Below are 71,840 nucleotides of genomic sequence, written 5' to 3'. Positions count from 1 at the left end.
TGAACTTGACGTGTAAGATTGAATATATGCTTAATTAATTGGTAAAGGTTTATATGCGTGTTGAACTGCAGACTTTCCTCTTGAAATTCGAAGGAATTATCTGGATCGAAGAGAGCCACGTGGTAGTTGATGTTGCATAGGATAGGAGATTAATTAGTTCTAAGTTAATTCCAGCAATCTTCTATTCATTAATCCTTTTCCTAATTCTTATAACTAGCTAGTTTCTTATCATTTGTTATTTCTCGTTTCTAGCTTTTTCAGTGAAAGCGATTGATTGTAACTTTATAAATCATCAATTATGAAATAAATTTATGAATTCTTTTTTAGGAAAATTCACTTACATTATGTTTCGGTATTTTTACATAAAAAGTTGCAATGTCAGATTCTCGGGTTTAAGAATTTTCCATTTTCACCCCACCTCTTTAATCCTAACGGAGGACGACATCAAAATACTCATAATAATAATAATAATAATAATAATTGTTAGAACAGTTTTCAACACGGTGGATGCGCTTTCTTTGGGATCTTCAATACGTCGTCGTGCATTCAAAATCACTACAAAAAAGGCAATATTGTCAAGGGGGTCCCCGGGGAACCGGGGACACTCCGATGCCAAAGTCAGAAAGTTTCTCAGAGAAATATTATGCTTCGGCGCACAATAATTCAATATGCTCAATAATATGTGTGAGGATATTTCAGAATTCAAGATCTTTTAGTACCTTGTGTAGGGGCCTATTTATAGGCTTGGAGAGTTGAAGTAGATTTGAACTGGATCTTCTTATTTGAATTGGTTTGAGAGTCCAAAGTTGAGATAGAGCTCAACAGTTATTATGCAGAGATAAACATTCAACCGATATTATGTAGAGATAGTATTGAATAGTCATCTTGTAGAGATAAGTAGGACGTCTTTATTCCAATATTATCCTGATTGGAATATAAGACTATTAATTAATTAAATAGCCTTTACTATTTAATTAATATCTTCATGGACCTATCATTGGCCATTGGGCCCAGAATTTGGTGGGCTTGTAGGGTGAATTTATTCCGAACAGTTACCCCCCAATTCCCTTAGCCAAGGTACTTGGGTAATGGGAATTTAGTCAAAGTCCTCTGGCGGCTTGTTGTTTGACCTTGTCCGAGACTCGTGTCTCCCTAGTGAGTGTGCTTTGAGCTCGTCAATTGGAGTTCTTCAGCTCTGTTTTTGGCATCGCCTGAGTTCCCGGGAGCACCCCCCAACTCTATCCTTTGCCCGGGGTTAAACCCGTCCTAGTTCCGAGATACCTTTGTTCCCCGTTCGCCTTGGGGTGATTTCTTGTTTTTGTCCAAGGTTTTCTCCTTGTCTCCTTGTTGCCGCGAGTACCCCCAACTCTTTCCTTTGCCTGGGGGTTAAGCCTATTATATCCTTGAGACACCCGGGGATCATGCCCGATTCTCTCACAAATGCCTTTATTCCTTGTTCGCCTTGGGGTGATTCATTGTTTTTGTCTAAGGTTTTATCATTGTCTACGAGAATGAACCTGTACAATACTCTGTTAATAATGATTTATAAGTCTTTCAATAGACTAACCTTTTGCTCCCCGTTCATCTTGGCGTAGCTCCTTGTTTTTTACCGGGTTGTCTCCCGTTAATTGTTTTTACCCAAGGTTGTCTCCTGGTCCTTGTTTTAGAGAGTTGTCTCCCTATTCTTGTTTTTGCCTAAGGTTTTCTCCTTGTCCTCATTTTTGCCCAAAGTTTTCTCCTTGTCCTTGTTTTTAGAGAGTTGTCTCCCTATTCTTGTTTTTGCCTAAGGTTTTCTCCTTGTCCTTGTTTTTAGAGGGTTGTCTCCCTATTCTCGTTTTTGCCCAAGGTTTTCTCCTTGTCCTTGTTTTACAGGGTTGTCTCCCTATTCTTGTTTTTATCCAAGGTTTTCTCCTTGTCTCCGGGGTGAATCTTCTTGTTTTTTACCGGGTTGTCTCCCGTTGATTGTTTTTACCCAAGGTTTTCTCATTGTCCTTGTTTATTGCCGGGTTGTCTCCCGTTTTTGTTTTTGCCCAAGGTTTTCTCCTTGTCTCCGATGGTGACATATCCGGGGGTGTGGCTCTTCCTTTGCAATATACGGGAGTGATATACCCGATTCTTCTTTGAAATATCCAGGGGTGATATACCCGGTTCTTTTTTGAAATATCCGGGGGTGATATACCCGGTTCTTCTTTGAAATATCCGGGAGTGATATACCCGGTTCTTCCTTTTCCATATCCGGGAGTGATATACCCGGTTCTTCTTATTCGGGATAGAGTATCCCCGGAATGTAAAAATTTGGAATAAGAATTACCTTATTCTCACAACCAATCGAAACCAAATTTGGAATTTAAACCAAAATAGCCTATTCCTAAGCAAAAATAGGAATATAAACTTGAACCAGGATAGCCTATTCTTCAACTAGAATAGAAATATAAACTTAAACCAGAATAGCTTATTCTTAAACCAGAATAAGAATATAAACTTAAATCAGGATAGCCTATTCCTAAACCAAAATAGGAATATAAATTTAAACCAGAATAAGGAATAAACCTGTTGCCAAACAGCTCAACCTTCTAATCACCAAACCAGGATAAGGAATCCTTAAACTGGAATGAGGTTATTCTGCCCCGGAATAAAGAAGTCCTCCAAGTGCTGTAACAAAACAGCTATTTTCTTCCTTAACGCCTTTCACGTTTCTCTTTTTTCTTTTTTCTTTCTTCTTTCTTCTTTCTTTTCTTCTTTCTCGAAGCAGAGAACTGTGCGCCGAATTTCTGAAGGAAAAAAGATAGGCGCGGGTTTGGAGGCTCCGGCAATCGGCGGGCGAGGAGATCGGTGGCTACTGAGTGCTAACCGGCGACGTCGTAACGGGGGCTCTGGCAGCAATGGGTCGGCGACGTGGTGTTGCGGCCTTGGAGTTCGGATCTCCGGCAGTTGCAGGTCGGTAACGCTGCAGGCGTGGAAATCGGCGAACGGCGATGCTGCAGGTTCGGCGAACGGCTGTCACGCTGGGGGAGGTCGCGGATCTCCGGCAGTGGCAAATCGGCGATGCCGCAGGGGCCTGGAGATCACGGTGTTGCACTCTGGTTTGGAGGTTCGTCGCGTGCTTGGCGGCCCAGGACAGTCACGGGTGCGGGCCTGGAGATTTGGCGATGCTGCGGGTCTCCGGCAGTGTGGGTTGCGCCGGCGTTGGGTCTCCGGCAGTCTGGTTGGTTGTCACTGGAATGCGTGCTCACCGTGATGAAATTTTTTTTTTTATGAGAAACGAAATAGTCGTTCCCACTGACGGCGCCAAACTGTTAGAACAGTTTTCAACACGGTGGATGCGCTTTCTTTGGGATCTTCAATACGTCGTCGTGCATTCAAAATCACTACAAAAAAGGCAATATTGTCAAGGGGGTCCCCGGGGAACCGGGGACACTCCGATGCCAAAGTCAGAAAGTTTCTCAGAGAAATATTATGCTTCGGCGCACAATAATTCAATATGCTCAATAATATGTGTGAGGATATTTCAGAATTCAAGATCTTTTAGTACCTTGTGTAGGGGCCTATTTATAGGCTTGGAGAGTTGAAGTAGATTTGAACTGGATCTTCTTATTTGAATTGGTTTGAGAGTCCAAAGTTGAGATAGAGCTCAACAGTTATTATGCAGAGATAAACATTCAACCGATATTATGTAGAGATAGTATTGAATAGTCATCTTGTAGAGATAAGTAGGACGTCTTTATTCCAATATTATCCTGATTGGAATATAAGACTATTAATTAATTAAATAGCCTTTACTATTTAATTAATATCTTCATGGACCTATCATTGGCCATTGGGCCCAGAATTTGGTGGGCTTGTAGGGTGAATTTATTCCGAACAATAATAATAAATTTTTTAAAAAGAAAAAAAAATTGCTCCACGGCTAACCCATTAGGCTATTCTTTTTTTTAATTATTTAATCAGGGTAATTTTGTATTTTTTTTATAAGTTTTACAAGGATATAAATGACATTTTTCCTATTAACCATTTGATATAATCCTAAATCCGAATTTATTTGAAATTGAAGATTTTAAATTACAGAATTCAAGCCGTTCATGAGGTTTCATGTTACAAAATTTAGCTTGAAAAATGCCACATATTAAAAATGTGACATGTTATTGATGCAAGCAAAAACAGTTTCTTCCCAAAATGCTTCTTTTTCATTTTGCATAGATGCTTAGTTTTAAGAAAATTAAAAGATAGTTTTTGGTTTAATGCTTTTCTACAACATATATAGAGAGAGCAAAAACCTAATGAAAAGATACTTAAATTTTCATTGATAACATACCATCTTTTTGACTGGTGACATTTTTTAAGCCATTCAATTTAAGCTAGAAAATGCCTAAATTACATAATTTTAAAATCTGCAACTTCTTTAAAATTTTAGGAAATCTTAATCTTTAAAACCTAACGGTAAAAGGGAAATTACAAACGGTTAAATTATAAAAACCCGACGTTGCAATTTGTTAACATTAAGAGTATAAGGATCATAAAAGTGGCTTAACATAATTGGTAGGTGGATTTTCTCTTTTCTTTCTTTGACCAGGTACTTTTGAAACCATCAACATGTATTATTGCCTTGGATATATAAATGACAATCTATTGTGGTTTCCATCTTTTCTAGACTTACCTTTCTTGCATGGCAAATTATAGCAATTTCTTTACCACAAAAGCAACCCTATAATATAAGCAAAGTAGAAAAACCACAAATCTCAGACAAAAGTTGTCTTCAGGCGGGCCAAATGGACATATCACATACACAATAACAACATTCCAAATTCCCATTTCTTTTTTTCCTTTTTTTTTTTTTTTCACGCTATATTCATACAAAGTCATTGTCATGATTCTCATTTTTGCCCTTCCCACTCCCAAAAACAAAGTCAAGATTGTAAAGCACTGGCACCATTGTTACAGAACACAAGAACACCAACACAGGACCAAAAATCCACAGCAGAAGAGGAAGCCCAATATGGAAGAGCCTGTTTCCCACTGTATTCAGCAGGAAACCCTTCTCCAAGAGCTCGTAAACGTACTCCGGCGTCACTATCGACGAGGCGTCCTGTGGAGTGTTGATGAGGATATTCACCTGGTTGATGAATCTAATGGACAGAGAGTGGCAGAAAAATGCGAAGAGGAAGATGGTGAGCAGCGTCACGTATTTCAATGCCACCATGAATTCCCCATGGGCCCCATAAACGGTGTCGTTTAGCGGCTTCTTCACGCTGTAGGTGCTGCTTATGACGGCTGCCAGCCCCGAGCAAAGGAGGATCGACGTCGTGGCCATCAAGGTTGATCCCATGATTGTGTTCCTAAGCGACTGGACCGCAAGGATGTTCTTCTTGTCGTTGTCCTGTCAAAATAGTGAAATTATTTTATTTTATATATACCTACCGGCTACCACAATGTTGAATCAAAGAATTTTTAACCTTAGTAAAAAACAAAGAAAAGAAATTCTCGATGTGACAGCGTCGTTTAGAAAATGTGTTGACTGTTGTTGACTGTGACGAGGAAGATTGCAATCGCCATCGTGATTACACCACTAAAGTGAAGAAGATAAGTGGGTGGCCAGTGGCCACCTTTGATTAAACGACAGGCCGTGTTCCAACACACACGTACTATATATTATTGCTCCATGATTAGACAATCCCATAAACTTTTCACACCACTTCACAGTATCAATCATGGTGGATTACTGACATGACACGTGATCAATTCTCGGACAACACAGCCGAAACTTGGGTAAATTTGTAACACCAAAGTTATATTATTCTATTTTTCATATATTTTAATATAAATTGTTTTATTTTTCTAATGTAATAACCATTCCTCGTACTAAAAGTAATCTAAATATATCATTTTAAGTCCAGAATCAATCATATGACTTCAAAATATAACACCACTTAGGCTTCCATATTCTTATACTGCATTTTTCTTTTCATAACCAAACACTCCTAAATAAACTATTTAAAGAGGACAGAGATTCGGATCGCAGAGCCTGCAATATGTAGTTTCACACGTTACACACGTATGTTTTCTGCAGTACTATAACTGTTTAAAGATCACAACAAAAAGCATGCTTTCTTGTGAACTACGTATGAGCTAACTAGGTTTTCACTCAATTTCCAATGTGAAACTAAAAGTTCATATGTATTAATACAAGAGTTACAACAACTTAAAAAACGAAGAACTCAAAGTTAAGAATCATATATATATATATATATATATATAGAATGATGGGTACCTTCATCATGGCGGAGACCCAGAAACGGCGGCCTCTAGCATTTGTGCCGATGATGGTGGTGAGAGGTTGAGTGCGAACCTTGTGCCATAGCCAGACATGATAAGCAATGGTTATGAAGAAGCCTAGTGGAACAAGGATGACATCCAGATAACATTTTCTCCATTCCATCTCTCTATATATCGCCCTTCTAATTATACTTTTATGAGTTTATTTCATTGGTGTCTCTGCATCTATATATACATTTTCAGAAATAATGTATGTGGTCGTCTTTAAATGCGTGATTCATTTGGACAAGCAATGTAATCAAAACTTAGCCCCTACTTTATCACTAATTTACACACATGACCTTACCTCAAAAAAACAAAAAATAGAAAGTTACATGACCTAATTAGGTGGGACTTTTGTCCCAGCTACCACGACCTTTTTCTATTTTTTTACCATCTTTTTGTTTTGTTTTTTTCTTTTTTTTAGTTATAAGAAATAAACATTTTTAATAGACTATATATAATATCTTTATGTTTTTAGTAAAATTCTTAGTAAATATAATTGGATATTTAAGATAGGAAGTAATTATAAGTTACATCTAACTTATGATTGCTAAGCTTTTTAAAATGTCTTTAATTTCTCTTCTCAATTACAAAAACACACTTTTGATCATAAAAATAGTTACCAGCTAGACAAAACTATTCAATTAACAAAATTTAAAACATTTATTAAATTAAACACAAAATACATTTTAGAAAACTTCTCACACTTTATTATACAAATATTTTGAATATATATATATAAGTGCGCCCACACGGCCACCCATGGGAGGAGAAGAGCTAGTGGTCACAAGGCCGCCCTGACTAGATAGAGTTGCTATGCAGCCGACCACCCTTCTACTCCGTTGGGGTGGCTGCACAGTTATCTCTATATTTTTTTAAGAAAATAATTTAATAAATAAGAAGTCAGCCTCCGCACTTAAAAAAAAAGTATGTATTTTTTTAAGTATGTATTTTTTAAAAATAAAAATGTTTATTGTTTCTTTAATTGAAAACACTAATCATTAAAAAGTTTAACAAATGAATTTTTTCATGTGAACCCACAAAGATAACTCCTATCATTTGCCACCAAAACAACTTTTCAATTTTCAATCATATATATATATATATATATATCAAATCAAAATACAAAAAAAAAACACGTTCCAAAACAATCACCCAGCATAAACTAGATTTTTCAAATCAGGTATAACGGTACTTTAATGTACTAGCTAGTATGCAGGACTCCTATTATTTTCCATCAATCATTGAGATTGCTACTATTGGCGATATATATATATATATATATATATATATATGTGTGTGTGAAATGTGAAATGAATTGACAGCTAATATATATTATTATTTATTATTTAAAAGCCTCATCAGTCAATTATATAAGCTTAAGACAAAATTCTCTCTTTTCTCCTTTCTATTTCTTATTTTGTTGGTCAAATTATTAATATTTTATGCCACGAAAGAAATATTAATTTGCAGAAGAAAGAATGTTGTTGTCATGAGATAAGTAACGGATGAAGAGGTGGCCAGATATTTTTACAAAACAAAACTGAAGAGTGAAGGGTATTCTCGTTATTAAAATGCAGTGGAGTGGTATATTCATAGCGTAGAAGGTGATATAGGAGAGTGAGAGTCTGACAAGGCGCAGCGAAAAGAAAATAAGAAGAAAAAAAAAAAAAAAAAAGATGAAGGAGATAAGAGGTGGCCACTAGCCAAACAAGACCCACGCCTCCCTCATGACTCATCCGATTCTTCCACTAATTCTACAGTTAGATTCAACCCTTCCAGCCGTTTCGTTTCCAACTTTGTCCCCTATAAATTTTTTTTTTTTTTTTTTTTTTATAAGGATGTTTGCTTTAATGCTTGCTTTCGAAAAGCCAAAAAAAAGGAAACTAATAAAGCAAACAAAAGACAAAAAATTAAAAAATAAATAAAATTATGACATGGGTGTACGTCGTTTTCGGTGATGGTGAGCAGCAGTAGTAGTACTGGGGGAATGGTAGTGGGATTTGCAAAGGCGTTTGAGATAATGAAAACAAATTCAAAGGCATGCAATAAGAGGTAGAGAAAAAAAAAAAGCTTCATCTTATCATGCATTTACAGTATGAAACTTTAAATTTCCTTTCAGATTTTTAATTATCCAAAGAAGATAAAAACAAAATCAAATAAAAGAAAAGAATTGTCCAATCAATTGGGAATGTAATGGGGTGCCGCACGAAGTGGGTGGCCAACATCCCAGTGGTTATGATTTCCACATAAGACCATTTCGTTTCCAGCGAACCAAAAAACACATTAGAGCATTTCGTGTCTAGTGCTTGTACAGACCAAACCCAGGCAAATAAAAAATATATATATTCTTGTTCCTAGTATCTTTGCAATTTGCATGGAAAAGCTTTTGACCGGCATGGCTAATCAGAATTTTCAGTAATTTTATTGTTCGAATTGTTATAATAATACGAGAAAATTTTGTACAATCGGCTTATCTGTCCAAACATTGACAAGTAAACGGATAACTTAATTTGTTTGAACATGTGAATTTTATATAAAATCTTTCATATTTTTTGTTCCAGAAGAGCAAAATTACAGAAAATTTGCACATGTCGCCACACTTTGTTTTTGTTTGTTTTTTTCATATATACTTTTGCGACATATAGGACCAATAGTATCGGGTGCTAGCTCCAATATGTCTGAAGTGACCGACATGTTTCTTAGCGCCAGTTTATTAAGATAATTGACATGAAAAGAATATGCCACTTGATGATTCCAAATGCCCCATTAAGTAAAACGCATTACACTATGGATTCATAGTGTTTGGATTCATAGTGTTTTCATGGGAAATTTTAATCCAAAAGGTGGTCAAAGCAAGAAAATTACTCGAGAAGCTTCTATTAACTTTTTAATATATACACTAGCCAGATTTCTCATTATTACTACTCTCACTTGTGACATGATATTCTTTTTATTCAATGACTTTTTGGGGCAATTATTGACAGCCCACATCATAATATTTCCCACTGCAAATGAGAGAAGCAATTGAGGGAAATTAATTGAAAGAAATAGCCGTTTGTGTAAAATTGAGAGCCAAAAGAGGAAGATGCCGTTGTGACATATGACATTGGAATCGATCTCAAGAGCCTTGGTGAAGACATGGGCAAGTTGGAAGCTTTGCAAATTGGATGTGCCGAGAATTATACCTAAATGAATTTTCTTGGGACCAGAGTAGGAGTCCAGTTGATCAGTGGATCAAGAATGCATGCAAGAGAGACTAAGAGCTAGTTCGAAGATTTGTTGAAGGTGCTGGCGGAAATACTTCCGGTTGGAATAATTTTCAGTTGGATGAATATTAGTTGGGTAAATGCTTTGACGGGACAGATAAATACCTGTAAAACAAAAAGATATTAGACAAAAGAGCTTGTTGGGATGTGTCGACCACATATAATTATGATGCCTAAGCTAGTGATTTGTTCTGTATGATATATAATAACAACTCAAATTTACATAGAGTTGACCTTTTTTATCTTGATATATAGAGATCTCCTTATATAGGATGGCATCAATCAGATCCCTTGTTTCTCGAGATTGATGTGATCTTGAGAGTCCTACTATGATTGGGGCATTATTTCGAAGATTTGCACTTATTTCTTGTTAGGTTTTTAGTCTTGGCAAATTCAGCGTCAAAACATATTTGGTTGTAAGTTTTGTTTTAGGGTTAAGTTGGTGAAAAAGTTGAATCAAAACATGTTTATTCAAGTTTTTTGTATATTGTCAATATTAACCTAGCCGGACTAAAATGGTCATAAATTTTTATTCCGAGCTTCAATTGAAGCAAACTTAATGGAGTTGGAAACCTGACTCCAACTTTCTACGACTTTCTATTTCAAGAAAATATTCCAATTCTAATGCTTACCAAGTCAAAACTGGCCGTGAATAGAGGACATAAAATCTGCACGTTTTGGGAACCGACTTCATAATTTTAAGGCCACTTTCTTTAAGAACTTTTGGAGCACAAATTTTGTAGGGATTGGAGGCAATATTTTCAGAGAAAAAAATAGGTTATTTCTTCGTGCGCTAAAAGAGAAAACTCATGCTTTTGTGCTTTCAAGTGCTTTTCTCTTAGAATCTTTATTGCAAACCAAAATCTTTCATCAATAACATATGAAGTCTATCGGAGTTCTATTAAAGGAGATCAAATAGAAAAATTGTTCAAAAGTTCTAGGAGAACTATTACGATGGTAGGCAAGCGGGTCACTTGTCTAGTACAAGGGTGTGTTAACTACAAATGTTTTGTAAGTGTGAACAACTTGTAATTTTTCATTTTTCTATAGTAGATTGATTTTTTGAGTTTGGCTGCTTCGGAGTGGTTCGCCACCAAAATTATGTGTTAATTGTGTGGTGATTGATATTTTCTTATTGTCTTTAATTTAACAACTTAAAATTTTTGGGGTAAAGTCCACATTCTTCCTTCAAAATACCACTCAATTGACAATGTCTCCCTCACTCCCCCTCCCCCCCTCCCCCCCCCCCCCCCCCCCCAAAAAAAAAAAAAAACTTTTAATTGGGACAATATCCCCCCAAACTACAAAAACATTGTCAATACCCCTCCTTCAGGCTAGCAAAAAGATAAAAATGCCTCTATATATTTCTTATTAAGACAAAAATACCCTATAAATTTGGAAAAAAAAAATGATAATTTTTTAATTATTTTTAGGAAAAAGTACACTTTACCCCCCCCCCCCCTCCCACCCCCAAAAGTTTGGGGCGATTTTCAATTCGACCTCCAATATTTCAATTTTTGCAATGCACCCCCCCCCCCCCCCAAAACTTATAAATTTTTGCAATTCGACTAATTTTCACAAAATTCCTATATTGCCCCTAATTTTTTTATTTTTTCTAAAAAAAAAAAAAAATAAATAAATAAATAAATAAATTCGGGGTGGCTCCTTTGGGCATCTAGCCATTTTTGCACTCCCAATTTTTTTTTTTTATAAAAAAATTAATATATATATATAGGGGCAATATGAGAATTTTGAGATGAAATTGGTCGAATTCCAAAAATTTGGAAGTTTGGAGGAGGTGTATTGTAAAAATTGAAACATTAGAGGTCGAATTGAAAATCGTCCCAAACTTTTTGGTGGGGGGGGGGGGGGGGGGAGGGGGGGTAAAGTGTAATTTTCCCTTATTTTTAATAAAGAAAATTTTTTAAAAAATTATTTTTAATTTTTTTTTAAAGGAAACTTTTTAATTTTTTTTTTAAATGGAAATTTCATTTAATTTTTTAAAAAATAAAAAAAAAAATTTGTTTTAAAAACGGAAATTTTAATTCAAAAAAATTAAAAAAGAAACGAAAATTTTCAGTTTTTTTTAAAAAAAAAAAAAAAAAAAAAATTAAAAAATTAAAAAAAATCGAAAATTTTTTTTCTTATAAAAATGATTTTTTTTTTTTAATTTTAAATTCGGCCGACCTTTTTTTTTTTTTTTTTTTGTTAGTTTTAGGTTTTTTTTAGAAGTTTTAGTATTTTTGTTTTTATTTTACTAAGGGTAGTTTCGTCATTAGAGGGACATTGACAATGTTTTGGCAGTTTGAGGGGGGAATATTGTCACAATTGAAAGCTTAGAGGAGACATTGTCAATTAGATGGCAGTTTGAGAGGGGTATGTGGACTTTTCTCAAATTTTTTATTCTCTACTGTAATGCATAATTGTGTGTTAATTATGGTTAATAATTTTTAAATTCCGCATTATAATGAGAGCACCTATGCAACCCCCTTTACGTGTTGCTTGGAGTCTAGTTTTATTTTTCATTTCTGAAACGGCTATAAGGATTCTCGGTATAGGATATCCCAGATTTCCTATAGCGATACTCGAAGAATCCGAGAAATCTCTATCATAATTTTACAAGAATAATGGGCTCGGTTTTGGGCCTCTCCAATCTCTAGGACTGTCTCCCCATCCCATCTCAATAGTTGGACTATTCGATCGGCCTAATTCCCAATAGAATATATGGTTAAATTAATTAAAGCACATAGTATAGCATATTATATTTCTTTTCTAATATACATAATGAATAATCACAAGAAACAAATTTTGAACCGATGTGTACCCTTAAGTTTTGGATAGGTCAGTAGCTATAATGGCCGAAATACACTCCCTAATTACACTAAATCATAACATACTGATAATTTATTGTTAACTAGGAGGGTGTTTGGCAAACAACAACCTCCACGACATTGTTCATAGTTAAAAATATTAAAAAATAAAATAATAATTGATATAGAAAAATGAAAAAGTGGTCTTAAAAAGTGAAAAAAAAATTGTTTTATAGTGATTTTTTTATTTGAATAGTAATAAAAAGTGAATGATGTGATATAAAAATAAAAATGTTTTGATGATTTTTTTGAAAAATAAAAATGAAGTGATTAGTGTAGGAGAATGTAGTGTAGTTTAACAAACAAGGCCTAGATTAATTCCGTATTAATTGACAAAACGTACTACAAGTTTTACTCAAAACGTACTACAAGTTTTACCCAAGGAGTAGCTCAATCGGCTGTGAACTTCGCCTTTTGAAGTGAAGGTTATTAGTTCAAATCCCCCCTCACCCTTCCCTTGTGTGGACATGTCAAAAAAAAAAAAAAAGTTAACTATAGAAGATATATAATAGACTCTGAAAATTTTGACAAGGACATTTTAAAAACTTGGTAAAAAGTGTATTTTGATGCATTCTCATTAGACACGTGGGTTAAGACAATAGAAATGCAAATGACCCAACTTATTTGCCCAACATAAGTCCAACTTTTCTTTTTTCTTTTTTTTTTTTCTTTTTTTTTTTATATTTAAAAAAATAAAATAAAAAATGGAAAAAAAAATGTCTGAAGCAACCCTATCTATTTTTTTTTCCTTCTTTTATTTGGTATTTTTTTAAAATAAAAATTTTATTATTTTTTTATGAAGAAAGATATCATTTTTATTTTTTAAAAAATACTAAATAAAAGAAGGACAAAAAATGGATAGGTTTGTTTCAGACATTTTTTTCATTTTTTTTATTTTATTTTTTTTAAATAAAAAAGGAAGGCAAAAGTTGGACTTATGTTGGGCCAAAAAGTTGGGGTTGTATCATCCCTCTTCAGACAATGAGTTTTTAATTAAAATATATATTAGTCCAATAGCCCACTTATCATCTTTGGAGTCAAGATTATAAGCAAATAGTTGGAATATGTCCAATTAAACTTTTCTGAACAAACTCAAATGAATTAAAACTTTTTAAAAAAATGATAAAGAGGATTTCTTTCATAAAATTAAGGTTTTAGCTTGGGGAAACTTCATTTTGCCCCTCTGAACTTCCACTCGATTTTACAAATCCCCCCTGAAATTTCAAATCTCTCATTTTGGACTGCTGAACTTTCAATTACTCTCAATGTGGACCCCTCCGTCAAATTTTAAATGATACATGATGTTTATACCCTTGGCTTTTGTATAAAATTACAACTTCCAAAACGTTTTTTTATTTATTTATTTATTTTAAAATGAAAATCAAGAACATTTTGGTCTTTTTTATATTTTTAACGGCTAAAATTAACGAAAGGGTTCTAATTGAGAGGAACTGAAAGTTCAAGGGTTCAAAATGAGAGATTTGGAAGCTCAGTGGAGGTTTGTAAAATTGGGTGGAAGTTCAGGGGGCCAAAATGAAGTTTTCCCTTTTAGTTTTAATTGAATAAAAATTATAATAAGTTAATATTTTGACAAAATGGGGTTTCTAGAACAAAATATATTAATTTTGGACAAAAAAAAAAAAAAAATTGTAACGCCCCCAAAACTAGCCTTGACCATTTTAGCAAGGTTACTGGGAATCCCTCCAGTTCAGTTAACTGGTAACTATCTAAAGGTATCACCCATCAAGCATACTCAAAGTAATTGTAACGGAAGGTGAAAATGACAAATTTGAGTTATCTAGAATAAATCATCAGGCATGAAAATACTATCATCAACCACAATCCGGGAGCTACTAATTGAAGTACATTTATTATAATCAAACATGGTGAAATCATACTAGTCTCCAAGTTTCCCTCCTGAAAAGTCTTCTTAAAACGGATAACCTGATAAGCCGCAAACACTGCTAAGTCTAAGACTTAGTAAGTAAATCTCACAGTCGAGTATGAAGTGATCTTCTTATTTATGTGCAGAAATAAACATGGATTTATTATAAACAGAAGAGGTGTCGCCTCTGTTATTACACCAAAAAATTTGGTTTTGGTTTGTTAGAAGATTAGGAGTAATTCCAGTGACAAGCGCCTATAGATTTTAATGTATAAAAATTAATGCCTCCATAGGTCATAACTATTATGTATGGTCTACCAAAGATACTACCTCTTATCAGCAGGGTTGGCACTGTCCCGAGGGACCTGTAATACAATATTCGTGTCCCGGCCATTGTACGCTACCGTTCATAATTAGCAGATCGACCAATTCTGATTTCGAATGGTCCATGCTACTAATAATATACGTCATGTAATGACTCGCTGATGTAAATCGGACGACAAATAGAGAGCAGTTAGAGCATCCGAATGTCATGTAGTGACCTGTTCGCACCGGCGTTCGAACGCCTATGTTATTTTTCGTATTTTTTTATTCTAGTTCAATCCCCATTCGAATGGTTGTTTGTCCCATTCGAACGCGTAGCTTTGTTTTGTTTAAACCGACTGTATTTTGTGTTCTATTAGGTTTTGGGTTTTGGGGGTTTATAAATACATGATTATAGCCTCTAGAAACGCAGTTGTTGCTTATGAATCAGTTTTGATGAATGAGAATACTCAGAGTTGAGTTTCTTCCTTGTTTTCCTTCAAACCATAGATAAACTCTATAGTTTTGAAAAGAATTCTTAGATCTTTAATAGACTCAAGATCTAGAATTAGTTATCCCGTTCTTCATTGATGTTCTTTGCTGCATCATACTAAGTCACGCTGCATCAGTTGGTATCAGAACCCAAGTTACTTTCCATGAAAGGGGAGGAGAAACCGTTGTGCAGACATGAATGAGGTGCACGTGCGCACGGAGACAACACTTAAGGAGCAACTACGATTCGTTTGCAGCACATGGGTGGTGGGCCGAACGGTTGTCATCGCCAACCAAGACCATAGTACGTGAAGGCAGAAGGCAAATTTATTGCTGAACGTTGGCAACACATGGAGGATCAATTCGAGGCTATGAGGGATCAAATTGAAGCCCTCACTACCTGATTATCCAACATGGGTGGTCACAATGGGAATGGATCCGGAAACCCTTCTACGGAGTGCCGAACGCACGGATGTCAACACCATGCGAGGCTCATGCCAATCGGTGGGTGAAAGGGTTCAAACTCAATATACCGAAATTCCAAGGTTGCTTGCAGCCCGAAGAGTTCCTTGTGACAGAAAAAAATCGACAAAAAGAAGGTACCTAGAGAGGCGGCGAAGATTAGGAGTCAATCGGTTGTGGAGGAGAAAGATGGATTTATTGAGGAAGATTGCTTGGTAGATTGGGCCTCTTCACCAATCTATGACACCTATCCCAACAAAGAGGTGAGTTCTATACATCAAGTGTTTGGTGAAAGCCCTAAGAAAGATATCTTTGATTTGGAAGTTGATTTCCATGGAGTAGATGCTATCTTGTCAATAACTTTTAACCAAAGTTGTGATGAGATCTGTGGGGTGGAGACGACTTTTCTATCAAAGAATGAAGGGGTATTTGTGAGTTCTTTGGGGATTCTCATGGCATATGGAAAGGGCAAAGCACGAGAAGAGCATGGCAAGCCTACACGGCAAGGTGAGGTACGGAACTAAGAGATTAATATATGTGAATTAAGGGGTTAGAATGTGTAACATTCAGCACTTATCAAGCCTTCAACATAATTGTGACAGGCTGCTAATGATTAGGGCCATCACGTTTATTATAGGGTGTGGCCTTGTTGTGATTTTGAGAAGAGGAAAATGGAATAAGTTGACTAGACATCCGAAAGACCGTGGGAAGCACCAGCCAAATTCAAGGATGAATTCTCTCCAACCTGGGGAGAATGATGTAGATCAGACGTCAAACAGAGAGCAATCAGAGCGTCCCTACGCCTATGTTATTTTTCGTATTTTTTTTATTCCAGTTCAGTCCCAGTTCGAATGGCTATTTGTCCCGTTCGAGCGCATAGCTTTGTTTTGTTTAAACCAACTTTATTTTGTATTCTATTAGGTTTAGGGTTTTTGGGGTCTATAAATACATGTTTATAACCTCCAGAAACACAATTGTTGTTTATGAATTAGTTTGATAAATGAGAATACTCAGAGTTGAGTTTCTTCCTTGTTGACTCAAGATCTAGAATTAGTTATCCCATTCTTTATTGATCTTCTTCGTTGCAGCCCACTAAGTCAACCTACATCACCCCCCAATCAAACATGATTGCGTCAGTCACAAAACAACCATTGGATCCAAGGCTCATATAACACACACACATTCGACTATAAAATCAAGTATATATAGTAATCCCATGACTATTATACCGCACGTAGCGGTGTACTATGTCATACAATGCATCTCATTAATCAGTTATTAAGACAATTACCAAGTTGCGTAAAAAGTAATTATGATCATAACATACGTGTACTCAGCCAACTGATATGTCGCACGTTTTTAAGGAAAGCAGTATTAAGTGTTTACTTACCTCTTACGCTCACTTATACCCTTCGACATCCTGAGTTCTTGCCATAACGAACATAGTTTATCGTTATGGGCAGTACTAGAGAATCTACTATACGTAAAGCCTCAATGGAGAACATCTAGATAGAAGGATACTAGTTGAAGGTTCTGTCACATAATCAAACATTCGGACTCGAGTTCAAACGTTAGGTCAAAGAGCATGGAACGTTCGATCAGAATGCCAAGGTTCATGGAACGCTCCTACTTTTAGCCCATCACGTTACAAATCTCATCATAGGCCTTCTAATAGGTTCTTACAACATACTAAGGCACATACATCATCATGCAAAGTCCATGAAATCATTGAGCAGTTTAAAGTATTTAAAAACCTTTTGCTTTTAAGAAAAAATAAAAACACAATCTTAATCATGGTACTGTAAAACTTGTAAAAAGTATGAAAAATCTACTAGTAACATGAAAACCATCTTAATAAGAAGGGTTTACCTCAAGAAGGGCAAGACAAAGCTCAAGACAAGGCTTAAGAGTCAAATCTCCTCCTTTCTTCTCTAAAATTCATCTTCTTAGGTTTAGAGTTAGTGGAAAATATAGAAGTGAGGGAAATGGGGGCGAAGAGTAGGGTATTTATAAGGGAGAGGGGTAATGCATGCTAGACAAAGTGGAGACTGGGTTAAATTGTACAAGCTCAAGCTCAAACATTGTCTGGTAGTGACCGTCTCTTTTCGCAATGAATGTGCTCATGACTATTTCTATATGGACAAGTTGAGTACAAATTTGACATAGTGAAATAAATTTCTTTTGGAATATGAGCTTTGTTTTCTTGTTTCACTATTTTTCTTTTTGAAAAAATGTCTTTAAACATTTGGTGCATAAAACCATTAGAGGAGTGCTAAAATGTTTAGGTCCTAGGTTCAAGTAGCATATGGTCAATTTGAGAGACACAACTAGTCAATCTTCCTCATATGGTTGCCTAACAAAACTCACCATTAAGTCAAAAATAAACTTAATTGTAGCTTAAATGTGTGCACGAGTTCAAGCATATAGGTAAAATGCAACACATAAGCTTAAGCTTAGACAACAACTAAACGAGTCCATTAAAAGAATTATTCATCTCATGCATAGTAAGAACATTCTAAGAAACAAGGAATTGAATCAATAAAGAATACACGAGAAATTAATGGACTATCAAGGTGTATATGACAAAAATATGGAGGCAACAAAAAAAAAAATGTTTTTGTCTTTTTAAAATTTTTAAACTAAAAATGGACAAAAATAATGCAATGCATATTCCAAACTAGAATTATGCAAAAAAAAAAAAAAAAAAAAAAATCAATGCAAGGAATGCTACATCCTCTATGATATGAAGAAATATGCAAGATAATCTATCCCATACATGTTATGAGACCACCTAACTCTAGGTGAGTCTACTACTCCCCCTCAAAGGGTAAATGCTATCATCATTTTTAACCCAAACCTTTTTAACCATAGGTACAAAGTTTTGACTCTTGTCAAACTCATCTAACCTAGATAACACTCCCCTCATCATTGTGCATAGCCTATCAAAATCTTTCATAGAATAGGAATTCTCACTCTTATGCTCACGGGGTTTCAACTTAAAATAATTAGGTCGAGTATGACCAACTTTGCCACAGTGATGACAATTAGGAACAAGCCTTTAAGAAGGTTGTCTCCTACGCGAATGGATATACCTAGACTTAGATCTAAATAAAGACGACTCTACACCACATTTTTCTTTCTTAGGTGCAATCTTCTTATTACAAGGTCTTTGGGATTTCAACTGAGAAACACTTGGTCTAATGTTGGCGTATCTCACAAGCTTTTTTTTTATATTATTCGGCGTGTCTCAAAAACTAGACCTACTAGCCCTTACGTAAACCAACAGAATCCCCTAGCTAACCAAAGGTTTCCGAAGAACATCGAATTCCTAGAGAAAACTACATTAGCCTAAAACAAATTATCAAAAAATGACTAGTTCACAAGAATCACAACCATAGAGCTTTCAAAAAGTGATGAAGTTATACATGATAGAGAAAACAATGTGTGATTTATGTGTACCTGAGTGGATCTGAGAACTTCACCAAAGGCCCTGTTAAGAAGCTTTTCTCTGGTGGCCTTAGGGATTGCTTCTACTGAGTTCAAAAAATTGTGATGAATTTGATGATCACGGTGATTCACAGTGAAAGAGGGGGAGAGTGACATAGTTGGAGAGACCGAGAGAGAGGAAGAGTAGTGCTCATGTTTAGGTTTAGATTGCTTTCTTTCTTGAATCTTGAGTATTGTTTTCTGACTTTTGTCTCGCACGCTGACAGCTGAGGAAGCTTACTTTAGTTTTGGCCAAGCGGGTCAACATGTGGGTCAAGCAAGTTAACCCGTGATTGACAAGTTTATTAAACAAGTCAAGCGTGTCGGCCCATTTATGTTAAAACCTAACCCTCTAATTTTGTGTCAGATTTGCGGGTCATGTTAAAGATTACCAGCTAAACATTTGGTTTAAGTAGCTAGCAGTAGAAGTTTTTATTTAGCTGCATCAAGAGGTAAGTTAAATCTCTAACCACCTCTAAATATTATCTCATTGCATGTTTGTGATTGATCGGTTCATGCTACTTCATTTACTTGAGTATATTGAATTACTCTTATATTATGTGCAACAATTTAAGTTGTAATGAAAGGTTTTCTTAAAAAAAAAATTAAAGAGCAAGTGTTTAATGTCACTAAACCTTTGACCACAAAAGTTCTATTTTTATAAATTTTTCCAAAATAAGGAATGACCACGTTAAAAAAATTTCTATATTTGAAAATGTTTCAAATTGGGAACCACCCTATTTAAAGTAATTTTCCTTTTATAGAAAGTAAGAAATAAGGAAAGTTATAGAGGGATAAAAACCCTCCAACACTTGCCCTAAGATATTTCAATAGAAGTAAGAAAATGAGTAAAAATTTGTATGATGAGGACACGTGTATGGAGGAGGTAATTTTAGCCCCAAAGAAGTTCAAAGAAGAAAGGAAGGAAGCATGTTGTCCTTGATAAATTTTTAATGTTTATTTTTCTGTTAGAATAAAGCATATTTGGAAATTGTGATTGCTTGGGAAGTAGGTAAGAATATTGCGGCGATTCCATATTTATACTATAAATATTAAATATTGTAATTAGTAATGCTTTTATCGAATGCCAACGATATTACATCATTTTTCCTTCAAACGAGACATGTCAGGTTGTATCAACCTGACATGACCCGTATCTAAACGGGTCGTATTAACCCGATACGACCCATAACTTAAACGGGTTGTGTCAGGTCATGTCAACCCTATACGACCTGTTATTTTAAACATGTTAGATGGGCCGTGTCGAGTTACCCGGCAATTTACCATGTCGTGTTCGAATTTTAGAGCATGTTTGGCATTGTGTTTGAGAAGTAGAACTTTTAAATCAAAAGACGTTTTTTAGTAAAAGCTTCATCTTTAAGCTTTTGTCAAAAGTGCGTTTTGTCTATTTTTAGCTTTTTTGGACCCTTACAACGCTTTTAATTATTTTTACCAAACGACCACTTTTTTCTTCAAATTGACTTTTTGAGTATTAAGCGCACTTTTAAGCCCAAATGCATACCCAAATAGGGCCTTACTATTCAACATGTTTATCTAAACGGGTCGTGTTTGAGTTGAGGCTAAACAAGTGGTGGGTCAACCCGAACCCGACCCACCAACCCGTTTTGCCAGGTCTAATTATATATACTAAGTTACTTATTTACTTTGTATGTATTAATTAACTATATAATATGTTAGTTTATGAACTAACTAATTAGTATGTTAACTAATACACTCATATATATAAATATTAAGTAACATATATATAACATATATTACTTAATTACTAATATATATACTTTAATTTATATAACTAATTTTTAATTTTTAGTAATATATATATATATATATGAACGAGCTAAAGAGTCGGGCGAGCAATTTGGTCGAGCTTTAAACAAGTTTCCCCCCTCTCAAACTCTAATAATTTTCTTTACCCAGGTAGAAAATCCTCTAAATACTCTGGTTGCCCGCCCTCAGAAACGCATTAGGGGCAACCCACACCCACTTAATAGACATCAAGGGCAAACGACTCAGCCTCGGCATGTCTTGAATTTTTTTCTGCCATAGTTTAAATCTTTCAGCTTTTAGGTTTAGCAGTTTAGGTTAGAGGAAAAGAACAAAGAAGATGGCAATTGACACTTGATACCCTTTATTAAACGCAACGTTTTAATTAATTTTGATTTTTTTGACTTTTTGTGTACCACACGCACGTTATACGCCAACTTAATCCTACAGTTTTTTTTTTTTTTTTTTTAACTCTTTGTGGACCCACTGTTTTTACTTCAGTATGCACTTTCCCTTAAAAACAAAAACAAAAACAAAAACAAAAAAATAAAAACAAAAACATTAAAAAAAAAACAAAAACAAAAACAAAAACTGAAGCCTACACTAACACTATCGTTCTTTCTTTTAACCTATCAGTGGAATTGATTGAGAAACCAAACTCCAAAGCTCTCCATAAGTCCAAATCACAAAGAAACTTAAGGCAACTTCACTCAATAATGCTACAAGTCTTTCTTGTGTCTCTCTAAAAGTGATATGGCTTTTAAAATTATCATTAGGCTTATGATTGATCATTATTTGATTTTGATCAAATAGTAATTTTAAGAGCCACATCATTTTTGGAGGGATACAAGAGTGATACAAGAGGGACTTCTAGAATTAGTCAAATTTACTTGCCAAAAATTTTTAAAAAAAAAAAATTACGGTTGCAATTTAGACTTTTACGACTAATTATGCTAATTTTTTTTTTTTCCCCCTTCAAGCCATGATAATTTTCCTTTTTAAAAAAGTTTTAGGTACATAATTACACTTTTATATTTATATTGCTCAATTAAATTAGTTGTTTATGAATATATATAGTTTCTGTTTTACATTTTGTATTTGTATAAAATATATATTGTACTTATCTAAGATTACGGAAAACAACAATGATTCTATTGAGCGTCAATAATAATGGAGCTCAAGCCGAGATAGGTTTAACAAATATGTCTATAGATCCCTACTTAAAAAAATAAATAAATAAATAAAAATTTGATTACCATCTTAGTGATAGAGACCAAATTTGAAGCCAATTGAATAAATTAACTCTAGGCATGACAAAATAAATTGTAAGTTACGTTTATCTGTTTAAGCAATTATTGAATTTTGTTGAATTATTTATCTATGAAGTTAGCAATTTTTTAAAAATTTTTAATCAAATCTTATCTAACTTTAATTTCTTTTATTCATTTAAAAAAAAAAAAAAATTGACCCCCCTAAACAAAAATTCTGTTTCCGCCACTGCTTGTGAGCCCCTATGAGTTTTCTCAAGTGAATCGAGTATATATGAATTACTAATCGAACAGGTTTCTACAGTAACAAGCGGGTTTCTACAGTATCGAATTCAAGTTCAAGTCGAGCTAAACTGAGCTAGTATCGAGTGATTGTCAAACAGACTAGTTTATTTATAGCCTTATGTTTGGGTGAGTCAAAATTTCTAATGAAAACATTACAAATGTTAATGTTAGTAGATTGAGTTAACGGCAGTTAAGCATATTAAAGAAAACGTGTGCCTCTCACATGATAGAAGACACTGAGTGATTTATAAGACTGGGTTAATTAAAGGAAATTTTCTCCAACATAATTTAAAAAAAATTTCTGTCTTTTTATTTTCATGCATTTATTGTCGCATATAGTTAACTGGTGTGATTGACCTTATAATTCTTTGGGCCTCTAAAAGATTAATTCTACAAACATAGCCCTAATCGGCCAGAGCGTTACAATTTGTCTCTTGTAAACAGTCACCACAAGATAAATACTTTGCATATGATCATCATACTATAAATAAAAAGCCTTCACCATGTGTTTAAGGTAAGGCAGTCGCAACACTTTCATTTGTAAAACTTAACATATTTGAAGGGTTGTTGGTACCCAAATTTTATGACAATGAAGATTGAAGGGTTGTTGGTATTCTCAAGAAAATTAAAAATAACAATTAGAGATCTATTGATTTCTTTACTACTAGAAAAAACTATGCCCTCTTTGTATCATAGAAAATGCCAATATCTTTCTCCGGGAGCAAGATGAGAGAAACCAACTTGTGCTCAGCCAAATCCTTTTAACAAATATATTGCAAAACAAACTACTGATTTTTGATATTTAGGATCCAAAAAAAAAAAAAAAAAAAAAAAACAAATTAGTTTTCAATCAAGGCCAATAAATTAACATTCGGTTACATTTTCCATTAAGAGCTACAAATTTCTTTTAGGGCCAAAATCGACATTGCAGTCTCGTTTTATTCTTTATTTGCTTAAGTTTGAGTTAATTAGAGCTGGAATCAAACTCACCCAGAGAGAGTATTGATATTATAAGCTCCTGTTTGGCGTAATTAGATGCTTGCTTAGCAAATAACAAAAGAATCAAACAAACAGAACTAACTATATAAAAAAGTTGCTCAGAACATGAAAAAAAAAAAAAAAAAAAAAAAAAAAAAAAAACTGTATAGAAAAGTTATAGACTGTTACTTAATATTTATAGACGAGTTCTATCTCTTTCTTTCTATCTCATTCTGTTGTGATTTGTTTGACTAAAGAACTAAAACAAAAAATAAGAAAAATTATAAAATTGGATGTGGTTTGACCTCGCAACAAATAAATTCCTCTTATTTCAAAATGAACTTATAAATATCTGGGATATGTCTCTGTAACAACATGATCCTTTTGTACAGCTTCAGATATTTTTCCGGCAAAGTTCTTATGAAATTATAAATCTACATTCAAACAAAAAATTATAAAAAAAAAAAATGGTTTAAGGGTAGTCAAACCACCACTAATGGCCTTTTGGGGATCAACCACTTCCTTTGGCCTGTTTTGGGGGTGGTCTAGCACCACGGATGGCTATTTGAGGGTGGTTTGGCCACCCTTAGAAGCCATTTTTAGGGATTGTCAAACTACCCTCATTGCCTTTAGAGGTGATTCGGCCACCCCTAACAATCGATTCTAGGGGTGGCAAAATCACTTCAAAGCTATAAGGGTGGGCAGTCGACCACCCCCAAAAGTCGATCTAGAGGTGGTTTGACCACCCATTAAACAGACAGATAGGGCTAATGGAACCACCCTGACAATCGGACCACCCCAAAAATCAGCCAGAGACCCATAAAAATGTAATACCCTAAGAAATTGATTAACTAGTAATTAACTTCACGATTTGTCTCCCCATCTAATTCCCCCAAAAGAATAAGACCAAGAGATCTCTACTCCTTAAAAGAAAATACTAAGCAATGAAACAATGCATTGTCACTTTCCCCCCATGAACTATCCGCCTTACTGTCCGACCCTATCATACTAGCATTTTGTTCCCAAAACCCCGCTTCTGTTAGTCAAAGTCTTTAACTCAAATGGTCAACATGTCACATGCACCCCACATGCCATTTTATCAATTTTTATACCACTTTTTCCCTCACTTTAAATTGTTAAACCAAGCTGGACCATTTCACTATACTCACCACGTGTAAGTGCGTGGTTAAATGAGTGAAAACAAAAAGAAAAACATAAACATAAAAAAGGTGAGTCTTCGTCCTCCTTCAAATCGCACACCTCATCAAAACAAAACCTTACTGTCCGACCCTATCATACCATCACCACGTGTAAATGCATGTTTTGATGAGGCCTGTGATTTGAAGGAGGACGAAGACTCACCTTTTTTATGTTTATGTTTTTTTGTTTTGTTTTCTCTCATTTAGCCATGCACTTACATGTGGTGAGTATAGTGAAATGGTCCAGCTTGATTTAACAATTCAAAGTGAAGGTAAAAGTGGTATAGAAATTGATAAAATGGCATGTGGTGTACACGTGATGGGTTGACCATTTTAGTTAACACTTTGACTGATGGAATGAGGGTTTTAGGAACAAAATGGTAGTTTGATAGGTCAGGCAGTAAGGTTGTCAATTCATGGGGGAAAATTGACAATGCGTGGTAGTTGATGGGGAAAAAAGTAATTACCCCTTAGATTTTTCTATCATTCTATCAACATTAACCATTATAACCAAAGCATCTACTAAGAATTAGCACATTAAATGAAAATATATTATACATAACATTGTTACAAAATATCCAAATTAAATCTTAATACATACACATGTCTCAAAACTTTAAGTCTACAACATCACCTAAAAATATTAATTACCATGATAAACCTCCAAATTCTATAATAAGTCATCAATCATAAATTGAATCAATATCACTATGTTGAATGACTACATTTGCCTTGAGGCCTATCTCGAATCCGCATCTATAGGTAGGCCAATTATAAAACAACACATATTTTACAAATGAAAAAGATACAAGCGTAAGTACACAACTTACTGAGTAATAATACACATAGTGTACAGGTTCTCATGTAGTGAACTCAATTATTTAGCAAAAGTTAATAATAATATAAATGAAGTCCTATGTTGAATAAAAAGAATGTCATGGTGTGTATATATATATATAGTTCATGATATATTGAGGACAAGGGGAGGTAAAGTAGCATTTTCCTATATTAAGTAAGCATGCCATATGTTAAATATTCATATGGTCTACCCGAGATACTAACCCATTCTCGGAAGAGTTGGCGCTGTACCGAAAGCCCTGTAGTACAATACCGATGCCCCGAATATTGCCACAAATCGTCATATACTAGCAACCCACTAAGTCCGACCTCAGGTGGCCCACGCTACTAGCTAAGCTGTAATGGTACCCATCAATCAAACGTGGTTGCGCTAGTTACAAAACAACTATTAGATCCAAGACTAAATTTAAACTTAAATCTCTTTGACCATAGGGCTAACTTGTATAATAGGAAACCCATAGTCTTTATCCCACATATATCGGTATACCATGTCATACAATATAATTATTCACAGTCTTTTACATGCTTACTCTTATAAACTCATATTTCATTACTTTGTTATTCAGCCACCATTTCACAAAATATAGTTCACACTGTTCTAAAATGTATTTCATGTGATTTGTAGACATGCACATTTGATACATAAAATAATCAGGTCATGAGACAATTAAAATTGATGCAACCCGACTTGGTGGGATGAAGCGAAGAACAACAATAAAAGAATGGATAAATAATTCCAGATCTAGATTCTATCAAAGACCTAAGAATTCTTCTTAAAACAATACAGTATATCTAAGGTTTGAAGGAAAAAGAGGAATAAACTCAACTCTGAGTATTCTCAGATCGGATGAAGATGGCAGAAGGCTCCGTTTGAAGTCCCGTTTGAACGCTCATTCGAACGGCCCTATGTTATTTTTGCATTTTCTATGTTTTAAATCAAGTCCCGTCCGAACAGCCGTTTGTCCCGTTCGAACGCGTAGAGCTGTTTAGGTTAAACCGAATTTAATTTATTTATTTTAGGGTTAGGGTTTTGGGAGTCTATATTTCGTGTTTTATTAGGTTTATGGTTTTGGGATCTATAACTACATGCTTATAGCCTCCAGAAAAGTCAGTTGTTGTTTATGAATCTGTTTTTATCAATGAGAATACTCAGAGTTGAGTTTATTCCTCTTTTTCCTTCAAACCGTAGATAGAATTTATAGTTTTGAGAAGAATTCTTAGGTCTTTGGTAGAATCAAGATCTAGAATTATCTATCTGTTCTTTTCTTGATGTTCTTCGCTGTAGCCCACGAAGTTAGGCTACATCAGTTGGCATTAGAGCTCAAGTTACTTTCCATGAATGGGGAGGGCTGACCGCTGTACAGACATGAATGAGATGCACGTGCTCACAGAGACAGTACGGAAGGAGTAACCGGCGATTCATTTGAGGCACATGAGTGGTGGGCCGAACGGTTGTTGTCGCCAACCAAGACCACGATTCGCGGACGCGGAACACAAATCTATCGCTGAACGTTAACAACACGTGGAGGATCAATTCAAGGCTATGAGGGATCAAATTGAAGACCTCACTACTGAAATACCCAACATGGGTGGTCACAATGGGAATGGATCTAGAAACCCGTTTGCCGAGCGCCAAACGCACGGACGTTAGCACCTTGCGCAAGTTCATGCCAATTGGCACGTGAGTAGATTCAAACACAATATACCGGAATTCCAAGGTTGATTGCAACCCAAAGATTTTATGGTGACAAAAAAAATAAATAAAAAAATAAAATTGACAAAAAGAAGGTTCCTAGAGAGGCAGTGGAGATTAAGAGTCAATCGGTTGTGGTGGAGGAAGATGGATGTATTGAAGAAGATTGCTCGGTAGATTGGGCCTCTCCACCAATCAATGACACATATCCCAACGAAGAGGTGAATTCTATACACCAAGTGTTTGATGAAAGTCCTAAAAGAGATGTCTTTGATTTGGAAGTTGATTTCCTTAGAGTAGATGCTATCTGGTCAAAAACTTTTAACAATGTTGTGATGAGATCTATGGGGGCGGAGATGACTTTTCTATCAAAGAGTGAAGGGGTTTTTGTGAGTACTTTGGGAATTCTCATAGCATGTGGGAAGGGCAAGGCACGACAAGAGCATGGCAAGCCTACAAGGCAAAGGGAGGTGCAGGGTCTTCAATATAATCGTGCCGGTGTGTTGATGAATAAGGCCATCATCTTTATTATGGGGTGTGGCCTTGTTGTGGTTTTGAGAAGGGGAGATTGGAATGAGTTGATTGGACATCCGAAGGACCGTGGGAAGAACCGGCCGAATTCTCTCCAACCAGGGGAGAATGATACAGATTAGATGAAGCTGGCAGAAGGCTTCGTTCGAAGTCCCATTTGAACGCTCATTAGAACGGCCCTATGTTATTTTCGCATTTTCTATGTTTTAAGTCAAGTCCCATTCGAACGGCCATTTGTCCCGTTCAAATGCTTAGTGCTGTTTAGGTTAAACCGACTTTAATTTATTTATTTTAGGGTTAATGTTTTGGGAGTCTGTATTTCTTGTTTTATGAGGTTTAAGGTTTTCGATTCTATAAATACATGCTTATAGCCCCTAGAAAAGTCAGTTGTTGTTTATGAATAAGTTTTTATCAATGAGAATACTCAGAGTTGAGTTTATTCCTCTTTTTCCTTCAAACCATAGGTAGACTCTATTGTTTTGAGAAGAATTCTTAGGTCTTTGATAGAATCTAGATCTAGAATTATTTATCCGTTCTTTTATCGTTGTTCTTCGCTGCATTCCACCAAGTCAAGCTGTATGAGCTGGTATGCAACCTGACTTAGTGGGCTGCAGCGAAGAACAACAAGAAAAGAATGGATAGATAATTCTAGATCTTGATTCTATCAAAGACATAAGAATTCTTCTCAAAACAATAGAGTCTATCTAAGGTTTGAAGGAAAAAGATGAATAAACTCAATTCTGAGTATTCTCATTGATAAAAACTTATTTATAAACAGCAACTGACTTTTGTGGACGCTATAAACATATATTTATAGACCTCAAAACTCTAACCCTAATAAAACACAAAATAAAGACTCACAAAGCCCTAAACCTAATAAATATGAAATAAAGTCGGCTAAGCCAAACAAAGCTACGCGTCCGGACGGGACAAGTAGTTGTCCGGACGAGGACTAAACAGAAATCATAAAATGCGAGAAAAATAACATAACATCCGGACGGGGCTGCGAACGGGACGCTCTGGCTGCTCTCTGTTTGACATCCAATCTGCATTAGTTTTACTCACATTGGTCATGACTTTTCACCTGGTAATTTTCTTGACAATCCACAACATCCAAATCTATGAAAATTGTCTATCATCAGTCTTAATCTAAGCTAAAATACCCTTAAACCTATTGTGAGAGCGAAATGGTCATTATGCATAACCATCGAACGTTCGGTATTTGTGTTAAACGATCAACGATCATTCGGTATTCATGTCAAACGATTGGCATCGATCCTTCGATACTTCCATCAAACGTTCGGTTAGTCTAGCAAAATCTTCATTTCTACAAAAGTTCTAGCTTTATTTATTCCAACACGATCTAAGGTTTGATTTTGCTTCTTAATATTGTTCTAAGCCCAAATATAACTTCCATACATATACATATTTATCCATCATCATCTAATATATAACACATCATTAATCTTTTCATAATGTAAACATCAAACTTGTAATATCCAACTTGTAAGCATAGATCTACTAACACCCAACAACAAATTACCATAATACATCTTTAAGACACATGGATCTACATTAATCTCTCTTAACAATAGGTTAATACAAGACTATCAAGATAAAACATACTTATTCATAATCCATACATTATCCAATGTCAAACCTCTAAGATTCATCTTAGAACCCTTAAACAACAAACTCATTAACAAAATACAAACTCATATCAACCAAATCTCAAAATAGGAAATTTATTGACCAATAATCACTAGAAACTTCAAGAAATTTAAAGCGAATAGTGTTAGCAACCTACCCTTGACGCTTCTCCTAAGCCATCTTGCTCCAAAGCCACTCTCTTCTCTTGTTTTTCTCTTCAAAAATTTCATCCCCCCTTCAATTTCTCTTTTTCTCTCTCTAAAGGCTACTAGGTCATGTTTGGAAGTTGGAGAGAAAATAGAACCCTAGCCCCAAAACACCCTTTTTATAGATCAAAAAGTGAAGTTTTCGCATCCCAATAGATACTGTCTTTCCATGGTCTTCCTCGAACATTCTATGGTTTTCATCGAACGTTCATTAACTTTTTTGCACTTTGATCGCATCACGCAGTATTTAGTAAAACATGCATAACTTTCACTACAGGTCTCAGAATTCTGCATGCAACACCATTCTGCAAAGCTTTTCTTGAGACGCACGTCATGGTATCCATTCCAATATTTTTGAGTGACTTCTTGGCATTCGAAAATTCAATATTTTTCCTCTTGAGATAGTGTTTCCAACTTTTATGTCCTTTAGGAAACTTACCTTAACTTTCTCACCATAATTGCTTCCATAATCATTATCCTAATCATTTTTCTTTAGTTACCATGTATTTTAATTGGGTTTTTCAAAATTACACTTGTTTTCACATTTTAAATCCATGATTTTTGAAGCAGAGTATTACAAAATAACCACTAGGGGTGGCCAAACCACCCCCATGGCTATAAGGGATGGTTGAAACACCCCTAAGGGTGATCAATGAAGGTGATTTGGCCACCTCCAAAAACTTGCTCTAGGGGTGGCCGACTACTACCACCCCTAAACCAATTTTTTTTCTTCTTTTTTTTTTATAATTTTTATTTGATGGTAAATTTATAATTTCATACTCTTTGAAAAAAATGACCGAAATTTGTATGAAGTGATCATTTTGTTATAGAGTCATACCACATGGATTTATAACTTCTTTTTAAAATTATAGAGGTTTATTTGTTATAAAGGTAAAACCACAAAGACCAATTTAACAAATTTTTCTAAAAACTAAAGTATTAGAATGTGTGGTGGTGCGACCCGACTTATCCAAATGAATTTTTCTCAATTCCAAACACAACTAATTTAAAATATTAAAAGGGAGGACAATATATATATATAGAGAGAGAGAGAAGAGAGAGAAGAGGGGGGTGGGGGATGGGAGACTGTTTTTATGTGGGCTTACAATATTCTTGCGACAATTGAAAAAAAAAAAATGAAAGTCAGTTACATAGAAGACAATTAATTATGAAGGAATAATTGAAAACTCCCTGCTATCAACTTTAGATTTAGATTTAAGACGAACCCACCTGACGGCAACAACATTTGCAAGTATATGCATATATAGCATGGATGACAGCTGAGGAGCAATTTATTAATTAATAAATTAAGGTTACATCTCTTTGCTAACTAAATAACTCAGGAATTAAAGGTTGTACAAATTAAGGTTAATTGCATTTAAATAATGGCTAAGCTGTAAAGTACCAATTCATGGATCTGAGGAAGTTAATACTAGCCACCTACGTCGCAATGCCACAATTCATGGATCTCACGAAATTTCAATAATTATAAGACTTTTGCACAGTGTATATATATATATGTTACTGGTTCAAAGTATGCAACCCTTAATAATAATAATAATAAACAGTTTGACTATTTCATATAAAAATCAATTCTTCCTATTAGCATTCGCAGGTGCTTCAAGGGACAATATCTCAAAGATCCTGGATAGTGAGAGCCTGATTCATCCTCTAAGAGAGAATAAGTACATCATCAATTGAACCACAAATAATGGTGATATATATATGATGAAGTATGCCGGTAAGTTCAAAGAATATGTGAATATATTGTGACCATACTTCAAATTTTTAAATAATATGACATCATATATATATTGATAGATACTATAAAATAGTTTTCCTTTATTTTTTTTTTCTTTTTACGTGTTAGAAAAGTTTCTAAGGGTGAATCGACGTTCTTCGAGGCACCTAAGTTAGTATATCTAAGGAAGGATGTATGTTTAATGCACAATAATTTAGGGTTTATACATTGTATATGGGCTTATTTATAGGCTACTAGGTAAAGATCTTCTGCTTCGACTTGGACTATGACTCTTGGAACTTGATTTGGACCTAGAATCTTAATAGGATTCGGATTTTGATTTCTATCCCAATTCGGCTTGGAGTATGATCATAATCCAGATTCCCTAGAATAAGATCAAATCTCGGGAATCCAGGGATTGAGACCCAGCTACATCCTTCCGTAAATATCTTGTACATCTCTCATGATGAGACCATAATCAAAGTTCCCGAGCCTTTAATTGGCGAAGATGGATTTGGGTCCCGGGAAGCATCCATTCCTGGGACTTGCTCCTATATGCTATTCATCGTACCTTCCTGTGACTAGCCTACCCTGGGAACAACCTTGCTTGGGCTTCTATCTCCCGGGTTAGGCCCATCCCGGGAGTCTTGCTTCTCTAGGTTGGAGTCTGCAATCTTTCATTGTCCGGTTCTAGCCTCGAGGCACACGATTCTTCTAATGGGCCGATGTGAGTAGGATTATTCCCAACACTGTTCAATACATGAAAAAGGATTACAGGGATCAAAGAGACAATGTTGAAATTGGACCATAAATGACCCGATTCTTTTTAGAAATCAGACCCTCTCCAATTGACTAAAAAATGACAATTTTACCCCTTAAAAAAAATATCAACTCTTCTTCCGTTGATTTCAACAGGAAAAGATCATCTTCCTCTTTTTTAAAGGCCACATTTAACAATAACAATAAGTAAACGAGCACGAACCTCAAAATGTCCCTTTAGTCTTCCTCAACCTTCACTTGAAATCAGGACCAAATACCGTGAAGTAAAGACTAAAGTGGTTGTTAAGGAGAATGCAGAGTCAACAATGAAATCAGGTGATCACGTACGGTGTACCTGCCTTTCCCTCTTCATTTTAGAATGATATCCTTTCATTCCTTGCCACCATATGGTGGAGTGTCGGTGGCCGAGCCTACTACAAGTGACTCCTCCAGATTGTTCAAAATTAATTTTACATCCCTCAGAACTCTAGTAATATGGAAAATTACCTCCAAGAAAAATAGGATTTGCCCCCATCTTTTATCAAAATAAGATAATGGCCCCCAATCCAAATGAAGTAATTCCTTCTAACCACTTAAGTCTCCATATTTTATTATGAAGGACAGAAATCCATAATTAAATGGATATGATGTAATGCAAATTGAAGCTTTGTATTCCGTCGTATACTTTAAAAATGACAAAGTTTTTCTTCAAATTATTTCTCAATCCGACTATTTTAACTAAATATAGAAAATATATATAACTAAAAATCTGTTTTGAATTGCGTTTGAGAAATCAAGTTTTTAAGTAAAAAAAAACGTTTTTTTGGCAAAAGTTTCATTTTAAAGCTTTTTCTAAAAGTGTATTTTAATAATTTTTAAACTTTCTAGACACTTAAAAGTACTTTCAATTTTTTTTTATTAAATGAGTACTTTTTTTCAAACGGATTTTTTAAGTGTTAAAAATACTTTTAAACTTTTTAAACTTAATCTCAAACTGGCTCTAAGTAATTCTTTTCAAATTTAATATTAATTTAAAAAAATTAATAAATAAATAGTACGTGGCAATACTCCACCACACTGTTTGACTTGGTCATGGGGTGGAGTGACAAGCTTCTCCCTCTCTCGTTATTGGCCTAAAATAAGATAGATTTAATTCTTTGTTGATGAAGTACGTCACATAGAGATTAATTAAATTAAATTAAATTAATCTGCAACCTCCCAATAATCAGAGCCAGCCATGTTGTTTTAGATCATTCCATTATTAAAGTTGTCTCTCTCCAGTCTCAATTAGTGGATTAGAGTGCGGATCACGTTGTAGGTTGTACGTACCATTTAATTATTGGTAATTAATCATTATCTTTTCTTTTTCTTTTTCCTTTTTTTTCTAAGCTAAATCATTATCTATTCATCTGGCCAATTTGTATGATTCCGTACTACTACCCATGGTTCAACAACCAATAACCGAAAGCCACGTACAAATCATTACAAAGTTAACGCAACCAATCAGACAGACAATGCAATTGAATTTTTTGTTTTGTTTTTTTTTTTTTTTAATACTATACTTATTTCACTTAAACTTATACTCTAATTACTATGAGCATGTATGGATTACGTTTGAGAAGTAGAGCTTTTAAGTCAAAAAGACTTTTTTGGCAAAAACTTCATTTTTAAGCTTTTGCCAAAAATGTGTTTTGACCATTTTTAGGCTTTTTAAACCCTTAAAAGCGTTTTTAATTTTTTTATCAAACGAATACTTTTTTCTTCAAACGAGTTTTTTGAGTATTAAAAGTATTTTTAGGACCCTTAAACGCAATCTCAAACAAACTCTATATCTCTCAAACTTAGTTGTTAAAAAATAAAATAAAATAAAAATAAAAAAACTCTTTCACTAAGTTCCTTCTGTTAAAATTTTCTATTAAATTTAACCGTAAATGGGGTAACATGTTCATTATGCTCTTATTATTTTTGTAAAAATATAATTATGCCCTTAACTTGAGGAAGAAAGAAAAAAAGGGGCCATGGCAACATGGCCATGGGTCTCCTCCTATTGTGGGTTTTTTTAGTGAAATGTTATGGCTCCTCTTTATATTTTTTGGGAGTTCTCCTGATTCTATGTAACTATTATTTTCTAAAAAAGCAGAAGAAAAAAACTTATCACATTGGTCCCTCATATTTATTTTAGAAAATAATATCCACGAAGATCAGGAGAACTTCAAAAGAAACCGTAACATTTTTCTTTTTATGTCATGAAGGGGTATTATTGTCATTTAAAAAAAATCATTTTAACAAAAGATTGTAACGAAAAGGGGCTAAGTAAAAATGATTAGTAATTTGAAGGTCAATTGCATTTTTTTTTTTTCTTTTGAGTTTGAGGAAGATTGCAATTTGATAGCAAGTTTAATGGGTTAGTGAGTTTCTTTGTTTTTTTTGTTTTTTTGTTTTTTTGTTTTTTTTTTGGTCGGTTTGCACATTTGAACTAGATAACAGACCAGCTTTTTTTTATTACTAAATTTAGAAACCAAAATTTTGCTAGTTGTATGCAAAATTACCATGCTTAGTAATAACTATTTGGGTTTGCGATTTCAATAAGTGCGATTTTAAAAATTGTGTTCTTAAAATGACCACTTTTTAAAATCGCACAGGCGTTTGATAAAATATGTTAAAATCGCACAGAATTTTTTCACGATTTTAAAATTTACGTTTTTAAAATCGCAATCCAAAATACTCCAAAATTGCGATTTGGTTTAAAAGCACACATTATTTCTTTAAAACCGCACTCCCAAACGGGTTACACTACGTAGATTTTTTTTTTTTTTTTGCAAGAGATAAACATAGATATGGGAATATAATGTATTCAATCAATTAACCATTTTATACATGATGGCGACTTTGATACCAAATTATACAAATTCCAAATAAAATTCATTCTTAAAAATCGGTTTGCAATATCAGTGAAGATCGTTCAAGTATCAGTTTATTCAAGTTTGATTTGCTTATATGTAATCAGTGGAGATTGAGAATGATTTGTTTTTGAGTAATGGTATACACCACTAACATTATCAATCAACCATTAATTTTTTTTTTTTTTTAAAAATAAAAAACAAGAGATGATCCAAGAATTGATTGTCAATGTCACATCATTAAAGTGGAATACAAGTGTGATATATAGCATTTTTCTTATTATTTAATGAACTATACGAAGCAAAACTTCTTGAAAAGCTAATCTCTTATCAACATATAAGGATCCTTTCTATTGTAATTTCATTATCAAGATTTTATTTTGTTGAATCCGACATATATACATGATGTCAAGTCACTTAAAAAATTTTAGATGGTGTGATAATATATTTACCGCAAACATATACGTTAAATACAACAAAATAAAATATCAACTATTTATCGTGATAATATATTCATTATATAAAATATAAAATACAACAAAATAAAATCTTAACCGTTCCCTTCCTCTTCCCTTAACCATTCCCTTCCTCTTCCCTTCTAGTCAAGCTAAAACTCATTGACCATTGACTAGTTGGGGTGCCTATTAGTCATAGTTTTTCTTCCTTTATTAGGCCCTGTTTGGCAATAAATCACCAAAAGTCTAAATTTTTTTCAACTCCTTATTCGGCCCATTGCCAAAGGATAGAGTTTTCTTTTAAAATGGGTTAAAAGAATTTTTTTCAATCTACTTTATAAAAATGACATGTGTCCTTAAACATGTAAAAAACACATGCTTTTTAATAACATGGATAAAATTAGAATAAATTTTATTAAAAACTCATCTACATCTCACATATTATTAAAAAAAAATATATGTTACTTTTATAAATTAAATTAAAAAAAAATTTCTTTAGTTTGGAATAAAATACCGTATTTGTCAACAGTATTCATTAAAAAAAAAGAGAAGAGGGCGTTGGGGGGGGGGGGGTTGGGGGGCGCGCTTTTACTTCACATGGGATTTTACCTAATTCCAAGACCACCACGGCAGTTAAATCATAGCATTCAAATAAAGAGGTTTGAAAAGTACAATTGAATTGTACGAGGTCCATTGACTATTGGGGCAGTTTGCATTGGAAACCAAACAAGTCACAAAAATAACCAAAGATTAATATCATATTTTAATTTTACCCCTCAGAATCTCAGTACCCTGTCATTAATTAATGGTGAAAAAAAAAAAAAAAAAAAAAAAAAAACATGAAATCAACCGACATGGTCTACCAGATTAAACTGGAAAGCTAATTTCTAAATAAAATAAGTAATATTTTTTTATTAAAAATCATTTTTATATAATCACCTCTAAATCTCAGAATTTGGAGGTCCCAACTCCCAACCCTCTATAAATTGGAAACATATGCATCTGAAGTTGACAACAGCAAGCAAGAAACAGACACACCCCATCGCCATGGATTCAAAGAAGTCTAACAAAATCAGACAAATTGTTAGGCTTCAACAGATCCTTAAAAAGTGGAGAAAGCTTGCCAACTCCTCAAAGACAATGAGCAGAAGCAGCAGCAGCAGAAAGAGCATCAAGTTTCTGAAGAGAACACTTTCTTTATCCGAATCCTCCATCCCAAAAGGCTTCCTTGCCGTTTGTGTTGGAGAAGAGTTGAAGAGATTTGTAATACCAACAGAGTATTTGGATCATCATGCTTTTCATATTCTACTGAGACAAGCAGAGGAGGAATTTGGGTTTCAGCAGACAGGGGTTTTGAGGATTCCTTGTGATGTTTGTGTGTTTGAGAATATTTTGAAGATGGTGGAGGAAAAGAAGGAGGTGTTCTTCATGCAGGAATGCTGCTCATCAGAGAACCGGCTTACTCCTTCTCACCACCAGCAAAGCCCAATGTGCAGATAGCTTTTGGATTTTCCTTCTTTTTTTTTTCTTTTTTTTTTTTAATCTTTTTGACCCCCCATCATCATGTCATTTCTTTAGATGAGGCCATGTATGGGGAGAGAGAGTGAGAAAGTTAGAGAGAGATTTGAATAATAAGATGTAAAAGTTATTAACTTTTTGAGGATTAGTAAAGGATACCAAACAACTTGCATTTTATGTATCATGTATGATGTATCATCCATCCAAATGATGCATTTTCTGGCACCTATATATTGATGGTTAGTTACCGTGATTACAGCTATAGCAAATAAAGGAAGATTATAATGACACATCTGTACACAAAGAAAAACAAAAAATCAATTAAGTGATGAAATTGATCTGTGGTCCTTGTGCCTTTGTGAAAATATGGCTGGTTGATTTGAAGTGGAAATGTACGAAGTTTGAGCAATCAATCTCAATATGCTTGCTACGCTCATGAAAGACGGGATTTGCATCAATGTGAAGATCAACTTGATTATCACAATACAATATGGCTAGATGGGTATGTGAAACTAGAAGGTCATATAATAGATAAAACAACCACTTTAGTTCAAAGGAAGTGGGGCTTTGGCCCAATACTCGGCTTTGGCAGAAAAATGTGAAACGTATTGCGGTTTTTTTTAAAATAAATGTGAAATTAAAAGGAAAAAAAAAAATTGGAATACCGACACTGCAAGAATTAAAAGTTTGAAATTATGATTACAAAAACACTAATACTTCAGGAATAAGTACTGAAGTTCCCTTTATAATTTTTTTCAATCTTCTATATTTTATAAGTATATCCACCAATCAAAAATACAAACACATGTGACTAAGAAGAAGAGGAACATGATTCTTCATATAAATTGAATCTCCAAACACAATTTCGTCCGGAAGACCATACTTGTGAGATTGAAAACACCTACCAATACCAGACTACAACATGCGGTGGGGTTATAGTAGCAGCCATGAATATCTTTCACATAGGACTTCTTTCATCAGGTACAACTGCCACCATTTAGAAAGGATTGGCTTAAAAACCAGCACCAGTTAAACTTCCATTGAGATTGTCTGTAAATTACTCCCAATAACTTTTGAAATCACCCAGCTTTAGATGAGTCACTAGGGTTTTGCAGTGGCAAGCTCCTCCTGAGGAAAGCAGACATCTTAGCACTCGCAGCACGTCCTCGTTCAAGACATCGAAGATAATCATCCACTGGACCAGTTTTAAGCAAGAACCAAATTAGATCAATAATCAAAACTCTTGAACCCATAAAGAGACACACACAAACTTCTGAGACATAATCCTCTTCTGACCAAGTAAGAGAAATTTTTATGTAATATTGAAGAGCCTAAAATGAAGAGCGCCTGCTAATTAGACAAACTGTTGAAAATTCGGGTGGCTCAGGTTGGACTTCCAACATCTCAGAAATATGCCAACCTCTGTTCACCTAAGAGGGAGATATTAACCAGAAATTGTTCCAGGATTAGAAGTGTGAAATACTAATGACCAGTGAAGCCAATTTTCCAGCTTTCCTGGGAAAACCATTTCCTTGATCAACTAGATACCTATTGTTGACAAAAGTCTGGGAAATCTGTTGGGAATCAAGAATACAGCAGTTTGTCCAATAAATCAAGGATGAAGTTGACTTGATCTGGATGGGAAATTGCATCTGCCCTTTTAAATTATAACTCCTGGAAAATCAGTTTCACCAGACCATTGGAATAAATATACAATTGCCCTCAACCATTAATTACTAAAGGTTGGTAAGGAGATGAGGCCAATTGAACTAACGTGTAACTAAGATTTAACTCATTCAAAATTAGGAGTAAAGAAAAGCTGAGCTCACACAAAGAAGAATGCTAAGGAAACATTGAATACCCAGAAAAAAGACTAGTAAATCTTCAAGATTAAGAGATGAAACAAGATTCCTGTAAGTGTTACAGATACCTGACATTGCACCCTGGGTAACAGATGTGATAATTGCCTGTTCCACTGGCTCCCCTTCCACCTTTAATGATCCTTCCGGGAGGATAGAGAGAGTCAAGTTCGGAAAGACCAAATATGCAAATGCTTTCGTTTTCTGCAAACATAAGACAAATTAAGGGTGACATATTTTAAGTATAAACCAAAGAAGCCCAATGTTGAAAATGTCCATCTTTAAATCCCACAACATAACGTATGCATAGATTTCTTGTCACAGTAGAGAAACCACAACTGTGCAAACAGATTACCTAAGAGAATATTTACAATGTAATGAGTTTTTCAATTTTAGGTTAAGATTTTAGACACTTTGGGAATGATGCAGACAATAACAAGTGGATGCATTTAAAAGGCACAACAATATGAATTAGGGTGCTGATATTTCTGCATCATTTTTTGCTGCTTCCACGCCCTCAATAACCAGTCGATCATATGAACAAAAATAACCTTCAAACAGTATCATCCTTCATCTCTTCTTGTTTTCCCGCCTCCCACATCCACATGCTCACCAACCCAACCATCTACTCAAGCTCAGCTTTCAACCCAGACTCCAATCCCCTTAATGTGGTGAAGAAATCTGGCAGCGAGTGACTGAGCACTGGAAAACGTGTGCACCTCCACTCACCAAACATCAACTCCAGCACCACTCTCAAAAGACAACCGTATCCACCAAATCAATGACAAGCACAGATCCTGCTTCCTTCATTTTGAACACAATCTGTAATTTCGCTTGCAAATCAAGGGAAATTTTGGCCAGAATGCCTCAAAGACCTCGAGACTAGCAGAGTGCCAGGGTTCACAATGTGCAGGCAAGCATACTGTGAATGCATTTGCATTCGACTAACTTAAAAAGACAATACCCTCTCTGTACTGCCCACTTTGAATCATGATTCTGCAAAATCCACCTTCCTTCACAAACTTTCTATGAATAGAAGTTACCTGCTTTGATAATCATACAGGATACTTCGAGGTTGAAGGTGGTTTGAGCAGAATAGATCCTCAAAGGTGATCCTTTTGATATCACTTTTATGTTCAGTCGCCGAGAAAGAGAAAGAAAAAGAAAAGAAATTTACCTCAGGCTAGAAGAAATTTTGGAATAAAACAAAAAGTGATCTTTTAACTTTTTTATTTGTTAGTCTCAGTAGAGTGGTGGTGCTCTTTTTTCTCAGCTTAAAATTAAGATTCGAACTGGTCTAAATGAAACAAATCTTCAAATGTCATGTTTTTGGCATTTGTTCTCTGTTTGATTGCTGAGAAAGTGTTAGGAAAAGAAAACAAACAGACAATTTGTTTATTTTAGTTTGATTTGTACTCTAGCATTTTCAGCAATATACTAAAATTTGTTTTACCAAAACCATTGATGAGGGTGCAGAAGCAATAAAAAAAAATTAAAAAATAAAAATAAAAAAGATAAAATATCAGAACCCTAAGAAGTACTATAAATGGAAAGCAAGAAAAAATATAATCACCTGTTCTTCTAGCTTGGTGGGATCCAGTAAAACGCATCCACTATCTGCTAAACAACAACATATTGCAACTGCCAATAGCAGTTTAAAACTGTCAGCACACACTCATCGAAGAGAAACATGGAAGATAACCATAATTATTTATTACCAGCAAGATGCTTTAGAGGAATTCCAGCATCAACAAGGGCAGCACATGCCGCATTGATGGCACATGGGAGAAGCTATGCAAAAAATTTAGTAAAGGAGTTTTTCATCACATTGACATAGAAAAGGAGACAACAAATAATAAGATGGTGGTGAAGCTGGAAAATCCTACAAGGCATAGGTGATTTTTCTTTTTCTTTTGTCTTCTCTTTCCTCATGATAAGTGCCTAGATCAAGGAAATTGATGTCTCACGGTAATAAAGTTAAGACCTTGTGTTCCTCCATGGCACTAAAACGGCACTAGTCAACCAATTGAACAGTCAACACAAAATGAATTGTATATTTCGTACAAGGACTGGGCTCCATACCAAAAAAAAATATAAAAATATTATCTCCTCCATGAAAAAGTACCTTAAAATATAAGAGGTAAATGAAATGGAGGTGCAACAATAACATTTTCTGTGTGAAGCATATCAAAACGAGTCAAATCCAAGGGACCTCCAAACACCCCTTCACAAATGAAGCTTTTAAGTACAAATTTCCAGAGAAAACAGGACAAATTTTAAAAGGTTAAAAGAGACGCTCAGTCAAGTCATTTAACCTTTTCCACAGGATGTATGAAGGTCCTCAATAAAAGAAAAATATAAAATATAAAGCAAAATGTAACCCCCCCCCCCCCCCCCCCCCCCTTAATGCAAATCTTAATGAGGACTTTTAAAGCATAAAAATGAATGGTAGCATTTGTAGAATAGAAGTTCCGCAAAGGTATGCAAAGATTTACATGGAGGCAATATTAGTTAAAGTTGTCAATTATATTCCAATGACTACTTTGGCTTGCCTATAGGAAAGGAAAATACAAACCATATATATGCATGCATGTGTATATTGTTCCTTTTAATCACAAATCAAATGGTCAATGTCTTACTTTGACCATACTAACCGTTAAATATTAATAAAAGTAATTTTACAAAACTGAACCAGGCCGAAACATAAATGTTGGCTGACACAGCCGAAACATAAATGTTGGCTGACACAGCCGAAACATAAATGTTGGCTGAAAGGAAGGGAGCAAAATAGACTGAATTTTTTAACAAAATGAAATAGAAGGTTGGTGGACTGGTTTACTCGCCAGTATGAAATATCCAGCCAAAGTAGAATAAAATTGATAACTATCATCATATCAAATCTCCAGAAACTGCTATAACCATATTATGTGAAAGATGCATAACCATGAAGGATACAGAACCATCATCGTTGACAACCTGCAACAGAAACATAAAAAACTCAGATATGGTACTGTAATTAGATGAAAATATTTCAATAGTAGCTTCAAAAAGGTACACATCAACACCTAAGGTATTTGAAGAATGAGCCCCTTAACTCAGTTCTGAGCTACAACAGACACTGTTAAGAGATGCAGATGAATGATAGCCTATACCCTTTCTATTTACTTGTTAGCATGATGGGTAAATAGAAACTGCCCCAACCACCCCCCCCCCCCCCCCCCCCCGGGTCAGTTTTGGGGGTAGTCAACTGATACAAACCTTGAACTCACCCATGAAAACTGGCTTGCAAGGAAAGAGTACCCAATAACTTATATAAACATGGTTAAGATTCTACTTAAGTCATGTGGAACACTTAGGATCGTGATATACTACCACACTCCACAACTAACATCCACAGCGGTCCACTCTATCTAATAGGTCGTCTCCCTCCATGACTCAAACCCAATACGTAGTGCTTGGTTTTGATACCAAATGATACAAGCCTTATGCAAAACTCACCTTGAAAACCGGCTTACAAAGAGAGTGTCCAGAGCTTTAGACATATGGTTAAGATTGTACTAAAGCTATGTGGGACACTTCGGACACTTAGGATCGTAATGTTACGATATAGAAAATACAAGACTAACAACACTAAGGTCACCTATTCAGAACCACAGTCATTATGTAGCCATGACTAAGGAACAGCCAAAGCAACACAAGGTCCAAGAAAAGGCAAAAATATGTCCACAAAAACCAAACCAACTTACCTGAACAATAACAGATGTGGTGGTATTTGGATTGATAGTCAAAACGCAAATGCTTTGCAAAGTCCTCTTCACTATCATCTCATACTCCTTTTCAGGTTTTCCTGAACCACAGCGAAACACACAAGTTCAAATGACAGGAGTCGTATAAGCCACACCTTGAACCAGAGGTCACTGTTTGTATTCCAAATCCCATTAACATGTTTATTCATATGAAACCCCTCGTCCACTGAAAAATGACTGATTCCCATCTTCATGAAGTGGCAAACCCAAAGCAAGGATTCATATGACTTAACTGGCTTCAAGCAAGATATTTACCACCAATTAAATGCTAAACTAAAACTCCTGCATAAATTGTCAACCACATTAATTTTGATATTTCTAGATAATTACAATATCCCAGTTCCCATCGAAGTTACATGTTGAGAAAACAACCACATTAAGTAGGCACATTTTGAAACTTTTATTGTAAGCATATTATAGTAATGGCAGTATTAGCCAAATGCAAAGTTGGGTAACAAAAGTTGATAGAGAACTCACCAATTTGCCCTGTCTTAGGCTTCCAAATCACTTCAATGCAAGCCTTCTCAGGGTTTTCGTTCTTCTTTGTTCCGGCTTTTGGCCCATAAACTGCAGCAAGAACTTTGGTGTCTCCTAAAAAACAAGCATTACCAACCCAAAAAAATAAATAAAAATGGTAAGATGTGGTACCCCAACCCAAAAAAAAACCAACACAAAGTAACTAACTAAAAGTTAGCAAAAACAACTTCAAACCAAAAAGGAAAATAAATATATAAAAAAGGACCCAAACCCAATAAGAAATGTGATAAAATACATAGGACTAGAATGACAAGATAAGCCAAGACAACAGATTATTGAAAAATTCCCAGCAAAAGAAAAATTCAAACAATTAAAAGCAAAAAAGAAAAAGATTTACCCTGAGACCAACTGGCAGAGCCATGAGCACGGTTGAGGATGTTGCGGGAGCAAGCGAGTGGTCTCAACTGGTTTGCTGTACGCCCATCTACTCTATCTATTTCCATTGTCCAATTAATCTTCTAGCGTTCAAACCACAACCACAAAATCAATTGTCTTCAACAGCAAAATACCATCAAATTTACCCAAACCCAAAAAATACAAGGAAAAGCAATTGCGGAACAACTACAAATTTGAAACCATCACATAATGAATAAAATGGTAGTAAGGTGATTTTCGGAGATTTTCAAAAGAAAAATTGTAGAACATAACATAGCTTGGAGAAAAGATAAGTTATTTGTTTTATTTTACTTAGGCCAGATAGTTAATACAGGCATTAGGCATAAAAACTTTGAAAGTCCTTTGCCATACCAAGCCCAACCAAAGAAACAAGACACATATTTAGCATAAATGATTGCATAACATGGGGTTACACATACAACATGACACAGAAAAACAGAACGACTACTAATCTGTATAACATAATACTTTGTCCATGTCAAGATTATTGTTGTGTCTCTCCAAGATCTGCCCTAATCAACAAGACAATACAACTTTCTATATCAAGATCTATGACAGTTTGGAGTCATTGAGAGAGAGAGAGAGAGAGAAAAGAAAAAAAGTCACCATATTACCTCTCTTCCAATAGCGTGTCAATCAAAGAAAATAAACCCCTTAAAATCTGTTCCAAGAACATGTTTTAAGGCTACGTACTGGGGGTGATAATTCATGTTCGCATATCGTGTTCAAGTCATTTCGAAGCACAGGTATAACTCTAACTCAACCCATTTGATTAAAATGGTCAAACCTCTCAATTATAACCTGCTAATTTTGTGTCGGATTTGGGAGTCATAAAAATTGCCAGCCCTAAATATTGCATGTCGGGTTCAAATCACATCGAGACATGAGTATAAGACTATATAAGTCAACCTTAACCCGACCTACTTAATTACGATGGTCAAACCCCTCACCCTAACTCACTTATTTTGTGTTGGTTTGTGTCAGGTACTTATATAAAAAATTAGCAGTCCTACTACCAACAACCCTTGCATCCAACATTTATAATGGTCACAGAATCTTAACAAGTAACAAGGAAATTGACAATGCTTTTGCATATGCTTTCTTCATGTGCCCTGATACAATCAGTGAAGCTCTTCAACAGGTAAGTTATAAAAAATAAAAATAAAAATAAAAAAATAAAAAATAAAAACTGTCCGTAGCAGCAGACATGTAAGATTAGCAAACAGCTAATGTAGGACTTGGGGAAAAAACAAATAAATAAAAATACAGCTACAGTCATTTTTTTGAGATTTTATCTGAAAATCATTAGCTTTGCTGATGATGAAATTGTAGACCATATTTCCGCTTATTTCTGGCTATCTAGATTTGGTCATGAATTTTCCAAAAGAATGCACTATTAACTTTCTGCATGAGATAATACATTTCTTCCGTGCATCTCTCTCACCAACTTTGGATGACAAAAAGGTAAGATTCATTGGAGATTGGCTTCAATAGCAACATTGGGCACATTTGAGAGCAGAAGCTAAACAGAATGCTTGAGAATGTTTATTTTTTTACTATTATGGTTTGGTAACCTCAACTTGGGACCCTATCAAGGTTTGGTTCTCTCGCAGATTGGCCGAGACTAGCAAGCCACGCCTTCTTCATACTAGACTAAGAGAGAAAACTTGCAGAAAGACAAGGCTGGATTGTTGTACCCATGGACAACCTTCCAATTCAATTTTTAACCAGAAAATTAATGAAATTTTGGCTTGATGTTCTTTACAAGAAGTGTGATGGTATCATTGTCTTTGCTCTCTCCACTTGATGTAAATTCATCAAAAGAAAGCTCCTTTCCATACTTTACGAGACAAGAGAATGTTCATTTCCACAGGGAAAGTAATAGGGCATCTACCTAAACCAAATAAACCTAATGTTACAATATTTTCCACAAGTATTCAATTTTACCATCTGTTAACATGTTCCCCACAAGGTAGAAAAGAAAGTGAGCCCACTGATCCAAAAATTAAGCTGAAATGGGCATTTGAGTCGCTCATTTTGCTTTCACAGGCATATTCATGGTTGCTACTCACTTATGTTCAAGGTTGGATAAGCAGAGGTTCTATTTACACATACACAAGTAAACACCCGTTAACAAGTATTAAGTATTTTGAACTCTTAAGTTGTGGAAGAGCAAAAATATGTTCATCATCAACAAGCACAATAAAGACAACAACAGAATCACTGCAAAATCACATTAGGGGGCAGCATCACATTGATTTATTGACATCATTTCATAACTTCAGAAAGTATCAAAAGCAAATGTTTTCGCAAAATCGAAGACGTGGATCACAAAATTATATTAGCAAAATTAAATTTTAAAAAACTGGAAAGGAAAACAGCAAGTATTCCTGAAACAAAATAAAAAACAGGCCATCCTCAACCATTCTTGGCACTGCAAATTGGTACTTAGAAATTACAAACTCGCTTCGTATCGAATGAGTATTATTACAAACAAATAATTTTTCTTTTTCTTTTTTTTTTTTGAATAAATGATAATCTATTATAAACCAAACAAGTATGAACACTATAGAGACTCAAAACCAGAAAAACGAGAGCAACAAGGCAGAGAACAAGCTTCAAAGCCAAACTAACTCAAACTCTCAAACGCACTAAACAGACTCCTTCAAAACCAGAAAATAGCAGACAAAACAAAACTTTACAAACAAATAATTACCCCTCAACAACAAAAGAACGAAAAAAAACAAAAAAAAAAAAAATCAACAGCACAACAATATAACAAATAAAAAATAAAAATGTGATCTTTCTCTTACCTTTGGTCGATTTGTCGAGAATCTGTAGCTAGAAGGCGCGGCTGTCTTACCGTGAGCAACGCCGTGCGGTGGTGCGGTGGCCCGGAACGTTGGCGTAGTGAAAAAGGTTTTCAGAGAGAGATTTTAGAGAGAAAAATATTAGGGCGAAAATACATTAAGGTTAGAAGATGGAGTCCTGGTCTGGAATTTTCCCGCTGCGCAAAAAGACTCCTGAAAATTTAAGTTAATAAAAAAAAATTAATGTTCTTAATCAATATTCATGTTAAATAATCGCTTAAAAAAATAAGAAAAATTACAGTTTACCCTAAAAGTTGACAGCGTACCAAAGTTTCAATTTTTGCAATTCACCTTTACAAAGTTTCAATTTTTGCAATTCACCTTTACAAAGTTTCAATTTTTTCAATTTAACCAATAATATCTTAAAATTCTCATAGTGTCCCTACTTTTTATTTTTTATAAAAAAAATAATAAAAAAATTAAAGAGTACAAAAATGGACAGATGGCATAGCCACCCCAAATTTTTTTTAACATTTTTTATAAAAAAAAATAAAAAATAAAAAATTATGAGCAATATGAGAAGTTTTGGATATAATTTGTCAAATTGTAAAAATTTAGAACTTTGGGGTGGATTGCAAAAATTGAAACTTTGGTGTTCGAATTAAAAAACATTCTCAACTTTGGGAGATAAACTGTAATTTTTCCTAAAAAATAATTAAATTAATAAAAAAAATAAATTCAAAATAAATACAAACTGTGACGTTTTATTTTCATTAAAATCATCTAATGAACATATTGAAAACCTAAGATGAAACGACAAAGGTTGAGATTTAACGAAAACAATTTCTAATCGGGATACTTTAGTAAGGCCCCCTGAACTTCCACCCGATTTTACAGACCCTCCCTAAAGTTCCAAATCTCTCATTTTGGACCCCTAAACTTCCATTTGCTCTCACTTTAGACCCCTTTGTTAGTTTTTAACGTTAAAGTCAAACCGTCTTACTTTTTATGCCCATTATACCCTACTCAGCCCACTTGAAATTCTGAAAATGCCCAAAACTACACTCACCTCAGCACAAAACGACACCGTTTTGAGCATTAAATTTTTTTTTTCTTTAAAAAGAAAAAGAAAAGAAAATGCAAAACATTAAAAATTTTGAAAAACTTAAAATAAAAAAAAATAAAAAAACCAGCCCAAAACGGTGTCATTTTGGGCATTAAAATTGTTTTTTTTTCTTTTTTAAAAAAATGCAAAATATTTTTTTAAAAAAAAAAAAAGAAAAAAGGTGGCTCCAGCCACCTTCATGGCCAGCCACCCCCAAAAGGCCAAAAAAAAAAAAAAAAAAAAAAAAAAAAGAAAAAAAAGAAGAAGAAGGGGGAGGGGTTTGGGATGAGTTTGGGCTTTTGGAGGTGGTCCAGGGCTTGGGAGTGGTTTTGGCCACCCCCTACGCCCGGTATGGGGGTGGCCGAAACCACCCCAAGCCCTTGAGGGTAGTCTGGCCACCCCCAAAAGCCACAAAGCCATTCCATTTTTTTTTCCTTTTTTTTTTGGGCCTTTCGCGATTTTTTTTTTTTTTTTAAAAAAAAAAAAATTGCTATATCTTCTTTTTTTTTTTTTTTTTTTTTAAATAATAATAATTTTAATGTCTAAAACGACGTCACTTTAGGCTGGGTGGGTGTTGTAGTCTTGAGGCCCAAAACGATGTAATTTTAACGTAGGGATATAATGGGTATAAAAAGTCAAACCGTTTAATCTAACGTTGAAAACTAACAAAGATGTCCAAAATGAGAGCAAATAGAAGTTCAAGTCTAAAATGAGAGATTTGAAAGTTTAGGGGTCTGTAAAATCGGGTGGAAGTTCAGGAGGCCTTACATAAGTTTCCCCATTTCTAACCAAACTGTGTCGTTTTACTTTCATTAAAATCTACTAAAGCTAACATTTGACTTGACGCCGTCTAATTCTGTTTCATATCTCCTCGAACCTTCTTCACAGACTTCACCCGAGCTTCTCAAACTGAATAGTTATCACTGATCTTCTTTTTCTTTCAAAATTAATCATGCAAGGCCAAGTTATCATGCAACTTGCAAGCCCAAGTTTTGGACTGCCATTTTCAGATTAATCTCTCTTCAGAGATCGCCGGAGGAATGGTGCCAATCAGCCCCAGAACCTTCTCTTCTCCCCCTTTCCCTCATATCTCTCTCTGAACCCTCCCACGCAGACAGTGGCCGGCGTCTCTCCTCCCTCAATCTTCTCCAACTCCCAACCCATCTTTCTCTCTTAAATCTCTTCCTTTCTCTCTCTAAACCCATTCACTCACGCTTCAAAATCCATCCTCAAATCATCACCAAATCAACACCCATCACAACTGAACGAGAGCGAAAAAAAAAATTAAAAAAAGAAAAAAAAAAAAAAAAAAAACGAGAAATTTCTTTACCTTCTTTCTCTTCACCTTCTTCTTCTCTCTCTCTCTCTCTCTCTGATTGAAAGGCAGCACAACGAAATGGGTTTCGCAAGAGAGACGGCGTTAAAGCGTGTTCAGGTTATGAGCCGTCGGTTGTTTTAACAACACATGCTGTAGTTAAAAAGTTTTTTTTTTGTTAAATCTCAACCTTTGTTTTTTGTTCTATTTAATCCCAACCGTTGGGAGATTTAACAGCTAAAAGCGTCCTATTTTAATCATCATTTTTTACTGCATCAGGACCGCCCACTATATATATATATACTGCATCAGGACCGCCAATTACATATATATATATATATATATATATATATATATATTACCGTGTTGCTGGGAGCAATAGGAGAAACAGAAAGATCGACAAACAATGAGTGCGAGTTGTGCGACTCAATCTCAGAGCGTTCATAACGTCTTCGTGTACGGCAGCCTCCTTGCAGACGACGTCGTCAAGGTGCTCCTGAAGCGTATCCCTCCATCATCATCCGCCAGCCTCAACGGCTTGTCAGTCTTTCTCACACGCTTTTTTCTCTTTTTGCTTGATTGGCTGTCTACTTTCTTATAACGCACGTGCTAAATTACTCTTGTTTCTCTGTATACAATTCCCAATTATGTGGAATTGGTAAAGGGACAATAATCTCCAGTGATTTATTTGGATCAATATGAATTTTAGCCCGTTATTTGACTTTTCTATTGTGTTGTAAGCATCCTTATTTTGTATAAAATTGTTTCTGCCTTTTAAATATTAATGGACAGAAACAAATATAGCTGACTGATCTGGTTTGGTTTGGTTTTTCAAGTCTATTTCTAGTCATGCATCGATTTCTTGATTGCCATTTTAGTGTTTTTAAAGGCTAAATTGTGAGTTTAAAGGCCATGCCGTGATTTTATCAAACGCTTAACCACGTTTTAACAAATCACATTCTCAAATTGTACATTTTGAAATCGTTATTTTTTAAATCGAACATTTTGAAACTTCAAGGTGAACGGACCCTACATATAGGTACATTTTCATGTGTATCAAAAAAAGTATACTCAGAGTATGTCTTAACATGGTTCAACATGGATTATCTTCTCCCATATGGCAAAAAGTTTTAACATTTGGGATAGATGATTGTCCATTAACTTTGGATTTTGAACACTTCCCTCTTAAATATATGTATCCATAATGGATGGATTGCTCGTAACTTGCTTATGCTTTGAAACATGAACATGAAAGTTTAAGAACCTATTATTGTACGGACAATACACAAAATCTGTGAAAGTGTGAAATTTCTTAAAATACATTGATCATAATTGATATTCTTCAAACATTGCAGCTAGAAAATACCCACTTGTCAGAAATAGTCCTAAATATTGCTCTGGCTTCAACCTTAAGGTTGATGGTAAAGCCTTGAGTTTAATAGTGAGCTTTGATTTTTTTTTTTGGTTCTAGTCATTAATTTCTATTTGGTTTTGATTCTTTATAAATTTGTATGTAAAGATGAATATTCTCTTTGGTGTGCTATTTTGTTTAGATAGATTGGAGTGGCTGCTTCTTACATCTTTATTTCTCTCTTTTGTATTGCTGCTTGGTGGTTGGCATGGTTTCTTAGTTGGCTGCTTCATTCTGAGTTACCTTCCCTAGGTTTTGTTTCTGGTTTGGTTTGCTTGGCAATGAAGCATATGCATACCGATTTCTTGTGTAATATGACTGCAGTGACCCTTCCATCATCGTAGCATTGTTGTTGGCGGTGGTGCTGTTGTCATTTTAATAAAGTCAGTCTTCTCTCCTTTGATGGTCCTTATTGTACATTATTTGTTTGCTGACATTAGTATTGTTTTGGTTTTGAACCTGTTAGTCATAGATTTAGCATCAAAGGACGTGTTTATCCAGCTATTCTTCCTGTGGAGAATAAGAAAGTTACAGGAAAGGTATTTATAATGACTCGTTTCATTTTAATGGTTGCCTGGCATAGTTTGCTTTGAGTAATTGTACCACTTCTATGTCTGTTTGGTTGAAATCCATTCATGCTTGTACATATTTGTTTAAATAATAGTTTTCGAGAATTTAGATTACATTATTCATTGTGCGTCTGAGTAGGATTTCTTTTCGTTGAAACTAGTCAGTAGATTTTCTTACAATTTATCAAAACAATAGCTGGGGGATTTGGAATTTTTGGTAGATTAGGTAAGCCTTCTGCCATATGACCAAAAAAAGAACCAAAAAAAAAGAAAAAGGAATATGCCTATACTGAATCAAGAGAGGAAAACTATATCTTTGAAGCTAGAAGTCAAAATCACATCTTTCTAATCAATGTGTAGACTTCTTGTACCCCACCTTGACTAAGGATTGGGATTTCTGGGTGAGACAGATTTGTTTAATTAGATGATTTAATCTACTGAAGCAGATAAAGTAATAAGTGCTAGCTTAGATTCCAAAACAACTTCACTGATCTCTTCAACTTGTTGAAAAGCACTTGTTATCAGATTGTACAACCTTTCCTGAAACAGAAGGGTCGTTAGGTTACCTCTAGCAATTCTTTAGGTCTTCAATTTTGACTCATTTGGGTAGAGCCACTGGAAATAAGAGAAAAGTGGAAACCTCTTATGGCATCAGCAATTACCTTGGTAGTCAAGGTCAACAAAAGTATTCATATTCTATCAATCTGCAGTATGCATTCTTTGATTCGAAATGAGGTGCTTTTAACTTCAAATATTTCTTTCTTTTCTTTTCTTTTTTGTTTAGACAATATAATGAAATGAGTTGGAGTATAATACAACTGATAATTGTTGCATGATGGGCTGGCCTTGGTGATAGATGTGCTTATGTGGGTACTTCTAGTGCAGTTCCTAAATTAACTGGGAAGCTTGCGCATTCCATAAAGCTCTATTAATCCTCCATTTTCAATTGAAATATAGTTACTTCATATTTCATTTGAATAATATGAATGTGCCCATTCACTTTGTGTGATGTTTCAGTTTGACTGTCACTGTTCCCATTCTTATTCTACTGGCCATGATGCTACTTGCTCCATTTTAAGTTGGTTTGTCTAAACAGGAGGGGAAAAGCTATATGTTTGAGCACCACTTATTGCCATTTACTTCACATGAGTTCTTATGCCACTTTTGTCCCAAATCCCTGAATGTACTACAAGAGCGTTTATGAGACTGTCTAGTTGTGTATTACTCCACATCTGTTTGGGAATAATAGTTAAATTGACTTCACAAGTCTAACCCATATTTATGAACACATTTAGTTCTGAAAAGTTCATGCCCTTCTACGATAACAATACGTAATAATTAATTTGATTAATTGTTGCATTTTTGCAGGTCTTATTTGGTATTACAAATCCTGAATTAGATATTTTAGATACTTTTGAGGATGTTGAGTATGAAAGGAGAACTGTTGAGGTTTCCGTGACGGTGAGTATAATTGAAATTAATTGCTTCTGTGCATCGGTTATAATTATGAAGGTTTTTGTTCCTTCCACACTTTGACAACCTCACTCCAAAGTCTAGTTATAAGCATTAACTTGTTGGTAAGATTTATCAATTTATTTGTATAATCAGTCTATTTTTGGCAACCCACTTAATTGTACTGTTATCATTATGTACATCATCTTTATAAAATAATAATACTAATAATAATGGTAAATAAGGCACCACTTAATTGTACTCTTATCTTTATGTACAATTGTTATTAGCTTATTGTGTAAATAAGTTCTCTTTTGCTCCGGCATTCTGGAAATTCCATCGGCAGGCGCTCCGGCAGACTTTGAGTATCAGGTTGTGCCAACAGGGGCTGTGCCTGAGGATTCCGGCAGTGAGGGGGATATTCCTGGGGTTGTATAATCATCTAGAGCAAGGACTGCCATTAGCCCATCTTCCTTGAAAGCTTGCGAGATAGAAATTAGAATAGTGGAGTTGTCTTTGACTGAAGTAGAGGCGAAGGATGGGTCGATAAAAGGGATGGAAGATACGAATGGAGAATGTATGGATGTTCCTTTAGAAATCCGGAAGGACAAGAGCAATGGATCCCCAAAAGCCAGTATGGAGGTGTCTATTGTTCCTCATTTGATGGAGAATTCTATTATTCTCAAGGAGTCCAGGTTGACAAGTCTAGAATTGGAAGAATATGAGATGGAAGAGCACAGTCCACTGGCATGCTGTCCAGCGATGGGGTTTTCGGTGAAAAAGGGGTCTAATTTTGCTGATAAATTTCTGAAGCTTGTGGAGGAGTTTAGTCATTATGTGGGGATCTCGTGTGATGGGTATGAAAGGAAGCTTTCAGAGCTGTTCACGACGGTTATTGCGAGCAATGAAGGGATGGGAATGGGTGTGGCCTCAAATACAGGGAAGAAAGGTATGAGAGAGCTCAATAACCTTGCATGCTCCATTAATTATGACGGTAATGCTGGTATGGGGAGGGCTAAGGGAAGAAATCTAAGAGATTAGCCATGAAGCCCAGGATTGTCTCTTGGAATGTGAGGGGTTTGAATGAGGGCAATAAGTGCTTGAGGGTGAGGAATATGCTTAGACAATGGAAGGTAGACATTGTGTGTTTACAGGAGACGAAGATGGAATCAATTTCCAGCAGTTTTGTGAATAATTTGTGGGGTTGTGCTTACGTCGATTGGTGCTTTGTTGCTGCTGATGGAGCTTCTGGTGGTATTTTGGTGATGTGGGATTGAAGGGTGGTTTCGAAGATTGAGGTCTATGTGGGGGAGTTCGTTGCAGCCTGTTTATTCAAAAACGTAGAGGATGATTTTACTTGGGCTTTTGCGGGGGTTTATGGCCCAAATTTGGACTATTCGAGACGTCTTCTTTGGGAAGAGTTGGCTGGCCTTTCTAGTTGGTGGGAGGTGCCATGGGTTATTGGAGGTGATTTTAATGTTACTCACTTTCCTAGTGAAAGGTCGGGGGGAGTGCGGTTCACTACTGCAATGTTAGAGTTATCGGATTTCATCTCCGAACAGGGGCTTATGGACATTCCACTTGCAGGAGGGACATTTACTTGGTCCAATTCTTATTCTTGGTCTAGGATTGATCGTTTTTTAATCTCTCCAGAATGGGAAGCCAAGTATCCTAGCTTGCTTCAGAAGAGGTTGCTTAGATTGTGCTCGGATCATTTTCCCATCTTGCTTGATTGTGATGGTATGATTGGGGGTAAGAGGTCTTTCAAATTTGAGAACATGTGGTTGAAAACTGATGGTTTTGTGGAAAAGGTGCGAGCTTGGTGGTCTTCTTAGAATTTTTCTGGCACTCCGAGCTTCATTTTGGCACGAAAGCGTAAGATGTTAAAGATGGATATCATAAGATGGAACGAGAATGAATTTGGCAATGTGAATGTTATCTGCAAAGAGAAAGCAGAAGAATTGAAGGCCATGGATAGATTGGAGGAAGAGAGAAAATTGGGAGAAGAAGAGAAGAATAGAAAAAGGGAGATTGTTAGGGAATTGGAGATTGCTCTTTTACAAGAAGAAATTAGTTGGAGACAAAAATCTAGGATCCGTTGGCTCAAGGAGGGTGATAAGTGCACTAAGTTCTTTCATCGGATTGCCAATTCTAATAGAAGATGCAACTCTATTGAATCCTTGGCCATTAATGGTGTTCCTTCTTCTAATCAAGACAACATTAGGGATCATGCGGTACATTTCTACAAGTCTTTATTTGCTGAACAATGTAATTGGAGGCCTAGGTTGGACAACCTTGCCTTCGATTGTTTGGGAGCGGAAGATGCGGATTGGCTAGAATGTTCTTTTGAGGAAAAGGAAGTGTTGGAGGTAGTGAAAGGTATGGATAGAGACAAGGCACCGGGACCAGATGGTTTCTCAATGGCTTTCTTCCAAGATTGTTGGGAAGTTATCAAGGAAGACATTATGGCAGTTTTTTCATAATTCCATACTCGTGGTAAGTTCGAAAAAAGCCTTAATGCTACTTTTATTTCTCTTATTCCAAAGATTCCTGAAGCTTCCAAGCTTAAGGAGTTTCGCCCTATTAGCCTTATTAGTGGGATGTATAAGATTATTGCTAAAGTCCTTGCTAATGGAATGAGGAAGGTGTTGGATAGGGTGATATCAAAGCCTCAGAATGCGTTCATTAAAGGAAGACAAATCACGGATTTAGTTCTTATAGCAAGTGAATGCCTGGATAGTCGTATCAGTTTTGGGGATCTGGGTTTAATTTGTAAATTGGATGTAGAGAAGGCTTATGATCACATTGACTGGAAGTTTCTCTTGTATATATTGAGGAGATGTGGATTCGGGGAGAAGTGGTGTTCTTGGATTGAGCATTGTATTTCGACCGCTCGCTTTTCCGTTTTGATCAATGGCACTCCTGCTGGCTTCTTTAGTAACTCCCGAGGGGTGAGGCAGGGAGATCCATTGTCTCCGTTTCTATTTGTCATGGTTATGGAGGCGTTTAGTAGGATGGTTGCTGCTGCCACAGAGAGTGGCTTCATTTCGGGCTTTTCTGTGGGAAACAGGCTTTCGGAGAGGGCCAACAGTTCCCATCTTTTGTTTGCAGATGACACATTGGTATTTTGTGGGGCGAATCTTGATCAAATTCATTCTCTTAAAGCCCTACTTGTTTGTTTCGAAGCTACCTCGGGTCTAAAGGTGAATATGGCTAAATCAGCTTTGGTCCTGGTAGGTGATGTGGATAATATGGAAGAATTGGCCGGTGTCTTGGGTTGCGAGACGGAATCGCTGCCTTTGAAATACCTCGGGCTCCCCTTGGGTGCTCGCTTTAAGGCAAAGTCTATCTGGGATGACATTTTGGAAAAGATTGATCGGAGGCTGGCGAGCTGGAAAATAATATATCTTTCTAAGGGAGGTAGGGTTACTCTTATAAAGGGCACCCTCTCTAATCTTTCTACTTATTTCCTTTCCCTTTTTCCTATTCCTGTCTTGGTGGCTAAGCGCATAGAGAAGCTCCAACGTGATTTTCTATGGGGAGGTTTAAATGATGAATTCAAATATCATCTGGTTAAATGGGATAAGATATGCTCTCCTATTTCTAAAGGAGGATTAGGGATCAGAAATTTGAGATTGTTCAACCAAGCTTTGTTAGGGAAGTGGCTATGACGATATGCGCATGAGAGAAGGGCTTGGTGGCGAATGGTCGTGGATGCCAAATATGGGTCCGATTGGGGGGGTTGGCATTCTAGCAATATATCGGGGTCTCATGGGGTGGGCCTTTGGAGGTACATTAGTAGGGGGTGGCGGATGTTGTCTAGCTATACAAGATTTGATCTAGGAGATGGTTCCAAAATCAAATTTTGGGATGATGTTTGGTGCGGAGAAGCGTGTCTTAAGGATGTTTTTCCAGGCCTATACACCATAGCTAATGCTAAAGACGCGTCTATTGCTGACAACTTGGACCTCACGGGGGGAGCTCTTCAATGGCATGTTAGCTTTTCTCGGTCGATTCATGATTGGGAGTTGGAAGTGCTAGCTTTGTTCTATACTTTGTTATACTCTCATAAAATGAATAGGGAAGGAGAGGATAAAATGTGGTGGATTCCATCCAGTAAAGGTAAATTCGATGTTCGATCCTACTACAATGTCTTGGCTAGTACTGAGGCTAATCATTTTCCATGGAAGAGTATTTGGCGCACGAAGGCACCTACGAGAGTGGCCTTCTTTACTTGGACGTCGGTGTTAGAGAAGATTCTCACTATCGACAATCTTCGGAAAAGGAATCTCATTATGATCAATAGATTTTGCTTGTGCAAATCGAATGGGGAAACGATTGATCATCTACTTCTCCACTGCGAGATTGCTCACTCTCGATGGGATGCTATCTTTAGGCGATTTGGATTGTCATGGGTCATGCCTCAAAAGGTGGTGGATTTGTTCACTTGTTGGTGGTCGGGAGGGCGCTCAAGAAATGCCGTTGTGTGGAAAATGGTTCCCCTCTGCATAGTATGGTGTTTATGGTTAGAAAGGAATGCGAGATGCTTTGAAGATTCTGAGAGATCATTGGAGGATCTCAATGCGTTTTTTTTCTACACACTTTTCACTTGGACAGCAGCTTGGCTTGCCCCTTTAGTGATTAGCTATCTTGATTTTCTTGTTTTTTTTTCTTCTCCTAATTAGGCGTTTTCTCTTGTATACTCCCTGTGTACTTGGGTTACGTCCCTCTGCGCTTTTGATATATAAACTTTACTTATAAAAAAAAAATAAAGTTCTCTTTTGCTTTTTCTAATAATGAAGTTTATGCTTTGTTTTGTTATGAATTTCATCATCTATTTACTATTTTCATACTTGTAGTTATCATTTTTCATTTTTTAAATTTAAGTTTTTTGAAAGGCTGTATGGCTCACGATTCAAAGCTTATGCCTTTCCTCATGCGGGACCATTTTTGCTATTTAAAACTATGCTAATGGCAATACCCACAAGCCGTTGTGTTTGACGGACGGACGCCATTTGGTAGCTAACCTGCCTAACATGGAGAAGGTAAGCTACCAATTGTTTTACTCCCAAGTAGAAATGAAACCTTAAAACTAAATTCAATTTCATGGTACATTTTAAATGCTGGAAGTGCATGATTCATTTCAACAGGAAGGGTTTAAATCAGGCTCTCCAGTCATTGTTCCTGATGACAACTGAGAATAATCGTGCCATTTAGTCTTGCCCCAAAAAGTTCATTCTTTCTTGAGAAGTGCTAAAAAGAAAGGTGGAAATTTTTGCAGGATAATTCTGAGAAGTTACAGGCTCACACATATGTATGGACTGACAAAAATGATCCAAACTTGTATGGAGATTGGGATTTTGAGGTACACTTTTGTACTCAATCTTTAATCTCATTAATGTCTGTAATTATTGAATTTCTGCCATTGAGCTTCGCAGATGTTTTTTTTTGTTTTTTTGATAAATGCAAAATCAGTCATTGTGGTTTCACCTATTTGCAATACCACAGGGAGCTTCGAACATATTTTTATACCCTAAGGAGCTAATTGCAAATAGGTGAAACCGCATGGACTAAGTAGGGGCTGGGTATTATACAAGCTTTGTTTGATATGTCAATGCCTCTAAGTCTCAATAGTGAATTGGTTTCATATTTCTTGCTCTCCAATCTCTCAGTGCACGATTTCACTTCACTTTCATATTTTGTCCATTTTGAGCAAGGTGGACATAGGGTTATTTAACAATACACACATACACATAACTCCAAAAACATTTTTGGTGGCTAGAAATATAATTGCCTTGTAAATTTTGTCCTAGACATTTTAAATTTCTATTTGCCTATTTTTTTTCTGGAATTAAGTAGCACTAAGATTTTTCACGAGGACATTGTCATGCTTAATTTTGTTGAGTGTGGGGCACTATTAAGAGATCACAAAAGAAGGGTGCCTCTATCATTCCAGTAGTTTCTAGGCTGTTTTCAAGTCCATAAAACAAACTGGTCTTTGTCCTTCTGGTTTAGGGGAAGTATCAAGACGTTATAAACTTGTGATAAAAATAATTGTTGTGATGCCATCAAGGAAAACAAATTTTTCACTATATCATGAGATACATAACACATTAGTTATAAGGTATGGTCTTGTTTGGTGAATGTTAGAATTACTTTTCCTCGTAAATTGTTTTTATTTTTTTCCTTATAAATTGAAATTTGTTTCACTCTCACCCCTCGCCCAACCATTTTTCTCCAATTGACTTATCCTATTTATTCAAAAGGAATGGAAGGGAGTACACATGGATGATTTTATCAAGATGACCACTGGGTTTGTGGAAGAATTGGAGCTGCCTGAATCAAAGCCAAGAGTTACCACATACGAATCCTTCTATAAGCAAGATGGTCAATAATAATACCCCCTTCTCTTAAATGCTATTCTTAATTTGTAAATTCTGAACTGTGCTTACATCTCTCTGTCATTCTATCATTGCCAATGTTTTCATTATTAAAGTATATTTTCATCCATTTTATTCGTTCTCCAGAATTTATTTGCAAATAAAGATGAATTTATTGCAGAGGTTAAGTTCTCAATTTTATTTCTAAGAGCTTTTTTTCATAGAAAAATGGAATGGGAGAAAAACAAGAAATTATGTACACTATTTGCACCAGCATAATTCATAAACTGTCATGCTTCAAGTCTGAAACCACAATACAAAACACACACAAATCCCCATCATATATCTCTGCCTGAAGTATTACCGGGAAGAATCACAAATTGAAAAGGATAAAAGTGTCATCCAGTATCATGTCCAGGATTTATATTACATGGTGAAATATTCAGAATTGCCTCACAGTTACAATTTATATATAAATATTTATAAAAACAAATTTGTTAAGTGGATCAGACCAGATCACACACGACAGTAGTGAAAGAAACACCGACACCTGCTCAATAATGAATTAGGAACCTATCCAGTTAAAATGAATCGTAGAATATTCAATTAGTTATATTTTGGGATATTTTTGTCTCTTTAAAAAGTAAAAAAAAAACAAAACAAAACAAAACAAAACAAAAATACTCTTCAAATATAACTAATTAGATATTATCCGGTTTAAATAAATTAGAGAAAATCATGTTCCAACCATAATGAGGAAAAAAAATACTGCACTTTAAAAATTAATGAACATTCATCTCAAAAGTTTAAGCTAATAAAAAATTGTAAATTTAATCATTTAGTTTATACTTTAATATTTTTTCTCACATGTACGCTCAAACTCCTTCTTAACAAGTGAAGCCCAATACGTGAAATATTGAACTGAAATAGTGGAAACCTGTGAAGTTTGGGTTTGAACTTATGGCTTCTACTATATGATACTATTTAAATTATCATGTATCTTAAAAACTTAAACCAATAAGACAAGATAAATTTAATTTTTTTATTGATAATTTGGCAAAAGCCAAAAACCAAATAAAACATAAATATGACATCAAACGTTCAATTAACTTGTCTGATGTATAGTTCTTCCCGGTAGCTATCTCTTGCCGGATTTGAGTTGTTGCCTATAATTGTGAAATGCATCAGGAAATCATTTGAAAGCAATTCATATCTACTTAAATCTGACAGTAAACTCTAAGACCAACGGGCAAAGCCATGAGCACGGTTGAGTATGTTGCGGGGGAACAGGATCCTCTCCAGTTCAAATAAATTAGAGAATATCTATTTACTTCAATTTGAGGGGCATTTTTGTTTTTTCACTTTTTGATGGGATAAAAATACCCCTCTACTATAATTAACTGAATATTCTCTCGTTTAAATGAACTGGAGAAGATCCTAATTCTGTTGTAGGAGCTCAATTGGTTTTCCAATTTATTTATTTATTTTTTTGGGGGGAGAGGTTTAAGATTCCTAATGGACTAGTTACAATATAATTTATAGCAATTGCAAGATATGGACAACAACCAAAGGAATAAAATCCTCTCACAACATATTTAGTTCACGTGACATGTTCAATTCACTCTTGATTTTTTTTTTTAAAAGATTGATTTAAAGGTAGATTGAACATGCCACGTCAACTGAGTATGTTGGGAGAATGCAAAATAATATTTATCATGTTAAATTTGAGTAATATTACATGTTACACATTCATCTCACCCTTATGATATTGGGCTTATATGACCGTGCTCATTATCTTTTAGATCAGTATTTGTTAAAAAAAATAAAAAATAAAAAATAAATTTAAAGGTTAAGGGGCATTATCAGATTAATCTAGTGATATGAAGGTGAAATGAGGGTGTAATATTTGAGCCAAAATAATTAAGTTTGGCCTTGCCCATAAGAAGAAGAAAAATGCTTGGCCCTTGGCCTTATTATAACAAAAATCATTTTATACCCGAACCTTAAACAGTCCAAATCTTTCATTAAAAAAATTAGGTATGAGCAATACACCCAGTTTAATCATTAACAAGATGATGGGTTGCATCTTTATATGAGAGGATTTCATTTGGCTTGTGGTCTTTTAGGTTGAAAGCATAAAAGCGTTTTTTTCCGAAGAGAAGGAGGTAGTGGGTACTGGCCCATACTATAAAAGGAAAAAATTATGCAATGTAACACCACAATCTGCATCATGCACATCAATATAAAGAAATACAGTGGTTTAAACTCAATCATTCCATTTCTTTTCCTTTTCCAACTAGTAATATGGAAATTACATTAATGCCACTCAAAGACAATCTTCTTGAGGGGGAGAATCATACAGAAGGAGAAGACAAACAACCTCAAAGTAAACTGTTCAAAACAATTAAATCCACCTTCATGTACATAGTTTCTGGTTCAATGCTCGCCAAATTGTAGGATCAACATCCTTAGCAAACCAGAAGAGTTTAGAGGCTCAAAAAGATAGGTCAGCACCATCGCTAGAATTTGGGAAGGTAACACACTTGAAAACTTTGCAATTTGAGCACAAGATGTATCCAGTCTGCAGCCAAAAGTCAAGTATAAAAATGAGGATGTAATAGTTCTTTTCCATGAGATGAATCTATAACTAGCAAACGTTTGTGCAGGGATTATCAACACCAGGAAGTACAAACCCTACCCCCGCCCCATGCTACGCGTCTACATGTGATTTGAGGGTTAAAAAGTTTTAGTAGCTGACATGGACTAAATGTTAGAAAGACAAAAATTTCCTCTAAACCAATCTAAAGGAAATATTCTCCGACCCATTTAAAATAATACCAAGTGTCTAAATATTTAAAATGCACATTAAATTCTTAATGTCATTAATAGCAGTTTACTTTTTTTTTTTTGACATGTCCACGCAAGGGAATGAGGAGGGGGGATTCGAACTAGTGACCTTCGCTTCATGAGGCGTGGTCCACAGGCGATTAAGCTATTCCTTGGGGACAGCAGTTTACTAACTTAGACTAAATTTCATATGCCTTTTAAATGTTTATAGACACTTGGCACTATTTTAAATGGGTTGAAGGATATTTCATTTGGAAGAATTTTATGTCCATGTTAGAATTTATTTTTGACTAGTTTCTAAAAAGAGAAGCATTCTATCATGATGTGGTGTAAAACTCATTTTTATAGCCTTCAATATAAATTTGACGCATTAGGTAAAAACACAAAATATAATGGAGATGAAAACACAGTATTTTTATTCAAATCAATCCCATAAACTTTTTCATTAATTCTAATCCAATGCTCACCACTTACCACCAAACCCCCTCGCCCACCTCCAAGCCCTCAACACTAAAGTTTCTAAAACCAATCAAGACGGTGGATACAGTTATTTTAACAAGGGGGTATTTTGTTTATGAGGTATTTAGAAATGATTTAATGTGAAGGATTGTATTATTTTTTAGTGTTTCAAGCTAAAATGTCAAAACACCTAGTTTTCACCAAGACTGGATTAAAGTTATTCTCATCTTAAAAATACTATGAGATAATCATTTATGGACAATCAAACTAATGATTCTATTTATTTTGTCTAATGAGGTTAAATCCTTATTGGGGAACAAGAAGTCTTTTGGACAATGGACAAGTATTATATATATATATATATATATATATATATATTCTTCTTTAGCTACGGTCTATGAATTTTTTAATGCATCATCCTCCACTATGGTATTCATAAGGGTTTGAGAGAAGTACTTACAGCTCTGCAAGATGGGCATCGGCGATAGATTCGCTTGTTTTCAGCTCTCACATTGGTTTTTTGCCCTTTGCAAAAATCACAAAGTAACCATCCTTTGCCGTTGCAAGGTTCACAGATAATTCCTGCATCAACCTTCAAAGAACTGGACTAGAGTAAGAACACACTAAAATAAATTGTATATTCATAAAATTATTCTAAACTTCCTCTAGTTTTTTCAGAGAAAATAAGATTATTACTTTCAATTTCATAATCTAAAATTTAATACTGGAGAGGAGTAGTATAAATCTATGGGATCAAAGGAAATTCGAACAGAAATTTCCATTAGAATAGTGAAATGGGCTTCAGGCCCATGTGACTGCGAAAGTGGGTTAGTTAAATTCCCAACAAAGTCAATGATTTGCACCTTTGCTGGACTGGCGGGAGTGGTGCGCAACGTGCAGGCTTCAATAAGGGTGGCGATGGCGATGGCGAGATTCGTAAAAAGTTGAGCTTCGCGGGGGCCATAAACAACATCGCCATTACACTTTCCTCGCCTCACCGAGGCTTCGCCTCTCTTTTTATCAGATAACGCTGCATAGAATTACCAACAAATAACAATAATACACCCCCGAGCTTCATCACAAATAACAAAACTGCCAAACCTTTTCCCAACATTTGCACTCCAATCTTCTGTTATTATCGAAATTGCCACTACTGTACAAATCAAGCTGATCGATGTTCCTCTAATGGAGATGAATCGGGTGCTAACAGTCTTCGTGTTCCTCTTCTTCTTATTCTTCTCCGTAAACGCTTCGCGTACACGATCTGCTGACCCGTGCAACCCAAGCGCCCAGCGGGACCCACGGACGCTCCGATCGGACCAGGTAACGGTCCTGATCAACGGCTACTCCGAGTCCCGCATCCTTCTTCTCCAGTCACTCGCCGCCACGTACGCCGCGTCCCCACTGGTATCCTCTGTGCTCGTCCTCTGGGGAAACCCCTCCACCCCGGTCCAAACCCTGGCCCGTTTGGCCCAAAATCTCTCACTCTCCTCCTCCTTCGGCGCAGCATCGGTCTCCCTGGTCCGCCAACCATCAAGCAGCCTCAACGCTCGGTTCCTCCCCAGACCCTCCTCAATCGGGACCCACGCCGTTTTGATTTGCGACGATGACGTGGAAGTCGATCAGCGATCGTTCGAGTTCGCGTTCAGAATCTGGGGATCGAATCAAGACCGTCCGATCGGGTTCTTCGTAAGATCGCACGACCTGGATCTGTCCAGGAAGGAGTGGATTTATACGGTACACCCGGACAAGTACTCGATCATGCTCACCAAGTTTATGATCTTGAAAAGTGATTACCTGTACAAGTACAGCTGTGAAGGTGGGCCCAGGATGGGAAAGATGAGGAGGATCGTTGATGGAATGCGGAACTGCGAGGACATCTTGATGAACTTTGTGGTGGCTGATGAGACGAATGCGGGGCCCATACTGGTGGGGGCAGAGAGGGCCAGAGATTATGGGGATGCGCGGAACGATGGTGGTGATGAACGGTGGGGATTGAAGGGTGTAGGGTTGAGTAGTAGGAGAGGGGAGCATAGGAAGAGGAGGGGAGAGTGCATTAGGGAGTTCCACAGGGTGATGGGAAGATTGCCTTTGAGGTATGGTTATGGGAAGGTGGTTAATTCAGTTGGTGAACAAGGGATGTGTGAGAAAGGGGGGCGTTTGGTGCTTTGTGATCAATAAGTAATAACAGGAGTAGCTTATTATGCTTTGTACTTGTTTGGGACAATGGGACTAAATAAATATTGTAATGAATTGTAACAGTAATCCAGTTGGTGATTAAGAAAATCAAATAAAACTATCAAATTTTAAATTCATTACTAAATTAGTGAGTTAGGGTGATGAGTTTAACTCATTTTATTTGGTAATTAAGATTATCGTTAGAAGTATTAAATTTTTATGTTTCTGTTATGTAAAAAAGATTTCAGTTAAGATTGGCAGTGCCCCTTTCAACCCCAAAATTTTTCTTACCTCCAGTAGAAAATTTTCAAATATCCTGGTTTCCCACCCTCAACCACTCATCAAAGGGCATCGAAATTGCACTGGCAAAACATTTTCTAGACTAGGAAAAGTGGACAATTAGATTCAGTTCAGTCTTACATTTCAAATTTTAAGTTTAAATTTTAGCATGTTAACACAACGTACCATTTTACTAACAAAAGCTGAGTTGTCCTTGATAAAAGCACTCATCTTTATTTCTTGTCGCGTGTGGCAGGTTCTTTGTTGTAAAAAGTGAGTTGTACAAGTCACCAAAACGTGCGTTTCACATAAGATTAACACGAGTAGGAAAAAAAATAAATATAGTAAGGTTTTAACTTCCTCAAAAAAAAAAAATGTTTTAACTTATAATGTTGACCAACACAAAAAGTGAAAAACTTCGTTTCAAATTTCCTACACCCAAAAAAAAAATCCAATATAAAATGAGAAAACCTTGAATCATGTCCGGCTGTAAAACTGGCGTTTTATGGCCTCTAATAGGGTGCTGCCACATATGCAAGATACAAATTAAAAGAATATATCAAATCCACTTAATTTTTAACACCTGATTATCCCTCTTTTCATTTCCTCCTAACCCACCAATCCGCAAACCACCGCACCTCTCCAGTCAAATGCCGGCGGCGGAATTCATAGAGCCACCTCTGGAATACACCGAAGGTCATTGCCGGAATCTGTCAATTTAAGATAGATGAGAACCGAGAGAGAGAGAGAGAGATCGGGTCTGTGATGGTTGATGGGTAATTGAGAAGAGAATTTATGTGGGTTTTGTTGATTGATGATTGTGGAGTTTGGGGATTTTGATTGTTTTGATTTGGGGATTTTGATTTAGTATTTCAATTTACGTGGGTTTTACTGATTGGGTTTTTCTTGGGTTGTGGATCTTGTTGTTGAGATGGGGTTCAACGGCCATTAGAGCTTCCAAATCTGGGTTGGGTCGAGCTCAACAATTTGATTTCTTTTCTGATAGGATTCCACGTGGTACTCGTCATCCACATCAGTTGAACCCACATTATTTGGTCATGAATAGTGGTGTTTGCCATTGGCCATGATGTGCAACGTGGCATGGATAATGGGGTTAGTGTTAATGTTATCTTATAATAGGAGTTAGTGAGAAGTTTACTTACTATGATGTTATTCAGCATGGGCAGATATGTGTTGTGGTGTGAGATAGTGTGAGAGAAGTGCTAGTGGTTTAGGTAACTGCTAGTAATAGAGTATTTAAGAGTCTTTGTATTATGTTATGAGTATGATGATTTGTGCAGAGTCCTAATTTTGTTGTGATTCAACTCCCACCCTAAGTGGAGTATTATCTTGTTTATCTTGTTCTAATTAGGACCCACTAAGGGTATCCGAACGTATTATCTTGTTTATGTATTTGTATTGTGGTAGAACTCCGGCCATAAGTGGAGATTTGTAACGTGTATTATCAGTATATTATATTAAATATTAATTGTGTTTCTATTATCTATTTGGGACCTATCAATTCTCTGTTCTATAGACTTGGTTTTTTATTTTACTTTATTCAAATGGTGGGTTCATTGGATTTGCTGGGATACAAGAAGTCTTTATTTTTTTTTATTAAAAAAAAATCAATTTATTAAAAAAAAAAAATTTATTAAAAAAAAAATAAATGGATAACATACGAACAAAATATGTGGTAGTCTATAAATTTTTATTTTATCTATATTTTTATCCTAATCTATATTCTTATCTTAGACGTCATTGTATTTGCATCTGATATGTTCATTTTTATGTTATGTTCAGAATCGATTAGAAATATTTTTTTTTATTTAATATTTTGATTGCGTTGTGAAATTCAATCTCTTTTTTGATTACGATTAGATCTATACATTTTGATTCGGGTTGCTAACTCAACGGTAGAGTACTCGGCTTTTAAGTGCGACTAGCATTTTTTACACATTTGTATGAAGCAACGGATTCGTCAATACCATCGGTAGAGTTTGTAAGACCGCGACTGACCCTGAAAGGAAGGAATGGAAAAAGCAGCATGTCGTATTAATGGAGAATTCTGAGAATATTTTATTCTTATCTTATCGGATCGATCCAAAATTGTGTTTGAATTCTTGACGCGCAAAAAAAAAGAAATTTAAAGTTGCGGTTAATTGAATAAATGGATAGAGCCCCATGGCTCCAATTATAGGGAAACAAAAAAAAGCAACGAGCTTCTGTTCTTAATTTGAATGATTACCCGATCTAATTAAACGTTAAAAATATATTAGTGCTTGATGCGGGAAATGTTTTTACCATAAGTGGATTAGATTATCGATTTTTTTTATAAATCCTAATTATTCGTAGATATTCTCCATTAGAGTGTGGGGATGAATGTGTAGAAAAAGCAGTATATTGATAAAAATATTTTTTTTTACAAATTTCCAAAATCAAAAGAGCGATTGGGTTGAAAAAATAAAGGATTTATAACCATCTTGTTATCCTAGAATGAACATAAAACTATTTAATTAGATGGAAAAAGAGAGGATAAAGATAATAGAAACACAATTAATATTTAATATAATATACTGATAATACACGTTACAAATCTCCACTTATGGCCGGAGTTCTACCACAATACAAATACATAAACAAGATAATACGTTCTGATACCCCTAGTGGGTCCCAGTCAGAACAAGATAAACAAGATAATACTCCATTTAGGGTGGGAGTTGAACCACAACAGAATTAGGACTCTACACAAATCATCATACTCATAACATAATACAAAGACCCTTAAATACTCTATTACTAGCAGTTATCTAAACCACTACCACTTCTCTCACACTATCTCACACCACAACACATAACTGCCCATACTAAATAACTTCCTAGTAAGTAAACTTCTCACTAACTCTTATTATAAGATAACACTAACACTAACCCCATTACCCAAGCCACGTTGCACATCATGGCCCATGGAAAACACCACTACTGCCCATGATCTGCATGTTGGTACTCCTTATCCATCTCCATGACCAAATAATGTGGGTTCAACTGATGTGTATGACGAGTCCTACGTGGAATCCTATCATTCGCCCCCCCTTAAGAGAACCTTGTCCTCAGGGTGGAATGTGTGAAATTGACGTTGACAATTTGTAACTGCCCTCCAGTGAGATGTTGATAATGTGAGAAATCCATCTTAAGGTGCTTCAATGAGGATGTTGCCTACTGCGACTTGTCTCTTGTGGGGGAGCCATGAGATATTGTTGATCTTTTTCCTTTGTGTTGTTGGTTCTCTTCTCGGAGAATTGGTTAACTCCAACCAGCAAGTTCTTGATCTTGTTCAAGGAATCTTCCATGCTCTGCATCTTCTCACATTCCATGCTCTGATACCAATTGATAGGATTCCACGTAGGACTCGTCATACACATCAACCAAACCCACATTATTTGGTCATGGAGATAGATAAGGAGAACCAACATGAAGATCTTGGGCAGTAGTGGTGTTTGCCATGGGCCATGATGTGCAACGTGGCTTGGGTAATGGGGTACGTTAGTGTTAGTGTTATCTTATAATAGGAGTTAGTGGGAAGTTTATGTACTAGGAGGTTATTTAGTATGGGCAATTATCTGTTGTTGTGTGAGATAGTGTGAGAGAAGTGGTAGTGGTTTAGGTAACTGCTAGTAATAGAGTATTTAAGGGTCTTTATATTATGTTATGAGTATGGTGATTTGTGTAGAGTCCTATTCTGTTGTGGTTCAACTCCCACCCTAAGTGGAGTATTATCTTGTTTATCTTGTTCTGATTGGGACCCGCTAGAGGTATCATAACGTATTATCTTGTTTATGTATTTGTATTGTGGTAGAACTCCAGCCATAAGTGGAGATTTGTAACGTGTATTATCAATATATTATATTAAATATTAATTGTGATTTATTATCCATTTAGGACCTATCAATTGGTATCAGAGCATGGAATGTGAGAAGATGCAGAGCATGGAAGATTCCTTGAACGAGATCAAGAACTTATTGGCTGGAGTTAATCAATTCTCTGAGAAGAGCACCAACAACACAAAGGAAAAAAGATCAACAATATCTCATGGCTCCCCCACTGGAGACAAGTAGTAGCAGGCAACACCCCCATTGAAGCACCTTAAGATGGATTTCCCACGTTATCAACATCTCACTGGAAGGCAGTTACAAATCCTCAACGTCAATTTCACACATTCCACCTTGAGGACAAGGTTCTCTTAAGGGGGGGCGAATGATAGGATTCCACGTAAGACTTGTCATACACATCAGCCGAACCCACATTATTTGGTCATAGAGATGGATAAGGAGAACCAACATGAAGATCATAGGCAATAGTGGTGTTTGCCATGGGCCATGATGTACAACGTGGCATGGGTAATGAAGTTAGTGTTAGTGTTATCTTATAATAGAAGTTAGTGAGAAGTTTACTTACTAGAAAGTTATTTAGTATGGGCAGTTATGTGTTGTAGTGTGAGATAGTGTGAGAGAAGTGGTAGTGGTTTAGGTAATTGCTAGTAATAGAGTATTTAAGGGTCTTTGTATTATGTTATGAGTATGGTGAATTTGTATTGTCTTGTGTATGTGGTTCAACTCACACCCTAAGTGAAGTATTATCATGTTCTTGTTCTGACTGGGACCCACTAAGGGTATCAAAATGTATTATCTTGTTTGTGATCATGTTCTTGTTCTGACTGGGACCCACTAGAGGTATCAGAATGTATTATCTTGTTTGTGTGTTTGTATTGTGGTAGAATTCCGGCCATAAATGAAGATTTGTAACGTGTATTATATTTATATTGTATTAAATATTAGTTGTGTTTCTATTATATGTTTGGGACCTATCATTTTCCATCACTTTCCCTGATTTTCTGAGCAACCAAACAAAAAAAAAGAGAAAAAAAATTGAACTAGAAACCAATATAGAAACGGAAACAAAAGCCAATTCCAGTCCATACCTTGTTCAACGAGTCATAGGCTTTCTTAAAACCCCAAACATAGAGACAATCACAAATGCCCACTTGAAAAGAGCAAACTTCACACCTCCAAGTCCAAGAAAACACAGTGAATCATAGCAGTACTAATTCACCTTGAAAAAAAAAAAAAAAAAAAAAAGAAAAAAAGAAAGAAAGAAAACGTTTGGACCGGAACTTAGAGCTTGAAATGACTTGTTTCATTCTGTTTGGACGAGGTAAAGCAAACTTGCTTTTGGGTTTCACCATTGTTGTCTGCAAGTAGAGAGAAAGAAACTATCCAACCGTGGGTACTGGGTGAGAGTTGGCCGCCGCAGTCGCCGGTGGTAGAGAACTGGTCGTGGGTGTCCAAAGGGAAAGGATGAAAATGCCAAATTTGTTGATTTATTAGCTGCTTTCGTTTCTATTCTATTTGTTGGGTTCAAGTGATGTGTCAAAATTTGATTGGGGGCAGTAAAAGTTGTGTTTTGCAGATGGACTGGACCTAAGGGGTCTCAAATAAAATCCTGTGTCTTGGGAACTCGTCAACTTCAACTTAATTGCTAGTTTTTTAAATTAAGTTGCGATTTATTTTTCAGATTTGCTAAATTTTGAAATAAGTTCAACAATATACTCACAAAAAAAAAAAAAAAAAAAATTCAACAATATACTTAATTTTAAGGGTTAAATACCTAATACCCCTAGGGTTTCATCTCTTTATTTTTTTTCCCTTAGGATTTTGTGGTTTTGATAAAAACCAAAACTAAATTAGTCTTTCCGTCCATTAGTTGACTTAACAGAAATCCATGTCACTAACACGTGGACCAATTAAAATTCGACACTTGACATAAGTGGCCACCTACCTAATTTTTTATTTATTTTAAAAAAAAATTAAAAAAGAAAATAGTTTTTCAACAAAAAAAAAAATTTGAGGTGGCTACAGCCACCTCTTTGCCCATTTGGGGGTGGCTCATCTAGCCGAATGGGGGTGGCCGAGCCACCCCCAAGGTGCCAAGGGGGTGGCTGAAACCAACCCCAGTGGGTACTGGGGGAGACTCGGCCACCCCCTAGAGGCTGGAGCCAAGGGGGTGGTAGAAACCACCCCCAATGGGTCGGGGTGACTTGGCCACCCCCATGGAGCCAAAGGGGTGGCCGAAACCATCTCCAAGGGGTCTTGGGGCTGGTTTCGGCCACTCCCTTGGCTCTATGGGGATGGCTCAGTACCCACTGAGGGTGGTTTCGGCCACCCCCTTGGGCACCTTAGGCCACCCCAAATTTTTTTTCTTTTGAAATTTTTTTTTTTTTAAAATAAAAAATTTAATTAGGTATGTCATCACTGATGACGTGTCTCTTATGCCAAGTGTCGAATTTTAATTGGTCTGAGGGTTGGCCACCCCCTTGGCACCTAGCCACCCCCTTGCTCCATGGGGGTGGCCGAGCCACTCCTAGTACCCACTGGGGGTGGTTTCGGCCACCCCAATTTTTTTTTTTTTTTTTTGAAAAAACTATATATATTTTTTTTTAAAATAAAAAATTTAATTAGGTATGTCATCACTGATGACGTGTCCCTTATGCCAAGTGTCGAATTTTAATTGGTCTGCGTGTCAATTACGTGGACTTCAGTTAAGTCAACTAACGGTCAATGGACGAAAGGACCAATTTCGTCCTTATTAAAACTACAGGTACCTTATGTGATAAAAATCAAACCTTAAGGGGGAAAAAAGTAAAGAAATGAAACCTTAAGGGGGTATTAGGTATATATATATATATATATTTGTGAGATATTTTATGTACATGCCAAATACCAGAAAATGTTTTCCGCCGAAAATGTGAGTTCTGGCGAGGTCCTGGGCAGGTCCGGGCGGGTCCCGACGGGGTCTTGGGCAAGTCTTGGGCGAGTCCCAGCCTGGTCTTGGGCAGGTCCAATAGAGTCCGGATCAAGTTCCTGGCGAGTCCAAACAGGGTCTCGAGCAAGTTTGGTCAGGTCTTAAGCGGGTCTTGGTCAAGTTCCAGCGGGGTGCTGGGCAGGCTTAGCTGGGTCTGTCGATTTGATAATGAAATGTTCAAACTCGAAAAATGGTTTACGATTTTCAAAATTAGAAACCATTTTTCGAAAATTAAAGAAGAATTTTCGGTCAAAGGAAAAATATTTTTCGTTGACTATTATTTTACGTTGCATCAAACACCCAAAATTACGGAAAACATTTTCCGAAAATCATTTTATGGCGAAACAAATGGAGCATTAATTAAAAAAAAAAAAATTAGAAAGAATCGGAGAAAGCTTGAAATTAGAAGTACTCGAGAAAAGATAGTAGTGTGATCCAATATTGCTTGCGATTCAAAATATAATTCCACATCTGAACTTTTTATAAACCAAAATTATTCAAAATTGGCCCCATGGATGGTTCAAGGCAAACTGGGACGCCAAGGTTGACAGACAGAAGGGAAGCGTGGGTTTTGGGATAGTTATTCATGATCAACATGGGCAGATGTGGGCTTTGAAAAGTCAGACTCGCAATGGTTTTCTGGATCCCACAGCAGCGGAAGCCGTGGCTGCTCT

The 71,840-nt window shown here is 35.7% G+C and overlaps 5 protein-coding genes and 1 pseudogene across 7 annotated transcripts; 3 read left to right on the top strand and 3 right to left on the bottom strand.

Annotated features, from left to right (window-relative positions):
• Positions 1–4,608: 4,608 nt before the first annotated feature.
• Positions 4,609–6,451, bottom strand: LOC132190450 (uncharacterized). The gene is made up of 2 exons (XM_059605438.2): positions 6,266–6,451; positions 4,609–5,374 (listed from the first exon to the last, which is right to left on the bottom strand). The coding sequence occupies exons 1-2, from the start codon at positions 6,431–6,433 to the stop codon at positions 4,847–4,849; spliced, it is 696 nt and encodes a 231-aa protein (XP_059461421.1). The 5' UTR covers positions 6,434–6,451; the 3' UTR covers positions 4,609–4,846.
• Positions 6,452–36,358: 29,907 nt separating this feature from the next.
• Positions 36,359–36,887, top strand: LOC132190680 (auxin-responsive protein SAUR71 pseudogene; annotated as a pseudogene).
• A 717-nt stretch (positions 36,888–37,604) lies between these two features.
• LOC132190016 (Ribosomal protein S5 domain 2-like superfamily protein) lies at positions 37,605–46,522 on the bottom strand. Of its 3 annotated transcripts, none has more exons than XM_059604888.2 (9): positions 46,317–46,522; positions 43,445–43,565; positions 43,048–43,161; positions 42,511–42,611; positions 41,684–41,740; positions 40,483–40,555; positions 40,338–40,405; positions 38,836–38,968; positions 37,605–38,100 (listed from the first exon to the last, which is right to left on the bottom strand). In XM_059604888.2, the coding sequence occupies exons 2-9, from the start codon at positions 43,548–43,550 to the stop codon at positions 37,985–37,987; spliced, it is 768 nt and encodes a 255-aa protein (XP_059460871.1). In that variant the 5' UTR covers positions 43,551–43,565; positions 46,317–46,522; the 3' UTR covers positions 37,605–37,984. The 3 variants fall into 3 exon arrangements, with proteins under 3 accessions (XP_059460871.1, XP_059460873.1, XP_059460872.1); XM_059604890.2 differs by having other exon boundaries at positions 41,720–41,740; XM_059604889.2 differs by having other exon boundaries at positions 43,445–43,562.
• A 2,578-nt stretch (positions 46,523–49,100) lies between these two features.
• Positions 49,101–58,727, top strand: LOC132190145 (AIG2-like (avirulence induced gene) family protein). Its single transcript, XM_059605045.2, has 5 exons — positions 49,101–49,273; positions 50,611–50,683; positions 52,082–52,174; positions 57,447–57,530; positions 58,432–58,727. The coding sequence occupies exons 1-5, from the start codon at positions 49,140–49,142 to the stop codon at positions 58,558–58,560; spliced, it is 513 nt and encodes a 170-aa protein (XP_059461028.2). The 5' UTR covers positions 49,101–49,139; the 3' UTR covers positions 58,561–58,727.
• A 2,034-nt stretch (positions 58,728–60,761) lies between these two features.
• On the bottom strand, positions 60,762–62,830 carry LOC132189680 (chaperone protein dnaJ-like protein). Its single transcript, XM_059604443.2, has 3 exons — positions 62,715–62,830; positions 62,312–62,453; positions 60,762–61,126 (listed from the first exon to the last, which is right to left on the bottom strand). The coding sequence occupies exons 1-3, from the start codon at positions 62,828–62,830 to the stop codon at positions 61,040–61,042; spliced, it is 345 nt and encodes a 114-aa protein (XP_059460426.2). The 3' UTR covers positions 60,762–61,039.
• A 145-nt stretch (positions 62,831–62,975) lies between these two features.
• Positions 62,976–64,127, top strand: LOC132189679 (Nucleotide-diphospho-sugar transferases superfamily protein). The gene has a single exon (XM_059604441.2). The coding sequence runs from the start codon at positions 63,037–63,039 to the stop codon at positions 64,030–64,032; it is 996 nt and encodes a 331-aa protein (XP_059460424.2). The 5' UTR covers positions 62,976–63,036; the 3' UTR covers positions 64,033–64,127.
• Positions 64,128–71,840: the final 7,713 nt, after the last annotated feature.

This window comes from Corylus avellana, chromosome 9 (assembly GCF_965113065.1).
Source record: "Corylus avellana chromosome 9, dhCorAvel1.hap1.2, whole genome shotgun sequence".
NCBI lineage: Eukaryota > Viridiplantae > Streptophyta > Magnoliopsida > Fagales > Betulaceae > Corylus > Corylus avellana.
The sequence above is the reverse complement of the archived record's forward strand: the minus strand, read 5'-3'. Positions and strand labels throughout refer to the sequence as shown.

Bases quoted from the DNA above. Each gene is read 5' to 3' on its own strand.
- LOC132190145 (XM_059605045.2), top strand. From the start codon at position 49,140: ATGAGTGCGAGTTGTGCGACTCAATCTCAGAGCGTTCATAACGTCTTC. The intron at 52,175-57,446 runs GTGAGTATAATT...AAATTTTTGCAG, and splicing joins CTGTTGAGGTTTCCGTGACG to GATAATTCTGAGAAGTTACA. The intron at 57,531-58,431 runs GTACACTTTTGT...TTTATTCAAAAG, and splicing joins ATGGAGATTGGGATTTTGAG to GAATGGAAGGGAGTACACAT.
- LOC132189680 (XM_059604443.2), bottom strand. From the start codon at position 62,830: ATGGCGATGTTGTTTATGGCCCCCGCGAAGCTCAACTTTTTACGAATC. The intron at 62,454-62,714 runs GTGCAAATCATT...ACTCTAGTCCAG, and splicing joins CTCCCGCCAGTCCAGCAAAG to TTCTTTGAAGGTTGATGCAG. The intron at 61,127-62,311 runs GTAAGTACTTCT...TTTTGGCTGCAG, and splicing joins GATGCCCATCTTGCAGAGCT to ACTGGATACATCTTGTGCTC.
- LOC132189679 (XM_059604441.2), top strand. From the start codon at position 63,037: ATGGAGATGAATCGGGTGCTAACAGTCTTCGTGTTCCTCTTCTTCTTA.
- LOC132190016 (XM_059604888.2), bottom strand. From the start codon at position 43,550: ATGGAAATAGATAGAGTAGATGGGCGTACAGCAAACCAGTTGAGACCA. The intron at 43,162-43,444 runs GTAAATCTTTTT...CTTGTTTTTTAG, and splicing joins CTCTGCCAGTTGGTCTCAGG to GAGACACCAAAGTTCTTGCT. The intron at 40,406-40,482 runs GTAATAAATAAT...TGCTATTGGCAG, and splicing joins TCCTCTAAAGCATCTTGCTG to TTGCAATATGTTGTTGTTTA.
- LOC132190450 (XM_059605438.2), bottom strand. From the start codon at position 6,433: ATGGAATGGAGAAAATGTTATCTGGATGTCATCCTTGTTCCACTAGGC. The intron at 5,375-6,265 runs GTACCCATCATT...CTATTTTGACAG, and splicing joins GGGTCTCCGCCATGATGAAG to GACAACGACAAGAAGAACAT.